This window comes from Panicum virgatum, chromosome 8K, assembly GCF_016808335.1.
Source record: "Panicum virgatum strain AP13 chromosome 8K, P.virgatum_v5, whole genome shotgun sequence".
NCBI lineage: Eukaryota > Viridiplantae > Streptophyta > Magnoliopsida > Poales > Poaceae > Panicum > Panicum virgatum.
The window spans coordinates 52,786,990-52,858,548 of record NC_053143.1 but is presented as its reverse complement, the minus strand read 5'-3'; the positions used below and the strand labels follow the sequence as shown (position 1 = coordinate 52,858,548).

Here is a 71,559-nt window from a genome sequence, read left to right as displayed (position 1 = left end):
CTAAAAATACTTCAAGGTGCGACGAATTTAATGGTGTCAAATTTTCTCAAAAATTCGTTCATTTAGTATAGTTTGCGGGGATTTGAAGTTAAACAAAAAAACGTGCATATAAAAGTATACAAATACAATGTAAAAGTAGTACAAAAGAGGGTTGGAGGGTTCATTTAGGCTAAAATATGTTATACAAACATTTATTTAGTATACTTTGAGGGCATTTGAATTTAAACCAAAAAAATTTGAATTTGACCGGTTACCAGTCAAATCGACCGGTAAACCGGTCAAACCGGCCGATAAACCGGTCAAACCGGCCGGTAAGCCGGTCGGAACCGGTTGAACATGCGATTTTGAATTTGAATTTGAATTTGATCGGTTTTCACTGGTTTCCGGCCAAACCGGTCCGGTATACCGGTACCGGACCCCGCCGGTTTGACCGGACCGGTCGGTAAATTAAACCCTGTCCATAACTTGCATTCTATGACATGTATTGCTACTTTTTATGACCTGAGTTTTGTTGTATGAGTGAAAAAATCATGAAAAAATAAAATAGAATGTTCCATAAAAAAAAGAAAAACAAAATAGAAATGTGACACTTGCGTCACATTTTTCTATGCCCATATAAATGATAGTCTATACTAGTAGCAGTAGCAGTTGGTAGAAATTTTTTTAAAAGTAGAGCACCACGCAGCTGATTATGCCCAGGATTGAGCACACGTACCATTTACAAAAGGTTATCACCAAAGAACCATAAAGAGCAATTTTAAACATAAAAGAGTACAACAATTAATTTATTACAAATTCAACATAGGAGAGTCCAAATCTGAAAATAAAATAGTTCAACAATTCCATTCAAGCCTTGTTTCAAGTGAAAGATAAAAGAGACATGAATCATAAAGTTTGGTGCCTTGTCATGATCTCTCAAAGAACTCATAACGCAGCGGATACGATAAATCGCAACAAAAGCAACGACGTCTTCCTCAAGGGCGTGTCACACCCGGTTTTAAGGACAAAACCGAATGCATAACTATATGTATGCCAGGATCAAATTTCATACATATAGTAACATTATAAGTGAATAATCAACAGCAGTATCACGTAAAAGAGAAAAAAAAACAACAAATAAAAGACTATTAGAGTTATACAGCTTATTCTGGAAACAGAGACTCCAAACTTCACAGGCAATCGACTGGGGGTTGCGTACGCCTAGAACTCAGCAACATCTTCAGAAAACTTCATAAACCTTCTCCTTCTAAGCAGCAGTAAGCAAGGGTGAGTACACTTATGGTTGGTACTCAGCAAGGCCACAAGAAATAACCAAAAAGTGATTTAAATCCATCTTTAAGTTTATTAATCATGTGAGGGTCCAAGCCGCTCTTGACCGTGAGCACGGCTGATATATCAGTTTTACACTCTGCAGAGGTTGTACACTTTCACCACAATTCGCGTAAAAGTTCCGAAGAACTTTGAACCCAACCACGCATATGTGCTGATCAGGCACAATACCACACTTCTGAGGTGTGATTGCATAGGGACGCTACAAGGCCTTATCAAAGAATCACTATATGTACGCACTGGTCCCTTGCTTTCTGTGGTACCTCAGAAGACGAAGCTTCCTTCACCCGCTCCTCAAATATCGATAACCCAATATCCACCAATCAAACGCCCCAGGCACAACATATAGATCATCTAATTACTTAGCCAAGACCAGAGCCATATAGTATTGTGGTTATACGGTTTTCTTGGGTGGTTCTCCATGTTCCAGGTATGGTAGGGTCACTTGCCTTTCTCCAACGAAAAGCTCTTACTGCTCTTCAGCTTTTGCTCACTTGGAACTCTTGATCTTCAATCTTCAAACAGCGATCCTTCTACTCGGAGCAATCAACGAGCAACCATACAAAGCAAACAAAAAGATACAACTAAGAACATTACACCATAACAAAAGAAAGGCTTTAAAAGAACGTACTAAAGGATAGGGCTCGCTGCTATAGTTACGAGAGCTTAAGAAACACGGAAAACGGAACTAAAACGGTGATTTTATGGGATAAACGATGCTTCAGGGATCTAGTCGCGATTAACTATAGAGTTAAGAGCTAGCAGAAAAGATTTGCAAGACACAGAAAACTATGCTCACGGAGGATAACAAGGTCATAAAGCTATCGCACACATTGCAAGGATCACATGAGCACGAGAATCGATGAAAACGGAGTTAAAATATGAAAGATATGGCTAAAACAAGGTTCTAAGGACTTGTTTGCGATAGATTTAAACTTCTAGGGGCTAGCTCTAAAGAATCCAAGGACTAAAATGAAATTAAACCTAAACTACAGGGGCTAGAAAACAAAAACTAAAGCTTTGGACGGTGGGTTCTATTTTCGAAAAGCTCAGGGGTTAAAACAAAAAAGAAAGGACCTTTTCGCTATTATTTTTGAACTGCAGTGGAGTGCGGGTTGATTTTGGTAAAACTGAGGGGCTTCTTTGCAAAAACACCTAGGGTTGACCGGTACCATGGGATTTTGACTTGGATTAGATCTAATCTGGGCCCTTGGATTGAGATCCAACGGCGACCGTGGGTCGAGCGGCTCGGGCGGCGGCGCCGGGTGCGTCCGGTGGCGGCGCACGGCGACGGGCTCCCCGGAGTTACCAAAAACGGCGGTCCGGGGCTCGGATACGGGCGCGGGTTGGCCGGGCAGCGAAAGCGCGGCGCCGCGAACTCGTTGGCGGCGTCCGCGTGGGGCATAGACGCGGCAGAGGGCGCGCTCGACAGCGGGGTGGCTCGGCGGGGCGACGGTGAGCGACCGGGCACGCGCGGGAGCGAAAGGGAGAGGGGAAAGTGGCCAGCGAAGGTTCTCACCACGACGCGGAGCTCCGAAGGTGGCTTTTGGAGGCGAGGGAGCGGTGGAGCGGCGAGATTTGCGGCGGGACCGAGCTCGAGCGGAGCTCCAATGGCGGCGGCGATTTAGTGTAACATCCCAAAAATTTACTAAAATAAATCATGCGCTAAAGTTGTTTTTCGTCATTGAGCTCGACTCCCCTTAAACCCTGAACCATAGTCCCAGAATTTCTCCTGAACAACCCGACACCCGAATTCAATTCACGTCCCATCCATTTCCCATCCAGCGCGACGCGTCGCGTCCGACCGCCGCAAATCTCGCCCCCCTTTTTCCCTCTCTCCTTTTTCCTCCCTTCCCTCCTGGCCGCGTGCCCATCCCCGTGGCCCGCACTCGCGTGGCGACACCACGCGTGGCCGACCGCGGCCGCAGTTGCCGCTGGCGCGCACCGCCCCTTCCCCCTCCTTTTCCTTTCCCTCTTTCCCTTTTCCCCCATTTTCTTTTTCTTCATTTCTTTTTCCTATTTTTTTTCTTTTCCTTCACCCTTTTTCCTTTTTCCCCTTTTTTTTTCTTTTCCTCCCCCCTTCTCTCTTTCCTCCCTTCCTTCACCGTCGCGCCTGCCTGAGTCGCACCACGCCACCACGCGCGTGCCTGCCCGAGCTGCTACCGGTGCGCACGCCTCCCCTCCTCCCTGAGCCGAGCGGCCTGACCACCTCGCCGGCCTCGCGCGCGCACCACACCGCCCCGCTCCGGCCTGCTCCTACCGGCCGCGTTCGCGCGCACCACAGCGCCCCGCCCCGGCCAACCGTGCGCCCGCGCGCGCACGCTCGCGTCGCGCCGAGCTGCGACGCGCACGTGCACCGCGTGCCCGCGCCGCACGCCGGTCCGTACCCGTGCCGCTCGCCGTGCCCGCGTGCGTGCCTGGCCACGCCGCGCGCCGCCCGTCGCTGCACCGCCCTGCTCAACGCCGAGACGCCCGCCGCTAGCACCTTGCCCCGGTTCCGCTCGCCTGCGCCCATGTGCCCGCGCACTTGCCCCGCCGCTGCCCCGCTCCGCTCGGCGGCATCCACGCGCACGCGGCCACGCACAGCGCCCGCCCTGGGCCGCACAGCACCACCCTGTGCTCGCCGCTGCCGCTCGCGTCCCGTCAATTGTGGCCGCCTCGCCGCCCGTGCCTCGTTCCGCGATGCTCGCAAGGGGCCAGAACGCCATCAATGGTGGCCGCAAGGCTCGCCGGCCGCCATCACCGCCTCCTCCCCTCCACCGCCTTCCCGCGGCTATAAAAGGGACCCTAGCCCCGCCTCCAAGCCCACCTCAACCCCGCCGACCCCTGCGCGCCTCCTCCTCACAGCTCTCAGCGCCGCCGCCGCCCGCCGCTAGTGCCGCCGCCACCTGCTCACGCTGACCCGCCTCCTCGCTACGCCCCGGGCCGAGGTGAGCGGGGGGATCAATCCCCCACATCCCACTGCCCCTTTTCCCCCTACCCCGAACCGACGCCGAGCCCCCACGCCGCCGAATCGCCGGCGCCGAGCGCCGCCCCCCTCCTCTCCTCTGTTCCGCATGGGGAGAGGAAGGAGATGGCAATTAGCCCAAAAGCCCCTCCCCTTTTCCTTTATTTCTTAAAGAAACCCTCCACCCTTTTAGCCTTTTTGCAGAAACACCCCCACCCTTAATATATTCGCAAATAAACCCCCCCTCTAGTATAAACTTAATTTCAAATAGACCCCTGATCTCTCCAGAATAACCCAAATACTTCCAAAAATTACAAACAGACCCCTGCCTACTCAAGATTAATTACGACTAGGACCCTAACCCCTTGATTAACCCATAAACATCTACACAACTTATTATTTCATGCACCTAACAAACTCTGATCAACCCGAAATTTTACCACGTCTTTTCTAACCTAGTTTCAGCCATGCCATTAAGAATCCACCCAAAAATATTACTCCGAACTCCATATTTTATGTGTTTCTGTTTCGAGCTCAACGATAAATCTATAAGTTCTGTGTCTTGATTGGGTGCTTGTTTGTGTGTGCTGTAGACCATGGAGTGAACGAAGGAGAGCCCGTCAACGAGCAGTACTGTGAGCAAGAGAACAAGGACCCGTTCCGCGACCCCGAGCCCGAAGGACAGGACATCCCAGAAGGCTTTGAAGACGGCAAGTTCAATCCCATCCTTTGATGCATGTTTCTGTCCTAGTTTTTATAAACACAACCCAATGGCCTGTTTTATAAAATTGGATATGTTTGCTTGCATGAAAACACGGTTGGATAGCCACCCCTTGATTGTGATGACCATTCCCTGACCACCTAGATTAATGTCTGATTTTGCTTGGACGTTAATCGATATTAGAAGGCTTATGACTTTACTCATAATACTATTTTATAAAGAAAATGTGTGCGTGTGGGATGGGATAAATGTGGGGTTTGTAAAGAAAGTGTAGACGGGATGGATGGCATTTCTACGGATTTGCCTTTTGGTGTGCTCGCGCCAATGTGGCAGGGCAAAGAAGGGAGATACCCATCTTGTCGTGTCTAAGGACCGAGTTGGTGTGTCATCTCACCTAACTCCACTATCGTGCAAACCACTCGACCGTTGAATGGGCAACGGCGTAGCACAAATCCCACTAGTTGGTGTGATAGCCTTCAGGAGGGCTGAGAGCAACGGGTGACCAAGGAGAAGGGATATGCTCAGTGTGACTTATACCCCGGTTATACCTCAGAGATAGGTCGATGACCCCTTGGTGAATCCCGTGATGGCTAGTCAGGCTTAGCTAAGGTGGGTAATGGCTATGTTGGGATCTACACCGACATAACAGTGTTCAAGTTATGGTATCCTACTTGTGGGTAAAGTTGCACACCTCTGCAGAGTTAAAAGCTATTCGAATAGCCGTGCCCACGGTATTGGGCGAGTTACGGTGTGGTCACATAACTAGTGTTTCTTTGGGATGGGCTGGTGTGAGTTGTTTTGGAAATGTGTCCGGCAGTTGTGCCGTGTGCTACGACGGACGGGGAGTCCGGTAGCAGTTTAAAAACTTGAACTCCGTGTTACTACAAAAACTGATTTCTAAAAGTTTTTCTGCTAAATAAACCCCTGCTTAAAATATTGTTTTTCTGCAAATTAAACCGTAACCTTATCCTTGATTTACCTGTGCATGTTATTCTGATATAACCCCCCCTCCGTGGGTGTGGTTGGACTTGCTGAGTACGTTTGTACTCACTCCACTTTTACTTTTACAGAAGAAGACCCAGACTTCGTGCCAGATGATGCGGAGTAGGGTTATCGTTCTGCACCCAACCTTGCCTGTGGAACCGGCCCTGTCGAGATGCCTTCGCTGTCGCAATACTCTGAGCCCGCATTAGACCCCATGTGGTTTGCGGTCTGGTGTTATGTTGTAGCCTAGTTAATTATTATTATTATCTGTATCGAGTGTCCTCCAAGGTTTGTACGGTTTTGAACCATCTGATGTAATAAATGTGGCATCAGCCTCCTGGGACTGGTGTTTTGTATCACATTTAAGTCTTCTCTTATGAGGGGACGCTTCAGGTGGTATCAGAGCCGTAGGTTGGCCGTAGGACGTGACCCTAGGAGCGAAACCCGTTTTCATACCCTTTACCTTAGGACTTTTCTATCCATAACCCTTTCTTGACACAAACACTTACCTTTGGTTCTTACCCTGTTCCAGATGGCTGACAATGGATGGAATGGCGGAATCTGTCACGCAGAGCCCGGCCTTCCAAAGTTGTTGATACTCAGACTGGAACGAGTCGGAGTTGTGGACCCGCCAGAGTTTCTCTACCGGGAGTACGATTCCAAGGGCACTCTTCGGTGCGACTTGATGATCTTCGTGGCAAGAAGCACCCGCTACCCTGATGTGGACCCTTGGTTCATCTCCACCACTGGATTCCGTTTCCCGGATACCTATCGGAAAGCCGCCAGTAAAGCCCTGCGACGGCTCTGAATGATCTACAAACATCACCTTCAGCGGAATCCTATGGGATTCTTCCCACCAACTGAAGGAAGAGGATGCACCTGGATCGCCCGGATGAGAGGACTCGGAAGAGAAGAAGAAGACCTAGAAGACACAGTATCCCACCTGTCCATCTACCTCACCGGCCTGGATGAGCTCTACCGCGAGCAAGCAGCACAACTAAAGCAACAAGTCCACAGAGCAGAAAGGGCAACCCAGGAGCTGGATGAACAACGGACAAGGACCGTACACGCCGAGTATTCCCTAGCCGCCCTCCAAGTCCAAATGGAAGAAAAAGAGGCAGAACTGGAAGAGCAGCGGGCAAGGGCCACACGTGCCGAGAATTTGCTAGCCGCTCTCCAAGCTCGGATGCAGAGGTACGAGGCTCGCTGGGGAATAGGTGGATGGATAGAGGAAGACGAAGAGGAAGATCCCGTAGAGACTCACTGGGATGTAGGCACACAGACCGAATAAGAAGAGCCCGAGGAAACCCATTGGGATAAGGGTACTCAGACCGATGACACCATAGAACAGTGCCTCCCACTGAAGAAGCACCCCATTCGGAGTGAGGAAGAATCCCCATATTAGGAGTAGTACCCAAGCTAGGACCCTTGCCCTTAATAATCATGTAACCATGCAATCTGTACCCCACCATGTTGTAATAAATATCATCTACTCCCTTGGTGTACCCCAAATAATTGTGCAAGTTTTTCACCCTATCTTTGTTTTCAGATGGCTGAGGAAGGATGGACCCAAGGCGACTGCCAAGCTGCACCTGGCTTCCCCAGCCTGTTGATCAATGCCCTAGAAAACCTTGGCGTCACGGAACGCCCAAGGTACTACAGCAGAGAATACGAGCACCATGGTACCCTCCGCTGCAGGGTGATCCTGGTCATCGCCAGAAGTGATCGCTACCCCGACATCCAGCCGTGGCGAGTAACCGCTACGGGATTCAGGCACCAAGACACCTATTCCTTGGCCATCAGAAAGACACTCCGTTACCTGTGCCGGATTTTCGAAAGACACCTCGCCCCCACACCAATGAGGTTCTTTCCACCAGCCATCAGAACTCCAGTTTGGGAAGCTCGAATGAGAAGCCTGGAACGGCGCCGCCATGAAGAAGTCCTTCTGTATCAAGTGGCTACCTACCTAGCCTCCTTGGACCAGCTCTTTGATGAGCAAGCCAACTTGCTGAGGGAACAGACTCATCGAGCCGAGCAAGCAGAGCTCGCGGTAACACTGCAATAGATCCGAGCAGCCCAAGCCGAGGCAAGGGCCACAGCCACGGTCAGCAGTGAAGCAGTTGCTCAAGAGAGCCTCAGGCAAGCCCGGGACCAGCGTATGCAAGAATGGGCTAGTAGTGGAACCCCAGTCCCGGCAATAGGAGAAAACCATGTTCTGCTCGGAACGCCCGTCATAAGATGGGGACCACTCTTTGGAAGCCCTCGAGCCCCACCCAAGAACCTCGAAGGGTCTACTGCTGTCGGAGAAGGAGAAGCTACTGCGCAACCCCAAGAGAACAGGAACCCAGAGGATGGCGAGCCGTTTGTCCCCCCGGAAGCACGTACCGCCCCAGAAGAAGACTCGCCCCGCGAGTAGAATGTCCGACCCTACCCTAGTGTTGTACCCCTCTAGCCCTTTCGGTTTAAGTTGTACCCCTAGTATGAACTTGTACCCGGACGTGTAGTACGTGTTCTAGTCGTGTCCCCGTGTTGTACCCTGCTTCGCTTTATTAAAGTTGCTTGTTTGCCTTGTTGTGTGCTTGTTGTGTGTGACTTTCGGCGGAAGGTTAATTCTGCCTTGTTATACGTATTAAACAACTTAAACATCACCTAATCTTAACCCTAACCCACTTGTTCTACAGATGGTTTCCCGAAGCGTTACGAGGGCCTCCCGTGTCAGGGCCCCTACAGCCGCTGATGCAGGAGTACGTCCTAACGGGCAAAACCATCCTCAGGAATAGCAAGAAGTGAGTCAGGGCAGAGGAGAAAACCATGATGCACAGCTGCCACCACCACCACCACCACCACCCTTCACGGACTTGGCACAAATAATCCATAACCAGACTCTCATACTAGAGACACTGGCCAATGCTCTAGTGAACAGGCAGCCACGAGAGCAGACCTTTAATGACAAGCTGACAGCTTTTCTGAGGGCCAAGCCACCCACTTTTGCCGGATCCAGCAACCCCTTGGATGCAGATGATTGCCTCCGCATGATCTAGAGGAAGCTCGAGCTGTTTGGGTGCCAGGATCGAGATAAAGTCCTTCTGGCAGCACATCAACTCACCGGGACTGCTTTAGCCTGGTGGGAAAATTACTGCGCTGCTGCCAGAGATGCCTCCACCATCACTTGGAATGAATTCGTGAGGGAATTCCGTCGTTATCACATCCCCTCGGCCACCATGAAGCGTAAGGCGGACGAATTTCGCGCACTTCAGCAGGGGAGTATGATGGTGGAAGAGTATACACACCAGTTTATGGAGCTGGCTCGCTATGCACCAGAAGAAGTGAACGACGACGAAAAGAAATAGGACATGTTCATGAAGGGGCTAAACCCAGAACTCAGGACTCTGCTCACCCCTTAGATCTATCCGGATTTCAACACCTTGATGAACAAGGCAATCCTCACCGAGAAGGCTAAGATTGACGAAAGGAAAGAGAACAAGCGCAAGTTCCTGGAGAGTAAGTCACGCCAGCAGGATCATTTTCAGAAGCCCAGAAGCTTCAGCTACAACGCACCAAGGTCCCAAGCCCCTATGCAGTACAGAACTCAGTCTCAAGTGACAGGACCACGGGCCCCTAACACCCAGCTCAGAAGTCAGAACACCATGAGGGCCCCTCAGAGTAATGCAAGCCAGGTCACCAACAATAATAGCAACGTGAGGGCCTGCTTCAACTGTCGTGAGACGGGTCATTTCATCGCCGACTACCCCTATGCAAAGAACAAGCCGGCTACTTCAGCTTTCTCCAACACAGTGAACGGACCCAAGCCAGTGCTGACCGGTGCCAACCGAGTGCCCCTCCGTGGCAACAGCAACAACAACAACAACCAGCAGAGGCAACCCCAGCAGTCTTTTGGACGAGCCCGCGTCAACCACATCGACGCACAGGAAGCTCAGGGAGCTCAGGGCGTAGTACTCGGTGAGTACCTAGTCAGCTCAACTCTTGCAACAGTACTGTTTGATTCTGGAGCATCACACTCATTCATATCCTCGAGTTTTGTGGAGAAACATAAAATACCCACAGTACTACTAAAAACACCCCTATTAACCCGGACACCCGGAGGAGACATCATGTGTCAACTGGGTTGTCTACGGGTAAGGCTTAATTTAAGTGGGGTAGAGTTTCTAGCAGACCTAGTAGTACTTAAGTCAGAAGGGATAGATGTGATCCTCGGAATGGACTGGCTAAGCAAACACAATGGCCTCATAGGGTGTACGGACAAGGTAGTACATCTAACAAACCCAGAGGGAGTCCGAGTGACCTGCCACACCCGGGAAAGTAGAGCAAACCCGATGGTATTCAGTATGGAAACCAAGAACTTGGAAGAAGTCCCAGTAGTGAATGAGTACCCCGATGTCTTTCCCGAGGAACTTCCCGGTATGCCACTAGATAGGGACATAGAATTTGTCATTGATCTTGTCCCTGGAACCGCCCCCATAGCCAAGAGACCTTATAGGATGGCAACCTCCGAGTTGGCAGAATTAAAGAAGCAACTAGAGGAGTTACAACGGATTGGCTTCATCAGGCCAAGTTCGTCACCTTGGGGAGCCCCCGTTCTATTCGTCAAAAAGAAGGATGGAAGTATGAGGTTGTGCGTTGATTACCGGGCACTGAACGAAGTCACTATCAAGAATAAGTACCCCCTTCCCAGGATCGATGATCTTTTTGACCAGTTAAAAGGAGCCAAGTACTTTTCCAAGATTGACCTGAGGTCCGGACATTTTCAGCTCAAGATCAGGGAAAGTGATATCCCGAAGACAGCCTTTGTCACCCAATACGGGCAGTTTGAGTTCACAGTGATGTCTTTTGGGCTGACAAATGCACCTGCTTATTTCATGAATCTCATGAACAAGGTGTTTATGGACGAGTTAGATAAGTTTGTCGTAGTCTTCATCGACGACATACTTATTTACTCGAAGAGTATTCAGGAGCACGAGCAGCACCTGAGGGTAGTTTTGGAAAAGCTGAGAGTGCATAGGCTATACGCCAAATTCAGCAAGTGTGAGTTCTGGCTGGAGAAAGTAGCTTTCCTAGGTCATATTCTGACCGAAGAAGGAGTAGCCGTGGACCCCGAAAAGGTCGAAGCAGTATCCAACTGGCAGCAACCAACCAATGTCAGTGAGATCAGGAGTTTCCTCGGATTAGCTGGGTACTATCGGAGATTCATTGAGGGATTTTCCAAGATAGCCCGGCCCATGACAGAGCTACTCAAGAAGGAAAAGAAATTCACCTGGACGGAGTCGTGTGAAAAGAGTTTCCAGGAGTTGAAGCGAAGGTTGACGACCGCCCCAGTGCTGACCCTACCGGATATTCATCGGGATTTTGTTATCTACTGTGATGCGTCCTGACAAGGATTAGGTTGCGTGCTGATGCAAGATGGGAAAGTCGTTGCATATGCTTCCCGCCAGCTCAGGACACATGAGCAAAACTACCCGACCCATGATTTGGAACTTGCAGCCATAGTGCACGCACTTAAGATTTGGAGGCATTATTTGATTGGAAATAAGTGCGAAATCTTTACCGACCATAAAAGTCTGAAGTATATTTTCACCCAGCCAGACTTGAACTTGAGACAAAGAAGATGGCTGGAATTAGTCAAAGATTATAATCTGGAAATCCATTATCACCCTGGTAAAGCAAATGTAGTAGCCGATGCCCTAAGTCGGAAATCCTACGGGCCCAAGAATGACCATTTACGAGAGGAAATGGCATGATTAAATGTACACATTGTCCCTTGAGGCTCCAGCCAAGTGCTGAACATTCAATCCACTCTAGAAGAAAGAATCGGGAAAGCCCAAAGATCGGACAAGGGACTGATGGAAATTCGGAGGCAGACCGGAGAAAATAAGGCACTAGACTTTAGAGTGGATAATAGGGGAACATTGTGGTATAAAGATAGAATTTGTGTGCCCCAGAAAGGAGACTTCAAGCAAATAATCATGGATGAAGCCCACAACTCAGCCTACTCCATTCACCCAGGATCCACCAAAATGTATATGGACTTAAGACAGAAATATTGGTGGAATGGGATGAAGGCAGATATTGCACGATTTGTCGCTCATTGCGATGCTTGCCAGAGAATCAAAGCTGAACACCAGAAGCCGGCAGGATTGTTGCAACCCCTACCCATTCCGGTTTGGAAATGAGATGAAATAGGGATGGATTTTGTGGTAGGTTTGCCCAGAACCCAGAAAGGACATGATTCCATATGGGTAATAGTGGACCGACTCACTAAAGCGGCTCACTTCATACCCGTACGGGCCAACTATGGCGGAGAAAAGCTAGCCAAGCTCTATGTGGAAAATATAGTGAAGTTGCATGGTGTGCCCAGTCGAATTGTTTCAGATAGAGGGACCCAGTTCACCTCTAGATTTTGGAAAAGTTTGCATAAAGCCATGGGCACCAAGCTAGACTTTAGCTCCGCTTATCACCCACAGACAGATGGTCAGACAGAAAGGGTGAATCAGATTATGGAAGATATGTTGAGAGCATGTGTTCTCACCTACGGCAAAGATTGGGAACAGAGTTTACCCTATGCCGAGTTCTCATACAATAATGGGTATCAAGCAAGCTTGGGCATGTCGCCGTTCGAAACCCTTTATGGAAGAAAATGCAGGGCCGTTCGAAGCCCTTTACGGAAGAAAATGCAGGACCCCTCTGATGTGGTCAGAAGTTGGAGAACGTGCTCTAGTCAGGCCCACCCTCATAAAGGAAGCAGAAGAAAGAGTTGCCGAGATTAGAGAAAAGCTGAAAGCAGCCTAGTCCCGACAGAAGAGCTACGCCGACAAGAAAAGACGGGAAATAAGTTTCAGCCCAGGAGATTTCGTGTATCTCAAGGTATCACCCATTCGAGGAACCCGAAGATTTAAGGTACAAGGAAAATTGGCCCCTCGGTACATTGGACCATACCGAGTTCTGAAGAAAGTTGGAGCAGTAGCATACCGTTTGGAGCTACCAGAAGAAATGTCAGATATACATCCAGTATTCCACGTCTCGCAGCTAAGAAGATGTTTGAGGGTACCCGAAGCGGAACATGTGCCAGTAGAAACGATAGATCTACAGCCAGACCTGCGATATCAGGAAGTACCGGTCAAGATTCTAGACACTGTCACTAGGAGAACCAGAAACTCCGAAGTACGGATATGCAGAGTTCAGTGGAGCAGACACGGAGTAGAAGAAGCAACGTGGGAATGCGAAGATGCTCTGAAGAAGGAATTCCCCCACCTGTTTAGGAACCAGCCGAATCTCGAGGACGAGATTCATTTTAAGTGGGGTAGGTTTGTAACATCCCAAAAATTTACTAAAATAAATCATGCGCTAAAGTTGTTTTTCGTCGTTGAGCTCGACTCCCCTTAAACCCTGAACCATTGTCCCAGAATTTCTCCTGAACAACCCGACACTCGAATTCAATTCACGTTCCATCCATTTCCCATCCAGCGCGACGCGTCGCGTCCGACCGCCGTGAATCTCGCCCCCCCTTTTTCCCTCTCTCCTTTTTCCTCCCTACCCTCCTGGCCGCGTGCCCATCCCCGTGGCCCGCACTCGCGTGGCGACGCCATGCGTGGCCGACCGCGGCCGCAGTCGCCGCTGGCGCGCACCGCCCCTTCCCCCTCCTTTTCCTTTTCCTCTTTCCCTTTTCCCCCATTTTCTTTTTCTTCATTTCTTTTTCCAATTTTTTTTTCTTTTCCTTCACCCTTTTTCCTTTTTCCCCTTTTCTTTCTTTTCCTCCCCCCTTCTCTCTTTCCTCCCTTCCTTCACCGTCGCGCCTGCCCGAGCCGCACCACGCCACCACGCGCGTGCCTGCCCGGGCTGCTACCAGTGCGCATGCCTCCCTTCCTCCCTGAGCCGAGCGGCCTGACCACCTCGCCGGCCTCGCACGCGTGACACACCGCCCCGCTCCGGCCTGCTCCTACCGGCCGCGTTCACGCGCACCACAGCGCCCCGCCCCAGCCAACCGTGCGCCCGTGCACGCACGCTCGCGTCGCACCGAGCTGCGACGCGCACGCGCACTGCGTGCCCGCGCCGCGCGCCGGTCCGTACCCGCGCCGCTCGCCGTTTCCGCGTGCGTGCCTGGCCACGCCGCACGCCGCCCGTCGCTGCGCCACCCCGCTCAATGCCGAGACGCCAGCCGCTAGCACCTTGCCCCGGTCCCGCTCGCCTGCGCCCACGTGCCCGCGCACTTGCCCCGCCGCTGCCCCGCTCCGCTCGGCGGCATCCACGCGCACGCGGCCACGCACAGCGCCCGTCCTGGGCCGCACAGCACCACCCTGTGCTCGCTGCTACCGCTCGCGTCCCGTCAACTGTGGCCGCCTCGCCGCCCGTGCCTCGCTCCTCGATGCTCGCAAGGGGCCAGAACGCCATCAATGGTGGCCGCAAGGCTCGCCGGCCGCCATCACCGCCTCCTCCCCTCCACCGCCTTCCCGCGGCTATAAAAGGGACCCTAGCCCCGCCTCCAAGCCCACCTCAACCCCGCCGACCCCTGTGCGCCTCCTCCTCACAGCTCTCAGCGCCGCCACCGCACGCCGCTAGTGCCGCCGCCGCCTGCTCACGCTGACCTGCCTCCTCGCTACGCCCCGGGCCGAGGTAAGTAGGGGGATCAATCCCCCACATCCCACTGCCCCTTTTCCCCCTACCCCGAGCCGACGCCGAGCCCCCACGCCGCCGAATCGCCGGCGCCGAGCGCCGCCCCCCTCCTCTCCTCTGTTCCGCGTGGGGAGAGGAAGGAGATGGCAATTAGCCTAAAAGCCCCTCCCCTTTTCCTTTATTTCTTAAAGAAACCCTCCACCCTTTTAGCCTTTTTGCAGAAACACCCCCACCCTTAATATATTCGCAAATAAACCCCCCCTCTAGTATAAACTTAATTTCAAATAGACCCCTGATCTCTCCAGAATAACCCAAATACTTCCAAAAATTACAAAAGGACCCCTGCCTACTCAAGATTAATTACGACTAGGACCCTAACCCCTTGTTTAACCCATAAACATCTACACAACATATTATTTCATGCACCTAACAAACTCTGATCAACCCGATATTTTACCACGTCTTTTCTAACCTAGTTTCGGCCATGCCATTAAGAATCCACCCAAAAAACATACTCCGAACTCCATATTTTATGTGTTTCCGTTTCGAGCTCAACGATAAATCTTTAAGTTCTGTGTCTTGATTGGGTGCTTGTTTGTGTGCGCTGTAGACCACGGAGTGAACGAAGGAGAGCCCGTCAACGAGCAGTACTGTGAGCAATAGAACGAGGACCCGTTCCGCGATACCGAGCCCGAAGGACAGGACATCCCAAAAGGCTTTGAAGACGGCAAGTTCAATCCCATCCTTTGTTGCATGTTTCTGTCCTAGTTTTTATAAACACAACCCAATGGCCTGTTTTATAAAATTGCATATGTTTGCTTGCATGAAAACACGGTTGGATAGCCACCCCTTGATTGTGATGATCATTCCCTGACCACCTAGATTAATGTCTGATTTTGCTTGGACGTTAATCGATATTAGAAGGCTTATGACTTTACTCATAATACTATTTTATAAAGAAAATGTGTGCGTGTGGGATGGGATAAATGTGGGGTTTGTAAAGAAAGTGTAGACGGGATGGATGGCATTTCTACGGATTTGCCTTTTGGTGTGCTCGCGCCAATGTGGCAGGGCAAAGAAGGGAGATACCCATCTTGTCGTGTCTAAGGACCGAGTTGGTGTGTCATCTCACCTAACTCTACTATCGTGCAAACCACTTGACCGTTGAATGGGCAACGGCGTAGCATAAATCCCACTAGTTGGTGTGATAGCCTTCAGGAGGGCTGAGAGCAACGGGTGACCAAAGAGAAGGGATATGCTCAGTGTGACTTATACCCCGGTTATACCTCAGAGATAGGTCGATGACCCCTTGGTGAATCCCGTGATGGCTAGTCAGGCTTAGCTAAGGTGGGTAATGGCTATGTTGGGATCTACACCGACATAACAGTGTTCAAGTTGTGGTATCCTACTTGTGGGTAAAGTTGCACACCTCTGCAGAGTTAAAAGCTATTCGAATAGCCGTGCCCACGGTATTGGGCGAGTTACGGTGTGGTCACATAACTAGTGTTTCTTTGGGATGGGCTGGTGTGAGTTGTTTTGGAAATGTGTCCGGCAGTTGTGCCGTGTGCTACGACGGACGGGGAGTCCGGTAGCAGTTTAAAAACTTGAACTCCGTGTTACTACAAAAACTGATTTCTAAAAGGTTTTCTGTTAAATAAACCCCTGCTTAAAATATCATTTTTCTGCAAATTAAACCGTAACCTTATCCTTGATTTACCTGTGCATGTTATTCTGATATAACCCCCCTCCGTGGGTGTGGTTGGACTTGCTGAGTACGTTTGTACTCACCCTACTTTTACTTTTACAGAAGAAGACCCAGACTTCGTGCTAGACGACGCGGAGTAGGGTTATCGTTCTGCACCCAACCTTGCCTATGGAACCGGCCCTGTCGAGATGCCTTCGCTGTCGCAATACTCTGAGCCCGCATTAAACCCCATGTGGTTTGCGGTCTGGTGTTATGTTGTAGCCTGGTTAATTATTATTATTATCTGTATCGAGTGTCCTCCAAGGTTTGTACGGTTTTGAACCATCTGATGTAATAAATGTGGCATCAGCCTCCTGGGACTGGTGTTTTGTATCACATTTAAGTCTTCTCTTATGAGGGGACGCTTCATTTAGGGCTAGGGTTTGCGAGGCGGCGGCTGCGACTAGGGGAGGCTAAGGGGTTCGTGCGGGCCCTATTTATAGGGCCGGTAGGGGATCCTTGGCGTGCGGGCCAAGGCTGCAGCCGCGGCGCGGACTCGGGGTGCAGCCGGACTCGGGAGAGTCCCGGTCCGTCCCGAGGTCGGGGACGACCCCGACAGGCGGGCCCCGCCTGTCGGTGGGCTGCGGGAGGGGGCGGCGTCAGGTTGGGCCGGGACGAGGAGATGGGCCGGCGGGGAGGGGGTCTTGGGCCGCGGGAGGAAAAAGGAGAAAGGAGAAGGAAAAGAAAGGAGATGGGCTGGGCTGAAAGCAAGGAAAAAGAGAAAGAGAGAGAGGAAAAGGGAAAAGGCTTTGAACATTTGAAATAGAATCAAACCAATTCAATTCAAATTCAAATTCAAATTTATGAAATTTAAATTCGAACTGAACAACAAGTAATAAAACAATGCATTGCGCCATGAATGCAAAACAAATCAAACAACCTCATTTAATTTAGAAAAACAACCAATCTATTTTCTTTTATACTAATTTCCTTGTGAAGAAAATAAATGTTGGGAAAATTTTAAAAATTATGAGAAAATTGTTGTTTTATTTTTAATTTTAATCACATCCTGAAATCCAAAAATTTCAGGGTGTGATAGGGCGCCATCACAACCACAAGGACCTACTCCTCCCCTGCACTCGGATCGGCGGGATAGAAGTGGCCAAAAACAACCTCCGGCTCATCTGCAACTAGTTTAGAAAGCAACATGAGTACAAAATGTACTCGCAAGTCTTACGCAAATTAAATAAACAAGGATCATGCAAAGCTCAAGATAAGGCTTTAAGGTTAAGTTAATATTGTGTAAGCATGAGCTCTCTAATCACCATCTAGCTCTCTAGCAAAATTATTTATTCTTGCCCAACCCTGAACTCAAGCTTTAATTGTTTACAAATAAACCAAGTAAATAATCATTGAGCGCCATGAACCATAACCCAGCATAACCGATATTTTCTACGAAGAATTTGACGGTCAAAGAGATTGCTCATAACTGAGAACGCAACAATTTGAATTGATTTTAATCTTGCAAGGATGTACTTCTTTACCCACACAACGCAAGAACCATGCGGCTCACCCAACCGATCACATTGGATGAGGGGGTACTCGCGACAACCGTTTCCAATAAGGCTTGACCATTGAGGTGCCTAGCTTGTGCGGAGAGTAACCTAAGTCCACCAGGGACATCCCCAAACCTCTCTACATAGCCCCTTGGCTACGCATTTAGGACCGGGCCTCAATGACCAAGTCAAAGGAGGTAATTGGCTCATCCTTTCCAGTATTTTGGATATGTGGTAGCACGATAAGATGCTCAAAGTCGATGTCATCCACGGACGGTCCTTGAATGATCCGAGCCGATTATGCCCGTGATTTTCTTCTCTAAGCCCTACCATTCCGCCCCAACCTCGAAACGAACTTCCAAACCAACAAGACTCAAGAAGACTCAAGACGTACAAGTGCGATCAAGGATAACCGGGTATAGTAATGATTCTCAACTATTCTTTCCTATAAAGTGGTAAAGTACTCTAAGCATGGCTAAGCATCTATTTAAATTAAGTATTCCATTAACTAAAAAGTGACAAGGATAAAGATAAACAATATTGTCGGTGTCCCGACCCGGGGGCCCGGATCCCAACTAGTAAATGCTGCGTGTTTCCTCGTCCCAGATGATGATGCAAGAGGCAACACAGTAATGCACGGTTTATCCTGGTTCCGGCCGCAGGGCCGTACGTCCAGCAGAAGGGGGTGTGCGAGGGCACTGTATTATCTTGCACCCGAAGTGCTTGTAGTAGGGGTTACAAGCGAGGCGAGAGAGGGAGGAAAGCTCCCAAGTCTCAGCTAGGAGTGGAGTCGGTTGAGATCAGTGCTCAGTAGTCCCTGAACGTCCTCTAGAAGAGAGAAGTCAGAGAGTGAGAGAGTGAGAGAGCGAGAGTGAGAGCGAGCGAGACCAGCCAGCCCAAAAAAGCCGAGATTGAGATCCCCCGTTCGGCCAGCCCACCTCCTCCTTTTATAGTCATAAGGAAGGGCGGCGTACATGAGTGGGGCATGGAAATCATCGTTTTCCCCTAAATCGCGGGGGTACAGTAGTCGGATATAGTAGGAAGTACACTGTGGGAAGGCGGCGCGCGTCGCTGTTTGTCCTGGATTTCGTCCTTGGTCCCACGGGGATGGTGCCGGTCGTCCTGCAGTGCCCCGGTGGTAGTAAATGGCGTGAGTCGGCCCCGGACCCCCTAGTCGGAGTGCGGGTGTGCACACTAGAAGGTCCGGGGGACACGTGACGTCGCCGGACCCCTTCCTCAGTGGGAGGCGGGTCCGGAAGGTTGGCGAGAGCAGTACCGAGCCTGTCTTGTCCCGCATCGCAGGTCCCAAGGCGCTGCTATAGCGTCCGGGATGGTGGAGTGGTGACCAGAGTCAGCGGATGAGACCCCGGTCACATCTACTGTGAGAGTGGCGGCCTGACGCCGCCCGTCCTTTGAGCCGTGGTGGAGCGGCTGGCTTTTAATGCCTTCGTACTGCGAGCGGTTGGGCGGCGGGGCTGTTTGTCCCTTGTGCCGAGGGGTGGCCTCGAGCGAGACGGAGATCGGTCACCTGCTCGAGGGTAGATCCGCTACCCTCGAGTGAGGCGGAGATCGGTCACCTCCTCGAGGGTAGATCCGCTACCCTCGAGCGAGGTGGAGATCGGTCACCTGCTCGAGGGTAGGTCCGCTACCTTCAGGCGAGGCGGAGATTGCCCAGCGGGTTCGAGGGGGATGCGAATGGGCCGCATGCTGGGCTTCTTTGAGTCCTTCCCTTTCCCTTTCCTCTGAATGAGAAGCAGGCCGTGGGCCTTCGTGGGCTTAGCCATCTTATCAGGTGTTTGTGTTTTAAAAAGCGGTCTTAATACCCCAATTAGGGTGTCCCTAATCGTGGTACCCGACAGTAGCCCCCGAAGCTTTGGTCGAGTTAAGGGATTCGGCCAAAGGGTAATTCGGCGATTTCTCCCTTGACGTGTTTAGTCAAAGTCGTGCACCTGCTGGGCGCGCCTGAGCGCGGGCCCGGCAGGTGTGACAACACGCCGGTCGGGATATTACGCCCGTGGGGGGAGTACTTCGAGGCACGCGCCTCTTTGTTTGTTTGGTTTAAAGGACAAGATGTGTCCGCACGCTGAGGGGGGCCAGGGCGACGGTGGCGCCCGCTGCTTGGTAGCTGGCGCTTTCGTCGTGCTGTCCCGCACGTAGGGCCTTGGCCCCGGCGTTCCTGGTCGTCTTGCAGTGCGCCGTTCGAGGGCAGCCGGCCAGAGCCGACGCTGCGCCGCTTGGCGTCCAAGGGCTCAGCTCTGCTTTATTTCATTCGGTCGTGTCTCGGCGCGGTGACCGAGGGCATCCTTTGTTCGTGGAGTGCCGCGTCGTCACGGACGATACAAGCCTCCGCTCTTCGCCAAGCGTGAAGCTTTGTGCCTGGCGCAGCTATAAATAGGGGTCGTGGGGTTCCCGTTCCTCTTCAACCTCCCAACTCTTTCTTCAAGCCTCGCCTAAATCTTGTAATGTTTCCTTTGCCTTTTTGTAACCGGACCCCAGATGGGGTGGCCTGGCTTTCTTAGGCTCTTGGCGCTAGAAGAATGTTTGCGAGCGGTAGGGGAAGACCGGAGTGGGCGTGCGCTCCATCCCTTAGGTTCAGTGGGATCAGCAGAAGAGCATTGGGCCCGTGGGGCCCTGCTCCTGCGATGTCCCCTAGCCTGAAGGGGGATGGAGACGCCTGACCATGGCGTTAGTGCCAGGTCGGACGGCTGTTTTTCGTATCGTCCCCCCTGGCGACAAGGTTGCTCTCGGGGAGACGGTGCGGAGGGCGCTGTCCGCCAGCTCGACCCCCCGTATGGTCTTCGGTGGAGGAGACGCCAGAAGAAGGCTTGCGAGGAAAGCATCCCGCTGGACCCGTGTGGTCTGGGGGCTGGTCCTCGCATCCCTAGCAGCCTCGCTGTTGCGTCAGCTAAGGGCTCGGTGCCTTTCTTCGTCGCTCGCCCCTCCCCAAGACAGGGAAAATTGCCACGTAGGTGGCAATGTGTTTGTATCTTTCGATGGCTTCGCGCTGGTAACCATTTGTAATCTTTATTCGCATTTGAGCAATAAAGTCCCCTTTCTCCTCTACGGGGAGGATTACCGAGGGTATAGGAGTGTACATAGAGTTACGACCCTCGAATATGTGTGAAGTCACCTTCGCGGGGGCGCGTCAGCGCACCCGTGGGTGTAGCCTCTGAGGCCTTGGAGGAGAGTTTGTGCTCGTCCAAGGGCTATGAACGTTGTCCCACTGGGTAGCTTTACTGGGGTGGCTGTCCAGCAACTTTTTCAGCCGGCATCGGCACTTTTTCAGCCGGCCTCGGCACTCTCAGTGCTGGTAAAGTGGCCCAGCGCTCAGCTTAACCTTCGGGAGAGCGCTCGTCAACAGCGGAGGGTTTGATTAAACACGCAGAGCTTCATAATGCATGGTTGTCAACTTATTCGAGGGTGTGGTTTGAACCGTGGTGTGCGGGGAGCCCCCGAGCCCAGGCCCGTATGAAGGCGTTCAGGGGAACCCTCGACTTCGATTACGACCCCCGTCGCCCTTCCGCAGGGAGGAGGGGTGAAGCGCACCATGCTACCCATGCCCGGGCCGCGAGCTATGGCTGCTTCAGTGAGCTATTAGCGGGTTGTTCAAGCGGCACTTCGTGCCCCGTTCGATAGGGGTCGGCTCGTGGTCCATAGACACGTCTCATAAAGCGCTCGCGAGGGTTCGCTAGGTGGGGCCCGAACCCATTCGGTAGGGTTCGAGGGCTCAATGCTCTACCTCAATGGGATCCCCCTTCTAGGCACCCTCGACTGGCCTTGAACACTGCGTAGGATGTCTCGAACTCCGCGTTCGAGGGTCGCTTGTACGGCATATCCCTGTAGTCCCTGACTCTGGTGATCTGGGGCGCCTGTCGAACCCCCTGAAGGGCCAGGCTTCGACCCCCTGATCAGTAAGGCCTCAAAATGGGATTCCTTCGAGGGTAAAGAGACCCTATGAAGGAATATTTCATCGTGTTCTGAAAACGTCGTAGAGCCGCGAACCACGCGCGTGCGGGTCTTCCGCTGGTAGCGGGCGATGTGGCCCGATTTGCGCGGCACGGTGTGGGCGCGCCTTTTCAGGCGACCGCCTCGGGCAGACGAAGCGGCGTGGACGGTGGCTGACGGATGGGATGGCACAACAGTCACGCCGCTCCCGCCGGTTACCGTGCCACATTCACTGCTGCGTGCGCGCGTGGGGGACTCCGTGGTCGTGGGGCCCATCCGTCAGCGGTAGCAAAATCTACCGCATTCAATGCGGTAGATTTGGGCCGTGGCTGCGGATGCGCCCGTCACGGTGAATAAATATGAAGAGAAATGGGATGCTTTGGGTTTACCTGGCCATTTGCCTCCATCCTGCTTCGCCTCCTCCGCCTCCGTCGCTTCCTGAACCCGTAGCCAAGAGCGAGAAGGAGGGAGAAGGAGAAAGTGAGAGAGAGACTTAGCTGTTTCAGAGCATTCTTTTTCTCATCCCCCTCCGACTCACGGAGATGTCGGACATCCAGGAGCCTCTGCCATGGGGGAAGTCCTCCGCCACCGTGGCGGTCCTGGAGCAGCTGGTCATGCTGCCGCGGAACCTCGACTCAGGGGCGCCGGCGTGGATTTCCCCACACCCAGACGAGACCGAGCCGAAGCCCCCGCAAGGCTACATCCTCAGCTTCGTTCGCCTCCACAAGCGCGGCTTCGGCGTCCCCGTCAGCAGGTTCATGAGGGCCTTATGCGAGTACTACGGAGTGGAGCTGCACAATTTCAGCCCCAACTCCATCTCGCAGGCGGCGGTCTTCGTCGCCGTCTGCGAGGGGTACCTCGGCATCGAGGCCCACTGGGACCTCTGGATCCATCTGTTCCGCGGTGAACTCTTCATCGAGAACGCGCGGAACCAGCTGAGGCGGTACGCGCGCGCCGGTGGCCTGACGCTCCACGTCCGCCCGGCCCGGAGGAATTTTTACATCACAAACAAGATGACGACCAACAACTCCGGGTGGAGCCGAGGGTGGTTCTACCTTCGGAACCACAAGGGCACGCTCCCGGTGTTTACTAACAAAGTACTCCGGGAGCGACCGCCGAAGTGGGATTGGGGGGTGTCGCCCCCAGCGCAACAAGCCAGGCTCGAGGGCCTCACTGACGCGCTGGCGCGCTTGGCGAGGAAGGGGCTGACAGCAGCGGCCGTTATTGCGAACTTCCACCGGCAGAGGGTCATCCCTCTCGTGGAAAGGGCCCTGCCAATATTCGAGCTCACCCCCGGGAGCAAGGTTGAAGGCTCGAGGACGTCGAGCAAGCTTCTCACCCACACCAATGCCGCCCGGAGGGCGAAGTACGCGGTGGTGGAGTTTCCCCAAGATCCCGCGGATCTTTGGAGGGTCAAGATGCGCCCCGAGCCGGGGTATATTTCCCTGGTAAGTTTTGGGTTCGAATTCGTCGTGCGTCGTGTAGTTTCCTTTTCTTGACCCCATCTCGGGTTTGTTGTACAGGGGTTGAGGTGCGGCACCTCGAGGCCCCCGGTCCCAGAACAGCGCCTGATCAATCGCCTCCACGCGGAGAAGATGAAGAGGCGGAAGGACGCGGCGGAGACAAAGGCCGAGAGGAAAAGGAAGAGGAAGGCGAGGCACGACAAGGCGTGCAAGCTTGCTCGCGCGGAGGGGAAGCCGTAGCCCGCCACACCCGAGTCCTCAGAGGAGGACGAGGAGGAGGCCTCGGACGCCGAGGACCACGCTCTGAGGAGTGACGGGGAGGGCGCGAGCCCCCCACAGTTCTACCTGTGGGAAGAAGAAGAGGGAGTGACTGTGGCGCCAGAGGAGCCGAGGGCCGTGGAGGGGTCATCGGCGAATCCCTCCCTCGAGGGTGCGGAGCGGGAGTCATCCCCGCCGGCGGCCGGCGAGGAGACGCCTGCGCCCCAGGTGCTGACCCGTGGCGACGAGGCTGCGGCGGGAGAAGAGTCATCCGTGCTGGCTACCTCAAGCCACCGGGCCGATACGAGGGGGGCGCCCTCAGGGTAGTCTTCGAGGGACGGGACGATGCCCCGGGCTCGAAGAAGCGCCACGAGGAAGCGGAGCATGAGTGCTCGGTCCGGGTAAGTCCTTCGGATTTCGTTTTTGTTACGTGTTGGGTGGATTTCTCAATCCTGTTGTCCTCAACCCGCGTCTCTTGGTTTCCAGCCCCGGGGCCGTTTCCAAAGATGCGGTGCAGCTTGCCCCAGCCAAGGCTCTCAAGACTAGGGCACGCAGCACGCCGCACACGGCGCCGCAGCCCCAGCCTGCTGTGGATCTCGAGGCGGCGGCCGCGAGGCTACGGGAGGCCCTGGCTCGAGGGGCCCGGGCGGCGCAGCAGGCCCGGGGACAGGAATAGGGCGACGCTGGCCAGAGTGGCGCCGAAGTGGCTGCTCAGGCTGACGACGCCGAGGAGACCGGCCGGGGCGGTGCCGGTGGCGCCGCCCAAGCGGCCATTGAAGTTGAGGCCGGTCAGGGCGACGCAGCCAGCGCCGCCCGACCGAATACGAAAGGAGAAACTGGCGGGGACACGCAGGAGCACCCTGCCGGCCAAGCAGAGGAGGAGACCCTCGTCTTCGAGCCCTCAAGGGCCGAGGGCGAGGACCTCGCAGAGGACCCGGTGCAAGAGGCGCCAGAGGTGGAAGGGGCCCCTATCTCGGAGCCCTCCGAGGCTCGGGATGAGGGTACCGTTGCGGTAGTGCCCGTGCCAACGGCGCAGGAGGGCGCGACGGCGGTAGTGGAGCTGCCGGACAGCAGCAAGGAGTACGGGGACTCGATGGATATCGACCCCGCTGCTGCGGCAAGCGCCGCCACGCACATCGCCGAGTTTGCGTCGGCCAGCGAGGGCACGCTCGAGGCGGGGGCGTCTGAGGGGGGCCATCTCGGGGCTATCGTTCCGTCGAGGGTCCCCTCGGAGTTCCTCCGCAAGGAGCAAGAGGAGGAGGAAGCCTGGAACAAGCAGATGGGCGTCGGTCGCGAGATCCTACAAGCCCTCGACCGCGCCTTCCAGCTCCACCAGAATGCAGATTACCAGATCAGCCAGGTAAATCCCTTCCCCCGAGAATTGCTCGGGATCGGTTTTAGCTTTTACGCGTCTTTACCCACGTCTTCCCCCTTTGCAGCAGCTGAGGGAAATCTCGCGCGAAAAGAGCACCGAGATGAACCGGCTATACTCCCAGATGAGCCAGCTCGGGCAACACAACGCCGAGCTGGTGCTCAAAAATATTGATGCCAACACAAAAATGGCCGATCTGGGAGCACATCAGCAGGCGCTGGAGGAGGAGCTGGCGCGGGTTGCTGGTGAGCGAGACGTCCAGACGGCGGCGGCGGAGCAGAAGGCCCGGGAGGCCGAGGCGCAAACCGCCGAGCTGCAGCGCCTCCGGACGGCGCTCGAGGAGAGAGCTCGCGAGGTGGAGGAGCAGGGCGCTGAGCTGCAGCGCCTCAGCACGACGCTCGAGCAGCAAAAGGCCGAGCTCCTTCATAGAGAGGTGGCCGTGGTCGAGCTCACCAGGACCCTCTGGGAAAAGGGTGAGGCCCTCGAGGGGAAGGAGGTGGCCCTCCAGAACATGGGGGCCGCCCTTAGAGAGAAGGAAGCCACCTTGTCCTTGCTCGAAGAGGCCGCCCGGACCCAGAGAGAGGAAGCGCAGAAGAACATGACGGGTGAGTACCTTCAATTTTTCGTCGATTTGTTTCTTTTCGTAGCTAATGTTGATTTCCTTTGTTCAGAGCTGAGGCAGAAGGTGGCAGACGAGACCGCGGCGAAGGAAGCGGTCCACACCGCGCTCACGGCGGCACAGATGGAGTTAGCTGAGCTGGAGCAGACTGTCGTGAGCGTGTGTCAAGAGCTCAAGGGGGAGGGTGCTGTCTCGGGCAATTCGGTGATCAGCCGCCTGCGCGCGCTAGGCGGCCGGGTTGCAGAACACGCCAAGAGCACCTTCCGCCTCGGTGTCCTGCGGGCTCTCGTCGTGGCCTCGACGCATTACCTCATGGATCTTCAGAGGGTGTCATCGGGGTACGTCGTTCCCGATGATGCTGACGCGGACGCCGCGTCGGCCATCATGGATGAAGCCGACGCGGCCGCGGAGGAGTTCGCCACCGTCCTCGCCGAGAAGCTCGAGGCAGACATCCCTCCCATTGCCGAATTCGACGCCCAGAAGACCCGCAAGGGGGGGATGGTAGCCTGTAGGAAAGTTGGGCCTCGAAGTCCATGTAATAGATTAGTGAATATAACATAGTCGCGCTTTGTAATCGCATCCTATTGATATAAGAGATCTTATTTCGCAATTTGAATGTGTGGCCCGTCGAGGCCTTGTGTGCTCGAGCCTGTGTTTCTTTACTTTATTTCCGTGTTCTTGTATGCGACTTGGACGAACGTTTACGAGGGGGTTTGTGTTCGTAAGCAATGTAGGCATAGGGTGGTGAGGGGGGTGCCGTATCCCGGAGGCGTAGGCGGCCCGACGACTCGGCCGGCCCCGTACCGTAGTTGCTTACGCCTCGCGTCCATGTTTTCCAGGGATACAAGAAGCTTAAGGTCGAGACGGAAATATTTCGAAAAACATTTTCGACTTTTTGGGGACGTTCGGGGGTTCCCCCCGTAGTAGCCCCCGAGGGAGGCTCGACTTTGCCGAAGGTAAAGCCGGGCGTACCTCAGTGTTAGCGCGCATCCTAGCCTTCGAGGGCCCAGATGGTTCCCAAAAATAAACCAGTAAAGCGTACTTTATTATTTCGGGAAATTGAAGATGCGAGTACGAGCAAATGCACAAAAAAACAAAAAAAACTTGAAATTCTAAGGATAGAAACGACGTAGCTGTTGTATATTCCAAGCGTTGGTGAGGACTTCGCCTTTTTCGTTGGCCAGCTTGTACGTGCCGGGTTTGAGCACCTCGGCGATTATGTACGGTCCTTCCCATGGAGGTGAGAGCTTGTGGTGGCCCCTGTTGTCCTGTCGAAGCCTTAGCACCAAGTCCCCTTCGTTGAGGTCTCGGTGCCGGACCCTCTGCGCTTGATACCTTCGCAAGGACTGCTGGTAGCGCGCAGAGTGGAGGAGCGCCAAGTCTTGAGCCTCGTCCACTTGGTCCAGCGAGTCTTCACGAGCTCGCTGGTTTCGTTGTTCTTGATATGCCTTAAGCCTCGGCAATCCGTACTCTAAGTCAGTGGGGAGGATAGCCTCGGCACCATAGACGAGGAAGAATGGAGAAAAGCCTGTGGCTCTGCTCGGGGTCGTCCTCAGGCTCCAGATGACCGAGGGTAGCTCTGTGAGCCACCTCCGGCCGAACTTGTTCAGCTTGTTGAAGATCCTCGGCTTTAGTCCTTGGAGGATCATGCCATTGGCACGCTCCACTTGCCCGTTCGTCTGTGGGTGTGCCACAGCTGACCAGTCCACACGTATGTGGAAGCTGTCGCAGAACACCAAGAACTTCTTGCCTGTGAACTGGGTGCCATTGTCGGTGATGATCGGGTTCGGGACCCCGAACCTGAAGACGATGTCGTTGAAGAATAGAGCTGCTTGCTCGGATTTGATCTTGCCGATGGGTTGAGCCTCGATCCACTTGGAGAATTTGTCGACCGCCACCAGCAAGTGGGTGAAGCCCCCGGGCGCCTTCTTCAGCGGACCGATGAGGTCTAGTCCCCACACGGCAAACGGCCACGTGATGGGGATCGTCTGCAGGGCATGGGCCGGGAGGTGTGTTTTTCGAGCGTAGAACTGGCAACCCTCGCAAGTCCGCACGACGTCAGTGGCGTCGGCGACCGCGGTGGGCCAGTAAAAGCCTTGCCGAAACGCGTTACCCACGAGGGTGTGTGGCGCGGCGTGGTGGCCACAGACGCCAGCATGGATGTCGCGAATCAGCTCCTTGCCCTCGGGGATGGGGATGCATCGTTGCAGGACACCCGAGGGGCCACGCTTGTGTAGCTCATTGTCGATTAGAACGAAGGACTTGGCCCTCCTGGCGAGGCGCCGCGCCTGAGCACGGTTCGAGGGTAAGATCCCTCGAATCATCCAGTCAAGGTACTAGATGCGCCAGTCTCACGAAATGGGGGCATCGTCGACTTCCATTGCTTCGGCCTCATCCGCGGAGGTGGTCCCGGAGTCAATGTCCATGGGCTCGACCCCGTCCGCCGGGAGGTTCCCGTCGGGGGGCTCGGTGGACGAGGGGCCCGGCTCCGACGGGTCCTTGAATTCAGCGGAGGGCTTGGTGATGTCGCGGGCGAAGATATTCGGGGGGACGGTGGTCCGTCCCGAAGCTATCTTGGCCAGTTCGTCGGCGTCCTCGTTGTACTTGCGCGGGACATGATTGAGCTCGAGGCCGTCGAATTTGTCTTCGAGGCGGCGTACTGCGTTGCAGTACGCCTCCATCTTCGGGTCATGACAGCTAGACTCCTTCATTACTTGGTCGACGACGAGCTGAGAGTCACCGCGCGTGTCGAGGCGTTTGACGCCGAGCTCGATGGCGATGCGGAGGCCACCGAGGAGGGCCTCATACTCCGCCATATTGTTCAAAGCAGGGAAATGCAAGCGGATCACGTACCGCATGTGTTCTCCGAGGGGTGAGATGAAGAGGAGGCCGGCACCAGCACCAGTTTTCATCACCGACCCGTCGAAGTACATAGTCCAGCATTCGCCCTGGATTTGTGATGGGGGTAGCTGAGTGTCCGTCCACTCAGCCACGAAGTCACCCAAGATTTGGGACTTGATCGCTCTGCGGGGGGCGTAGGTGAGAGTCTCTCCCATCAGCTCCACAGACCATTTGGCAATTCTACCCTCGGCTTCCCGGTTGCGGGCTATCTCTCCCAAAGGGAAAGACGAGACCACGGTGACGGGGTGGGCCTCGAAGTAGTGGCGCAGCTTGCGTCGAGCCAACACTGCTGCATAGAGCAGCTTCTGAATCTGCGGATAGCGTGTCTTGGTTTCAGACAACACCTCGCTGATATAGTACACCGGCCGCTGGACAGGCAGAGCCTGACCCTCCTCTTGTCTTTCAACCACGATCACCGCGCTGACCACTTGGGTCGTCGCAGCTACGTATAGATAGATGGGCTCGCCGTCCGTAGGTGGTGTAAGAATGGGAGCACGGGTGAGTGATGCCTTCAGCCTTTCGAGGGCTTCTTGAGCTTCGGGGGTCCATGTGAAGCGCTTGGTTTTCCTCAAGAGTCGATACAGGGGCAAGCCTTTCTCGCCGAGACGCGAGATAAAACGGCTAAGAGACGCTAGGCATCCCATGACCCTTTGTACCCCCTTTAGGTCTCGGATCGGTCCCATCCGAGTGATGGCCGAGACTTTGTCAGGGTTGGGTTCGATGCCCCGCTGGGAGACAATGAAACCCAAGAGCATGCCTCGAGGCACCCCGAATACACACTTCTCAGGGTTAAGTTTTACCCCTTTGGCCCGTAGGCAATCGAATGCGATCCTGAGATCGGCAACCAGGTCGTCCGCCTTCCTGGATTTTACAACAATATCATCAACATATGCCTCTACGCTCCGCCCGAGATGGTCTCCGAAAACGTGGAGCATACACCGTTGATAGGTAGCTCCGACGTTTCTGAGGCCAAAGGGCATCGTAACGTAGCAGTACATGCCGAAAGGTGTGATAAAAAAAGTCGTGAGTTGGTCGGACTCTTTCATCTTGATTTGGTGGTAACCGGAATAGGCATCAAGAAAGGATAGAAGTTCACATCCCGCCGTAGTTTCTACAATCTGATCGATCCGTGGCAAAGGGAACCTTCGGACATGTCTTATTTAGACTAGTGTAATCCACACACATCCTCCAGTTTCCACTCTTTTTCTTTACTAATACTGGATTAGCGAGCCACTCGGGATGGAATACCTCTTTGATGAATCCGGCCGCCAGAAGTTTCTGCAACTCCTCACCGATCGCCCGGTGCTTGAGCTCGTCGAAGCACCGCAGGCGTTGCTTCACCGGCTTGGAGTTGGGTCGAACATCAAGAGAGTGCTCGGCGACCTCCCTCGGTATGCCAGGCATGTCCGAGGGGCTCCATGCAAAGATATCTACGTTGGCGCGGAGGAAATCGACGAGCACCACTTCCTATTTGTCATCGAGGGTGGCGTTGATCTGCAACGCCTTGTCGTCGGAGTGGCTCGGGTCGAGGGGTACCTTCTTGAAACCCTCGGCGGGTGCGAAGCTCCCGGCATGTCGGTGCGTGAAATCCAAGGCCTCGCTCGCCATTTTGTCGAGGGTGGCTGCGAGGGCCTCGTCTTCCGCTTGAGCTTCCGCGCGCTCAACGCACTCGACGTCGCACTCGTAGGCGTGCTCGAACGAAGAGCCGATGGTGATGACACCTTTCGGACCTGGCATCTTGAGCTTGAGGTAGGTGTAGTTGGGGACGGCCATGAACTTGGCGTAGCAAGGACGACCAAGGATGGTATGGTAGGATCCTCAAAACCCCACCACCTCAAAAGTGAGTACCTCCTTGCGGAAGTTAGCTGCCGTGCCGAAGCAGACAGGCAGATCGATCTGGCCGAGGGGTTGGACTCGCTTCCCCGGCGCGACGCCGTGGAATGGCGACTTGCTGGGGCGAAGCTTGTCCAGTCCGATCCCCATGAGCTCCGAGGTGGGGGTGTACATGATGTTGAGGCTGCTGCCTCCGTCCATGAGCACCTTGGAGAAGCGGGTGTTGCCGATGATGGGGTCGACAACGAGTGGATACCATCCCGGATGCGGGACGTAGTCGGGGTGGTCCTCGCGGCCAAAGGCGATGGTATCCTTCGACCAGTCGAGGTAGGATGGCGTGGCTTTGGTGACAGAAAAGACTTCGCGGCGCTCACGCTTGCGCTGCCGAGGAGTCATATTCGTCGTTGCTCCTCCAAAGATGAAGAAGGCGTTCTCCACTGGGGGGAACCCGTCATCTCCACCTTTGTCGCCCGCATCCTTCTTCTTGTCTTCGTTGCGATGCGCGATGCGGTTGTAGTATTTCTTGAGCATCTCGCACTGCTCGAGGGTATGATTGACCGGGCCCTTGTGGTAAGCGCACGGCTTCTTAAGCATGTCGTCGAACTGGCCCCCACCGCCTCGAGGGGGGCCTCGAGGTCCCTTGCGGTCTGGGGCGGCTGCGAAGGCCTCCTCGGAGTCCTCTGCCTGCCCCGACCTGCGCTGGTTCGGTGGGACCGGCTTCCTTCCCTTCCTCCCCCGCTTCTGTTTCTTGGCGGGGGCGTTGGGCTTGACGTTGCTGCCCTCCGCGGGCGCATCGTCCTTGCGCTTGCTCGGCTTGTCGTCGAAGATGGCACCAACCGCTTCTTCGCCGGCGGCGAAGTTGGTGGCAGCGTCGAACAACTCGTTGGTGTTAATGGGTCGGCTTCTCGCGAGCTCATGCACTAGATTCCTGCATGTCGTACCCTCGAGGAAAGCGTTAATGACCTCGACGTGGGTGACGCTGGGGAGCTCGGTGCACTGCTTGGAGAAGCGTCGCACGTAGTCACGCAGGGACTCGCGCGGCTTTTGGCGATACCCCTTGAGGTCCCAGGAATTCCTAGGGTGCACGTACGTGCCCTGGAAGTTGCCCACGAAGATGTGGACCAAGTCGGCCTAGTTGTGGATCTGATCCGCAGGCAGGTGCTCGAGCCACGTTTGTGTGGCGTCAGCAAGATGAAGAGGAAGGTTGCGGATGATGACCGCGTCCTCCGTCGCGCCACCTAGCTGGCACGCTAGGCGGTAGTCGTTGAGCCAGACTGCAGGATCAGTCTCGCCCGAGTATTTGACGAGGGTGTTGGGTTGTCGGAAGCGCAGGGGAAAAGGCGCGGTTCGAATCTCCCGGCTGAACACCCGGGTGCCCGGAGGCTCCGGTGACTCACCCCTGTCGTGCTCGGGGTCGAAGCGTCCACCCCGTCGAGGGGTGTACCTCCTGCCGTCGATGACGTTGCGGGCGTCGCCGTCGCCAGCGTGCCCGCGAGTGTCACGGATTCGCTCCCTCACGGGAACTCTTCCGATGTGCTCGTGCACCGAGGGTGCCCTCGCACCGGGTATTACGGCTGCCTTGCCCCTCCGTGCTGGTGGCGTGTGCACAGAAGCCTCGCGGTCCTGATGCGCAGTCCCGCCAGGCGGCTCTGGGGCCTTCGAGCGCATACGAGACGCAGAACTCTCGGCCTGCTGCACGGCAGCTTGCTCGATGAGCTCCTGTGCCTCGCGGCGCAGGTTGCGGCCCGAAGGCGTCGATGGCTCGGGCATAGCTTGAAGTAGTTAGGCCGCAGTGACGAGTTTCTCGCCGGCCGTTTGCAGTTCTGGAGATTTGTCGATGTTGTCGTCGGCCAGGATGCGCTCCCGCGCAACACGTCCCGCCGCCTGAGCATGTGTACCACGCACGGTACGCTGCTGCTCAAGTGCGGCGCGTAGCTCCTGAGTTTGTTGACGCTGCTCGTCGAGCTTGGCTTGAAGCTCATTGAGCTGCGCCAGTTGAGCTTGTCGCGCCGCTGAACTTGACGAGGAAGGGGTTGCGGGCGGGTTCACCGGTTGCTTTGCCTGCGCGTCCGCCCCGGCGTCCCCGTCGTTGCTTGGGGAGTTGTCGTTCTGCTCGTCCGCCAGGTCCACCATGAAGCACTCCCGGGAAGGATCGAAATCCCCCTCGCTGGAGCCTTCAGAGCAGGTGAGGCAGTAACCCGTTGCCAGCTGGAACGAGCGAAGAGCATCGGGGTCGTAGACCCCGGAGTAGTCCTCGGCCTCGTCGGCCGCAAAGTTGTTCATGAAGAAGTTGACGTCGTCGGCGATCGAGCTCGCCGCCTCGGGATAGGGTTCGTCAGGGGACGACACGATGAGGTTGCGGATCGACAGAAGATGATGACCCGGCAGATCCTCACGCTTGGTGAAGTTAGTGCTGACCGAAGAGACGCAGGCAGCAGCGTTGCGCATCCCGAAAGGGAAGGGTGATGGCGAGGTCGAACCCCCCCTAGGGAGCACTGGTGCCGCCGCAGAAGACGGCGGCGACGCAAGCGACGCCGGAGCACGTGATGACGATGCGGTGGCCTCGTTGGCCGTGATGCTGAGTTGCGATATGCCAGCCTCGACTCACATGGGGGAGTTGTGGCATGCCGCGCAACGCCGCTCCGCGCGCGCTTGTCGCGAACGTTGGCCCGAGCGCCTGTTGCGCCGGGCTGGTGAAGTAGGAGTGATGGGGTTGCGTCCAGGGGAGAGGAGCTGCATGAGGTAACCGTTGCCGGTTGCTCTGAACTCGAGACTCCCGAATAAGATCACGCGTCCTGCTGGAAGCGGATCCGAAAAACCCATAGGGTATGGGTTGGATCTGCCCGCCATTCCTGGAGATCAAATGGGAAAGAAAGAGAAAATGCCACGCAGCGTCCCCTACCTAACGCGCCAACTGTCGGTGTCCCAACCCGGGGGCCCGAATCCCAACTAGTAAATGCTGCGTGTTTCCTCGTCCCAGATGATGATGCAAGAGGCAACACAGTAACGCACGGTTTATCCTGGTTCCGGCCGCGGGGCCGTACGTCCAGCAGAAGGGGGTGTGCAAGGGCACTGTATTATCTTGCACCCGAAGTGCTTGTAGTAGGGGTTACAAGCGAGGCGAGAGAGGGAGGAAAGCTCCCAAGTCTCAGCTAGGAGTGGAGTCGGTTGAGATCAGTGCTCAGTAGTCCCTGAACGTCCTCTAGAAGAGAGAAGTCAGAGAGTGAGAGAGCGAGAGTGAGAGCGAGCGAGACCAGCCAGCCCAAAAAAGCCGAGATCGAGATCCCCCGTTCGGCCAGCCCACCTCCTCCTTTTATAGTCATAAGGAAAGGCGGCGTACATGAGTGGGGGCATGGAAGTCGTCGTTTTCCCCTAAATCGCGGGGGTACAGTGGTCGGATACAGTAGGAAGTACACTGTGGGAAGGCGGCGCGCGTCGCTATTTGTCCTAGATTTCGTCCTTGGTCCCGCGGGGATGGTGCCGGTCGTCCTGCAGTGCCCCGGCGGTAGTAAATGGCGTGAGTCGGCCCCGGACCCCCTAGTCGGAGTGCGGGTGTGCACACTAGAAGGTCCGGGGGACACGTGACGTCGCCGGACCCCTTCCTCAGTGGGAGGCGGGTCCGGAAGGTCGGCGAGAGCAGTACCGAGCCTATCTTGTCCCGCATCGCAGGTCCCAAGGCGCTGCTACAGCGTCCGGGATGGCGGAGTGGTGACCAGAGTCAGCGGATGGGACCCCGGTCACATCTACTGTGGGAGTGGCGGCCTGACGCCGCCCGTCCTTTGAGCCGTGGTGGAGCGGCTGGCTTTTAATGCCTTCGTACGGCGAGCGGTTGGGCGGCGGGGCTGTTTGTCCCTTGTGCCGAGGGGCGGCCTCGAGCGAGGCGGAGATCGGTCACCTGCTTGAGGGTAGATCCGCTACCCTCGAGCGAGGCGGAGATCGGTCACCTGCTCGAGGGTAGATCCGCTACCCTCGAGCGAGGTGGAGATCGGTCACCTGCTCGAGGGTAGGTCCGCTACCTTCGAGCGAGGCGGAGATTGCCCAGCGGGTTCGAGGGGGATGCGAATGGGCTGCATGCTGGGCTTCTTCGAGTCCTTCCCTTTCCCTTTCCTCTGAATGAGAAGCAGGCCGTGGGCCTTTGTGGGCTTAGCCGTCTTATCAGGTGTTTGTGTTTTAAAAAGCGGTCTTAGTACCCCAATTAGGGTGTCCCTAATCGTGGTACCCAACAAATATCAAGGGTTATGCATAAAAGTAGGTACAAAATGCAATAATAAACATAATATACATAACCCATAAATATCCAATGAGATAACTAAATTGCATCAAGTTAAATAGGTGCAAGGGATCATGCTTACCTGTTTGCCTTTATTTTCTTCCGGCTCAACCATGAACTCAACATCGGGCTCGGGCTCGATGGACTCTGTGGGCTCAACGGGCTCGTTCTCCGACGGTTCGGTCACTATACTGCATGAATAAGATGCATGCATTAGTATTATGTCATGAATTATGCAAGGGTGATATGGCATGAAGAATAAATGGCACAACATGCGATGATACACGAACGTAACACATGCGATGACAACTGATCACTATTGCAAACGCAAGCAAGAACGCTAGAGCAAGAATTAAGAAATAAACTTACTCGGCAAGCATAAATCATAGATTTAATTGATCATGCATAGGACATTACGAGGAACACATGAAAATTTGATTTGCAGTAAAAGCATTTTTCTAGAATTACTTATGAATATTACAAGTTTCAGCTATCCTAACAAGTAAAATCAGAAAAGGCATCCAAACTTAATTGAACAAATCTAAGAAAATTACCACAGATGCTAGACATGAATACAAAGTTAACAGAACTGGTTTCACCATTTTGTCACTTTTCAACAAAAAGTTATACATTAAACAAGCTTTCAGGCAAAGGATACGAAATCACACTTTAGAGCATTTCATAAGGGATTTAAAACAGGTTCCACTACTGGAAAGAACATTTCATAAGGAAGATAACAAAATTTAGTTTGGCATTTTTAGAGCAGTACACAATTAACCATGTATTTTATTATCTTTTGAAAGAATAAAACATAACTAAATATGCAGGAAAGGAATATGCAAAATAATATTTTTCTTGAGTAGATCTAAGCAAGAGGAAGCCATAAAAATAAGTTTCATATTTTTCTGAGGTGCGTACGATTTTATACAAATTTTACAAATTTGCAGACATATAAAACCACACAAAAGATGGCAAAAGTGCTAGATCCACCCGGATATGGCCAGCCCACCCGCTGACGAGCGAGCCCCACGGGGCAGCGGGACCCAGACGGGGTCAAGGCTGGCCCGCTGCCTTGACCGCAGGCAGGCGCGGCCCACACGCCCGTAGCACGTGCGCGCGGCGCGGCGCGGCGCGGCGCGGCGGCCAACGGCGGGAGGCGGTCGAGGGGCGAGGAAGGGGCCGAAAGGAGCGCGCACCACGTGTTCCAGGTGACGGAGAACCTCACCGGTGGCGGCACAAGCGGAGAACGGCGACGGTCGGGGCAGCGCGGCGACGACGGCGGCGGCGGACGGAGGGCGGCGTCGACGGCCCTACACGGCGATGGAAAGGGCCGGACTAGGAGTGGAATCGAGTGAGGGGAGGGATTAGATACTCCCCGCGCGAGGAATCGAGGAGGGGCTCACCGGAGGGGGCGGATTGCAGCGGCGACCGGCGGCGGCAATGGAGGTGGCAGCGGTTAAGGTGGAGAAGAAAGGGAGGGGGCTAGGGTTTGGAGTCCGGCCCGGGCTTTAAAGTCGAGGGGGAGGCGAACGGGCGGGCGAGGCGCGGCGGTGGGCGTCCACGCTGGCCAATCGGCGCCGGCGAGGGGGCGCCACCGCCCCAGCTGCTCAGTACGCAGGGGAGGAGGCGCGGGGAAGGCGGGGTGATGAGGATGACGGGTGGACCCGGCAACGGTGGAAAACGTTGATGTTCAAAATTTGAAACAAGGTGTTTCCGGGCTTTAAAATTCACGAAAAGTTTTCTGGAGAAAGATAAAATCACCAGAAACACAATGCAACAAGAATCACTCGAAAATATTTTGTAAATTAGTTTCAGTAAAAAGAACAAAACAGCTTTTTTTGAATTTTCCATGAATTTTGTGGCTCGGCTCAAAAGTTATAAAATACTGAAAAATATTTTTAAATCAAAATTTGAAATCTAGTATTTAAATAAAAATTGTGGAGGCCAAGTTGCATAACAAATTTTGAACTTTCTTAACAAGCACTCATTCAAACATACACAAACTTGAATTTAAAAGAAACATACACATGCACATGATGCTCCTTTATGCCTTAATGATGCTTATGATGATGTTGTTTAAATGTTAATGCCTTAATGATGCTTATGATGATGTTGTTTAAATGTTAATCATGTCTATATCATTTGGGTCGTGACAGAGATTTTCATGGTCACTGGGCTTTGAATTTTTTATGGGTGTTTTTCTGATAGCAGTGAAGGAAAAAAGTGGTGGCCTAGCTTTGTTTTGGTCTAATGGATGTTCAATTTCATTTAAACATTACAGTTCGAATATTATTGATGTTCTGAGTACCAATCCTATGGGTAACTGGAGGTGTACTTTTGTGTATGGAGAACCAAAGGTGAAACTACAACACAGGCTTTGGGACCAACTTCTTTTTGTTCGTGCATGGTCAGGACCTTGGGTTTGTGCAGGGGACTTTAATGAAGCCTTGAGCAGAGATGAGCACTTGAGTAAAGGAATAAGAGGGGAACATCAGATAAAATTATTTAGAGACTGTCTTGAGGTTTGTGAGCTAGTTGATCTTGGATACTCGCTTATGTACTATACGGGTTATCCTTTTTTTTCTCTTGAAAAATCAGCGTAGACACTCGCACTCACACTCATGCACGCCTACCCTGTGATCCACTTCTACGCATTGCTAGAGCAGTGCAATGTGAGGATCACAGATGCCAAGATTAAAAAAAAAACACACAGCTTGTGTGCCGTATTCTAGAGACAACAAACTGTGCAAGGGTTTATCAATCATATATGGAGATTTAGCAACAGATTTTGCATTCAATCCAATCTATTATGGTTGGTTCTATGCTTATTCACGTCATAGATGGGTGCGAAGAGACATTCCTTGTCCTATCTAAAGCAACCGAGTATTCATAAAATGTCATCATCAATACAATCAGCATGCGAATCATTATTGGTTCACATAGTGGCATAGTATCATTCAGATAACATCGTAATACAGGCACAGAGTTTCACCCACAAGTCACATACTTGCAGTTCAAAATAAATGGTAATTACCCGAGGACATGACAACACACATTATTATCCATAAGTACATAAACATAAGCATAGAAGTTGATAATCTCCATGATTGTCTCTTGTTGCCTCCCGGGAACGTCATCCATAGTTCCCCCTACCAGTCTGCTTGCTTGTATTTGCAATTGGCAAATTAACTTCCATGATTGCTATCGTTGTCTCAAATGTGACAATGAGCCTATGTAATTAGATTAGATTATCAGAGGTTAGCATGTGAAAAATTGGAAACAATGATAACTATAGCAGAGAAAAACAAACAGGGCATGAACAGTTGAGTTGAGCATTATGTTTACCGGAGACCATTTTGTGCCTCTCAACATTAGACTCAAAATTGGCATAGTTCTTTAAGCTAGACTTGTTATGACTTCATTCAGAAGAGAATATACAACCATTTGTGCCAAAATTAATTTTACAGTTTATTGCCTTTATTTGCTCACCCACAATGTTTTGGATTGTCCAAGTTTTTAATGTATAATACTCCTGTTTATAGCATTTGAAACATTCAAACTTCATAAATTTTGACTTATAATTTGTTAATATATATGCATGCTTCGTGTAAATGCTATAGCAATAGATTTGTATTTCACATATATTGTAATGTAACATTGATTTTGTAATAATTGATAACACAGTGAAAGGAGAATTAGTGCTCAAACTATACTTCTATAGGCTTTTCCAAGTCTTAATAAGCCCTATAAGAAGAAACATAGGAAGTATCATTTACTTTCCACGTTTCTTATAGAGCTTGCTTTAGAAAATTTCAGAAAATAATGCTAGCATCAACAGCTTCACTTCTTTCATTCTCTAGTCAGTTTGTACTTCCTACAAATCTCGTGGCAATTCCCAGGTTATCCTCTAGTTATTATAGAGAAGCCATATCCAATTTGTATAAGTAGATAAATGACAATGCTAATACCAAAAAAATGGGAAGTACCTTGTTACGCCATTAATGTCTGTGACAAATACCAAATCACGACACTTGTTGTCTGTAATGTGAACCACTTCCTCAAGCCTGTATAATTAGGAGACCAGTGTTAGTGGTATCTGTTGCTTCAAGAACAAATAAAAACATTACATGTAACTGGACTAAATGATGCAGTGCCTGGCCAAGCCTCGCTCCCACAACCACAAGAACAAATCAGAAAACAAGCAATGCAGACAATGCTATTTTTTTTATAAAAAACATTGATTGTGCTGATGGATTATATAGACCAACTACAGGTACCAACCCACCGGAATAGTTGTGCCAAGATATGAGATACATTAAAGTCATGTTTGCTTAGGCGATCTTTAGGTTGTATTAAATCACAATGCAATCTTCAAATTTTTAAACTGAGTGTTGGTCAAAATTAGTATGTTTGAATCATGGAATACGTGCATACTTTAAAACAGAAAAGGGAGTATATTGAGAAGAAGCATTAGTTACTTGTAGGTACTGGCATCCCACAAACATACAGTCCCATCATCTAACGTGCTAGCCAGTATTGGAAGCGATGGGTGGCAAGCAACACGGCTCATTTTGAGCCCACTCACGCCAAGAGTGTGAACAATTTTTCCTGTGTCCAAATCCCGTATCTGCTTTTCACACAAATAAAGAGAGAGAGAGAGAGAGAGAGAGAGAGAGAGAGAGAGAGAGAGAGAGAGAGAGAGAAGAGCATTGTTAGACCAGTTTCTTCCCCGTATATATGTAACACAACTATCATCGATACTATTATGAAAACAATCATGAATGCTTAATATTCTTTACCTCAGAGTTGGGTGATTTAGAGCTCAAAGTAACCATCAAGTGCTGATGATTGCTAGTGAAGAAATAATCAGCGTTGAATGCCCCCTTCAGTGTTGTTTTAAGATTCGAAGAATTTATGTTTCCAACCTGTGCAGAGAAGACATCTATCTTGTAACTTCAAATACAGAAAAGGCTCCCGCAATAACTGAATCAGTCGATTCTTCTCTAATTACAACACTCACACGTATGAGGACTTAGGAAAGGAAGAGCTCACAAACCTTTACAGTTTTATCATACAAAACACAAGCAAAACTGTTGGTGTCCCTTGGGTTAAACTTGACACTGCGCACACCATCCTCATACGTACTGATAGGTTCACATCAAATTCTTTAATTTTTTCCCAGCCCTTGCTCCAGTCCCACAGCTTGATCTTTCTGTCGAAAGCAGACGATGAAAGAAGGTACGGCTCTGTTGGGTGGACAGCCAACGAGTCGACAGATTTGTGACGGTAAGCTCTGAATCTTGTGACCACGTACAGCTTATAAGTGTCGGTGTAAGCGTAGACATATATGTATCCTTCACCATCCCCCACTGCCAACCATTTCTCTTGAGCGATAAATTTGACTGAACAAACGGAATGTGGGACAGCTGTCTCTTTGAAGATTTGAGAAATGCCATGTATCCGACGCGCAAACTTGCCTGGCACCTCGTTGACCTGTAACCCCATCACAATTTCCTGCCACACAATGAACAGACTAAGTGTCACCAACATAAGGTTTACTGCATTAACAATTGTAGCAGTAAAGATACCCGCTTCTGGTAGTCCCAAATGGAAAAATGCCCTCCCTCATGACCCATCATGATCCTGTTTGCATATTAGTTCAAAACTTCAAATCAGAGGAAATCTTGGAATAACTAATACAAGAGTTGTGCCATTGGATGGGCTATATATATGACTCACCATGTCTTGGTAGGGTGCGCGTCAATGGATGTCACCAAGGTCATATTCTTGATTGATCTTGATATGATCTGTTAGAACCAGTTATTGCAAATAGTCATGAGAATTTACAAGCGCAGGAAATTAAACGATCGATCTACTATACACTCAACAAAATGACAACAAAATTATCTAGGGCACATTGATTGAAGAGTTCTGTTTTCACTGAAAGGCATCAATTTTGGAAGGAACATGAATTAACTGCAGGAATTAAATGATCAATCCACAGCACTCTACAAACATGTTAAACAAAATTATCTGGCACATTTGATTGAAGAGTGCTGTTTTCACTGAAACGCATGGATTTTGGAAGGAACATGGAATATCCCAAGTCTAAACAGGCCTTCATGTGGACTGTGGAGTGGGTAGCTTGAATCATGTCAAAATAGTTACCTGGCAGCTTCCTGGTTCAAAAGTGATAGCTGTCAACATTGCCCGATACACCTCGGCCTGCTGCTTCTGAATGCGCTCCATGAAGCTACTGTCTATATTCAGCTTGCCACCAATGGATGATTCCAATTTGACAAGGTTATCCTTCGACTGTACAATGATCATCACCACCTCAAACTTGACCGTGTCTTGGGAAGGTTGTTCATGCATCTTCATTGTCACAGAGACAACCAAAGAGGAATTGGGCTCCATTATCATCGCTGTTCTTGTAAATCTCTCATGGGTTGGTTTAACCCAGACGCCAACGTAATGGCCTGTCTTGTTGGTGAGAGTCATTTGCCATTGAATAGTTTCCTTGTTTGGTTCAAAGGGGACGCAAAGCTTCAGCGGGTAGACCTCGAGAAGCTTACTAGTATTAGAGGACTGGGAGCGTATCTGCAAGCAACAGCCAAAAATAATCAACTCACAAAACATCGACTTCACAATGCAGCAAGCTTCTTTGAAATGCATGTTCGATGAAACGAAAGGTACCTTATAGCTGCCTGCTTCTCCAGGAACCTCGGATATGCTGATTATTCGCCGAAGCTGGAATGGTGCTGTAGAAACTGCCACTGACCGCACCTGGTCCACTAACTTGGAGACAGAGCTACTTGCCTACATAACAATGAAGATCATCAATCATTGCCCAAAAAAGAATGAAGATCATCAAGACACAACATCTCATTAAAACAAACTATGTTTCTGCTTGACAAGGAATTAATGACATATAACTTAGATTAATTTACAAATATTACTGAATTTTAGAAATTGCCAACTAGATTTATATTCTCATGTTCCAAGTGCAATACTTGGTCAGATCTCGATTTGATATGGATTTATATTTGTCCAATACAGACCTCGTTAACCTTTGGTCTATGTAATCTAGAACTATTCATGGAGTAGCACACATGAGATTGTTTGGTCATACTGCTCATATGTGGCATGACATGCTAACAAGAGATGCCTCTTCAGATAAAAATATCCGAGGGGCAGATGCCAGCACACCTCCGTCACCAATAATACCAATTTTCATCAGATATAAGAGGGCGATGAATATATAGGCTCCATAAGGATAATAGACAATATTTAAGATTACTACTGCCTCCACAGAAGGCCAAAATATATATGTTCTGAAAGAAAGGCCAGAATATGTAGGAAACACCCTGTTTCCATATCGTATCTTACTAGATTTACATCAAAAGTTGATGCTGGCAAATGCCTTTGGCCAGCATATATGATGTAATAACTTCAAACTTTAATATATAAACTCTATTTATCTGGAAACAGGGCTAAATGGCCCATGGTTCTCCTGGAAATAAGGTTATACTTTGTATTCTGATATAGATTAAACAAATTGGTCAGACTTTACTATGTTATATACCAATTCACCTAGATTTGTCGCTAAAACCTGAACCACCCACTGGCAGACTGACTTCAAACAAAAAAAAGAACTATATTTTAGGTTACATTAGTTGCAGAAGAGTGAGAGAAAATAATACATTTATATTTATTTAATTATACTCCTTTTTTTAGTATAACATCACACTTTATCCTGGCTGGTAACAAATATTTCATGACATTCGAACCCTGTGTGTGTGTGTTGGCAAAATCATTTATATATGAAGAAATCAATTATACCTTGAGGCATGTTTTTATATGAAATTGGCCTGCCTAACTATGACAATGATTCAAATGAAACTTAAGCATATGGAATACCTTATTGATAAAAGTACTAGAGCCATGTTGTCTAGTCACACTTTCCACTGAAGCGGACTCAACTAAGCCTGTCAGAAGAACAACAAATACATATCACAGTTTAGTTTACACATGTAATATCTGTAAGAGCACATATGAATATGATGCTGTAATATCCATTTGAAGGAGTGGAGTTGTAAACAATGATGATGTCATGGAACTAGTAACACTAGATGCCATGGCATGTATGCCTACCTAGCCAGTAATGCATCATCAGTGTGAATTATGTTATTACTTGTCTCTTTGGACATTGATATGATCTCCAGTACACAACTTTCACCATTATTTCAATTGTTCTAAACATCTGTTAGTAGCAAAACTTAAGGAGATTACGAATGTTGATACTATGTTGCATGGCAAACTATGCAATATCATTTTGAAATGACAGATAAGAATTTGTGTGTACTAGTGGTAAAATACACTTTTTAAGTTTGGCTACGTCCATTCCTAATCAGCATCAACTCGGGAATGATCAGAGTAAAATGGAAGATGCGACATTACCATCTGATAAGGAAGCATGTGGCACCACCTTGCTATCCCCTAGTCTGTTGTTTTTCTGAATGTTGAGTTCCGGCCTGCAATTTCCGTGCAACGAGATCAAATGCCTTACCATACAAGTGAAAAATGAAGGTAAAAGGTCAATTCTTTGACATTTATAACCAACAAAATTCACAAAAAAAGATAGATAAAAGAGGCGTATTTGGATAATGCAATAGAGCAGACCGAGTAAATGAGCATACAAATCCTCCAAGAAGATAAAAGGGGCGTATATATTTGGATGGGCAGGCTAATTGAGCAGACTTCTGCAGATACCGTACCTGGCAACTTCTGTTTTCTTTGTCTCCCTTTTGCTTTTATTTTGAGAAGTAGCAACGTCTGTCTTCTTTGTCTCCCTTTTGCTTTTATTTTGAGAAGTAGCATGTTCAGTTGAGTTCTGGTAGGCCTTCACCAGTTCTGCCACCTGAAACCGGGAGAGAAAATAAAACACATTCATGTACAGTAGTATTACGATTAAGCTTACATAAAACATAGTAGTGTTAAATTTGAGTTTGTTTTAACAACAAAAAGAATAAATTTTTAATTTGGTGCCATCCCTGCAAATTAAAATCAGTGATGGACTAGTCCTAGCGCGACATACACATACACATGCTGTGGCAAGCTGAACTGCTAAAGCAAATAATACAGTACATACATACCTCTTTCCGCAGATGAACATCAGGATGAGCAGCAACAATCTGCAAGATTCTGGCGAACATCGAGTTGGTGTAGGCGAAGTCGGCGCGGAGCTGGCCAACCGCCTCCTTGATCTCGGCTACCATCGAGGCGGTGCGGACGCCGGTGGCGAGGAGCACCGCGCTCAGGTTCAGGAGCACGTCGAGGCACAGCCCGCGCAGCTTGTCGGCGATGTCCTTGGCCCCCCAGGCGCGGCGCAGGAAGCTCCTGTCCTCGCACCTGGCGACGAGCTCGGACCCGCGGCGCAGGGCGTCCTCCAGGCCCGCCGCCGCCAGCGAGCCGCCGCCCGCCCCCCCACCCCCCCACCCCCCGGTGGCCTCGGGCGCCGCCCGCAGGTGCTCGGCGATGGCGTCCAGCCTGCCCAGGAGCGCGCCGATCCTGCGGCAGTCCTCGGCGTTGTGGCCGGCCTGCTCCAGCGCGCTCTTGGCCTTGAAGCCGAACCCCAAGATCTGCGTCAGGATGCTCAGCGGGTCGAGGGCCATCTTCCTCCTCCGTACGAGTGCAATCGATTGGTCGGCCCGGCCTACAAGATCACCACCAATCGCGGCACGACGGAGCTCTCCCGGCGCGGCGCGCTGTGGTCTTGCTCCGGCCGTGGGCTGCGTGCTCTGCTCACTCAACCTGTCAACCAGTCCTCCGACGACGGCCGCGGTGGTTTTGTTGGCATCCAACTCCACTTGTCCGGCCTCGTCAACGCAGCCGTGGAAAGGGAAATTCGCCGTGCCGTGCTCACGCGCTCGGCGACGGAACGGAACGGAACGGCGCGGCGCGGTAGGTGGGCGGTCGGCTGCCGTGGCCGTCGCTGCTCCGTTCCGTCCGTCCGGCGTTTGCTTCGCCGGGAAGCGGCCGTGGGGGTAGCTGCGTGGCGCTCGCAAGACGGCGTTTAGTTGCAAAATTTAAAATTTTAAAACTATTATATTAAAAAAATGCATGTATCAAAAATTAAATCTAAACGAAATAAAAATTACTTGTAAATTACGAGACGAATTTAATAAGTTTAATTATATCATGATTAGATACTAAAATGCTACGGTAATCATACGCTAATGATAGATTAAGTAGACTTATTAAATTTATCTCGTAATTTACAGACTAGTTTTGTGATTAGTTTTATAATTAATATATATTTAATATTTTAAATGTAAAAAAATATATGTCAAAAATTTTACAGGCAAACAAACGAGAGCATGATCGGGAAGCTCACGAGAGCCCACTCGTCAGTGGCACAGGGCGGAACGCTGTTGGTGGTTTGCGACTGCTCTGCTTCGGCCTGACGCAGCGCCCGACAGCACAGGAGAGGACATATGCTTTGTTCGCTGGGTTGGAGTTGGAGCTGATGGCTGGAGTGGTGTGAGAGAAAAATATTGTTGGTTGACTGATGGCTAGAAGCTGATGCTAAAACGGTGTGAGAGAAAAATACTATTAGGCTGGAGGTTGCTGGAACTGCCAAACAGAGTGATAGCCGAATCTCTGTCGGATCATTTGTTCCCTCACTCAGTCGTCTTGGCACGTTTGGATCCACGTGGCAATGATAGCTTTTAGTACTGCTGTATCCGAATAGTGCAGGAGTTGTAAAGTGAGTGCTTGAAAAATTTAGCAAAAATACAAGTGTTAATAAAAGTTAAAATTTAGCATTCAATTTTAGTCTCTCCAAATAAGAGCTATGGTTACGAGACTGATCGGTTAAATGCTAATTTTTGCCAAGCTAGAATTGTAGCGAGTCAAATCATGGGCATGTCAAATTATGGACAATGAAATCTAGATACCCATTTAATCTAGTGCCAAAATATGGCGACCATATTTTTTCCTCCGGTAGGGTTTAAGAAATTTCTAATGACTTACCATAATTTTGATTATAAAATACTGAAGTTATTCCTTATACATGAACCAATCGATTTCTTAATTTTAACGGCATACCTTGATTTTGGTGCGGTAGAAAGTGGAAGCTCTAGAAACCACCGACCAGCGTCTGGGCTGGCATTGCGAACCTGCAGGTTCGTGGGCAGGGCAGCTGAGGCCGCTGGTGACTCGACTGGGCTGTTCCTGGAGCTTCTTCGATGGTCTTGACTGATATATCAGACTCAGAAACACTGGAGATCCTTGCATGCAGGGAAGGCTTGGTCCTGCGAAAGGATTTGCTTCTGCATAACCTGGTGCTGGCGAGTGATTGCGCCAACGTCGTCCAGAGTATCAAGGACGAGGCGATGGGTCCTTATGGCCAGATTGTGCGAGAAATCAAGACAACGGTCAGAGAATTTCAGTCCATCCACGAAGGACGAGGTTCAAATGTAGATGCTCATAATCTGGCTAGATCTTCTTTGTATAAAGTTTTAGGTTTGGTTTTTAGATCCGCCAGTAGGCGTGTGTAACTCTTTATCACGTTCATGATCAATAATGTTTGGTGGTGATGCTAAAGAAAAAAGGTGTATTTCTCTTTCCCTACCCAAACTATAGAAGGTGGTTATGCACAATCCAAAAAAGAAAAATCATTCCCACCATGAGCTATAGAAGGTGGTTATGGTGAACCTATCCTCCAAATCTGACGTGAGGACATAGATAGCAAGTTCCAGATCAAGTAACCTAGCCGCAGAGCGTTTCACGGAATCCGCACCTTTTGTTGCAAGGACAAAGCCAAATTCTAAAATGAAAGAAAACTATATAAATTAACGGGATGTTTGTGTTTTTTAGGATAATGACTAGCATAACATTATTGCATCAGGAAAACACAGGTCCCTTTCCCTTTTCCACGGATGAGGGTGCAGTATGGCGCCGATCAAGGATGCTCTCCATAGCACCTCGGATTCTGCTGGGTTCGACTTCTCGTGGAAGCGATATTCTAGAATTTAACGGTACTTTACTACGCCTGTAGTGATTTTGTCAGTCTTCAAAAATGCTCATAGGAATAGAATTTACATATGTGCGTTTATAGATGTGAGTGTATGTATGTTGTGAGTGCCTAAGTTGTACCGTATAATTTTTATAAAAAATACTCTCAATGGGTTTTGCTACCTTAACTTCCAAGCCGAAGGTACGTGATCTTGCTGATAACTCACGCACGCCCCCGTCGCTGCCACCTTCCTTCCAAGTCTTCGCTAGGCACATACATAGATTGAGGAACGTGTTTAATTCTTTGTTTCCCCCTTCGATTTTTTATTATCCATATTATATATGTGCAGGGGATGGATATATAGAGAGAGATCATGTGTGTGTGCATGCTTGGTGACATGGTACAGTGCACAATGCCCGCCTGGGAGTATAGGGTCAACGTAAGCCTGCCTCTCTCTCTCTGTGCCACAGCACAGCCGGATGATGATACAATCATACACGAGCTTCTCACTCTAACTGACCAAAACCAACGCAGCTACAAATTTAAACCAAGGGGGAAAAAGATAGAGCATGCCCCATGTTTACATAGGTCTTGTTTAATTTCCTGTGTACAATTTTTGAAATGAAATCTTTTCATATTTGAAGTATTAAATATAGATTAATTTAAAAACTAATTTCAGATTCCGTCCATAAATCGCGAGACGAATCTAATGAACCTAATTAGTCCATCATTAGCATATATTTACTGTAGCAATCACGATCTAATTAGTTTTATTAGATTCGTCTCACGATTTACAGTTCATTTGTGTAATACGAATTTTTTCGACTATATTTAATATATTATGCATGTATTCAAATATTGATGTGTAAAAATTTTGACAGAAAATTAAACAAGGACATAGGCTACCTGTTTTTTCTGTAAAAAAGTTCACACGGGGACACTGACAGTGACAGCATCTCCAGGAGCTTCAGGCCCCAGCACTTGTGCCTCGAGGACAGTGATATTTTAATAATATTTTATTTGTCTTATAATATACATAAAAAATTTGAATAAGACGAGCGATCAAATGCAATTTCTTTGAGTTAAAAAACAACGATCTTTTTGAGACGGAGGGAGTAATGTTTGGAGGGGCTAAGCTGCAAAAAAGGCAGTCTAAAGCAGTAAAGCTAGCCAGTCACCTGCTCACAGCTGCCATCGAGGGCACCGTTGACCTTGCCATTTTCAGGTATTGCCACAAGGAGAAAAAAGCGTGCCTCCAGATCTTCCGCATCATTCCAAAAGGTAGATTTATTTCTCATCACGACCTTTTTTTTTCTATCGTCATGAGCGGTTGTAAAAACTGCATCTTCGTACAGGTCCATGCATGTGACCTTGTGGCATGTGCAACTGCAAAATGAGTTTTTGTTCATCACTTAGTCCTTAGTCCGTGTGCAACTGCAAGATATTGACATATACACTCTGCGACTATTATCTAGCTAGTTGTTTTTTTTTTGAAAAGGGAAATTTTATTAATTTCAAGCACAATACATCAAGGTGATACATCGTCTTGAAATTTTCCCAACCTCTGCATAAACGACACACAGCCTAAAAAGAGTTTGATAAAGATCCTTCCACACTAATGACTGTCAATCCGAAGACTAGACCGCCATCCATGTGCCCGGGCAAAAAAATCCTTGGCCACCTGTGCCAAGAAATGAGAGGCCGCTACAAGCTTGTCCTGCAAAGTATACTTCTGAAGGATAGACCATGTACGGAGCCAGTGCGTAGTTGAGTAGATAACCTGCAAAAAGGAAGATTTTTTGTTATCGAACACCACCGCATTTCTGCATAGCCAAACAGACCAACACAAGGCTGTCGCGCCCAGAAGTACTAGTGGCTTATATTCTTTAGAAATTCCATTGAGCCAACTCCCACACATACTAGGCATATTATGAGGTTTTGGTATGCCCCAGGCCGTATAGACCGAAGCCCATACCATTCTCGCGAATCGGCAGTTAAAAAACAGATGTTGTATCGTTTCATTCTCATGACAGAAACAGCACTGTTGGTTCCCCTGCCAATTCCGTTTTACAAGATTATCCTTTGTAAGAATGACGCCTCGTCTAAGATACCAGAGGAATATCTTTATCTTGAGTGGGGCTTTTAATTTCCATATTCTCTTATTTAGGTTAGGAGTGTTCTGATTGATTAAACCCAGATAATGTGACTTTACCGAAAAAACACCTGTCTGGTCTAGGTTCCATTTAAATTCCTCCCTTTCTTGGCTGAGAACTATAGTTGATAGACGTGAGACAAGATTATTCCACATCACCAACTTATTGCCAATTAGATCTCTACGCCAGGAGAGGTTCGGGATCTGTGTACTTAGTACATCAGCCACCGTATCATGTTTCTTCCTTACTATATTATAAAGTTGTGGGTATTGATCGCGTAAAGGACTATTTTCTAACCAAATGTCTTCCCAGAATCTTACTTGAGACCCATCTTTTATCACAAATGTTCCGAATCTTAAAAAATCTCGTGTTACCTTCATCAGGCTTGCCCAAAAATGTGAATCTCCACTCTTCCATTGGGCCTGTACCAAAGACCCTAGGTATTTATTGCGTAAGATCTGCTGCCATGTATTATCTGTTGTTAACAGGCGGTACAGCCACTTACTGAGCAAAGCTATATTTTTTAATTCCAAATTATGAATCCCTAGTCCCCCTTGATCCTTGGGTTGACACAAGATGTCCCACTTTGCTAGCCGATACTTTTTTTATGCTCGTCACTTTGCCAAAAAAATCTAGATCGAAAATAGTCCAACTTCTTACGAACCCATTTTGGTATTTCAAAGAAGGACATCATGTACATAGGCAAGCTGCTAAGAACAGAATTAATGAGTGTTAAACGACCTCCAGTTGAAAGGTGTTTACCTTTCCAACTACTGAGACGTTTTTCAAACTGTTCTTGGATCTTCTTGCATTCTAGCTAGTTGTATTTTCAGTCATTACACGCCTGCATTCTTAGCATATATATAGTTTCCCAAAATCCATGTCTAGTTGAATCTACAAAAGGGATTGTATAATACCCCCTCTTGTTTATGAAATAACAGTCAGAATTTTGTTTACCTACTTTTTTAGAAGTGAAATGCTTAATATTATGCTCCATAAAAATATTTTAAGGAAAATGATCTATCTTATATAGAAATATAAAATGTTGCTGAAATAAATCTCGGTCATATTAGTTAGAGGTGGTTCGATCTACATTCAATAGTCCAAATAAAATAGTAACTCATGCATTATAAAACAGCTCAAAAGAAACTTTTTTTAAAATGCAGAAAAAGATACTTGATGTTTTGTGTATGACCCATACCATTCTTTACTATAGAACTCTAAGACTATGAGACAGGCCGGGAAAATTTTGTTTTCATGTCAAACTGAATCCATAGTAGAAGCTGCTGCAATGAGTTGGAACTTTTCGTTAGGATAGATCCTCCTCAAATAGAGGAATCATAATTCTTTCGGAAACACCACTGCAGGAGTATATTTTTGCTCTAAGGGTTTTCATTGCCTGGATTTTAAAATATGGATGTATGGATATTTTGTGTTTATAACATTCATATGGGGACCATTCTACTAAAAAAGACTAACATGTGGAGTTTTTGTAATGACGATTCTAATACAGATATAGATTGTTCTCACTGTATGTGTTGCATAGCTATCATCTATTAGTAAGTAATGTAAATTGTTGTAAATTGTTCTAAATGACTTCTAATAGACATTGATTAGGAACATATATTCTGTTCAACTTGTATGAATATCATGTCGGTATCCATTCTATTGTTAGCTTCGGGGTGCTGTGAGGTAAGTTTCATGTGAATATTACACCATCAATTTGCAACACTTACATATTGTCTTTCGATAGCTGCATGAATATTGTTAATCTATTCACTATCTTAGAAATGCAAATATACGTCCTATATAGTTTGTTTATCAATAATTATTGTATGGAAATCACACTATTGTTTGCTACCTTAGGAAAGTGGATGGGTGTACATTCTTGTATTGGTGAGTGTTGTGTGGTGATGGTTCCACTTGTTAGGCTGCTCTTCAAGAAATGTTCTTGCCTGCTCATCAAGATCCTCTCCTCTGTATCTAGTTTTCATGCACCCACCATCCTCTATATCTCTTACTCCATACCAACTACCAGCAGTGGGGTTCACTTGTCAAATTTATTAAAATTATTTCCCACCCACTTGCCGCCCCCCTCCTCTCTCTCTCCCCTCCCTCCGCCGGCCTCCCTCCCTCCCCACGCCGGCTTCCTCTGCCATTGCCAGCCCCTGGCGCCCTCGCTCCCTCCCCTATTAGCCTCCTCCCTCCTTCCCCATCTCTCTACCCGACGCCCTCCCTCCCTCCCTCGCGGCGAGCAGGGGCCCCGCCCACCAATGGCGGGCCTCCTCGAGCTCCACCCCGCCTGCTCGAGCTCCGGCGCTGCTGGATCTGGCGCCCCCTCCTCCCTCCCCCTCCCTGGCCGGCGGCCATGGCGCATCCATGGCGGCAGTGCCCGTGGCGGGTCCAGCCATGCCTGCACGATGGTGCACCCCACCCCTCCTTTGGCCACGCCGGCTCCTTCGACCGAGCCTCTTCCTCCCCTGCGAGCCGTTGCTCTACCCCGCCGATCGGATCCACACGCTGCTGCTCCTGTTGGCCTTGCGTGTCCCGCCTGCTCGAGCTCCGCCGCCCCCTCCTCCTCCCATGGCGGTGGCGGCCATGGCGAGTCCATGGCGGCGCCGGCGGCCAAGCATCGCGCCTGGGGAGGACTGGCGAGTGCGGGGCAGCAATGCCTGAGGCGGGCCCCGCACCATGTCCGTACTTTAGCGGGCTCTTGGGAGTCCGCTCGATTTGGCGGAAGCAAGCTCTTTCTGCTTGGGTAGCGTAGGCTTTACAGGATAACGCTGCAGCCAATTTTACTGTAAACCCATACTGGAGTGACGTTTGAAGCCTGTTATTACTGACAAATCTTATAAGAAGATTATTCCATCGAGATATATGCCCATGCCGTGTATAAGTTTTCTTTCAGCGGGTATCATGTGGAGATCAATCTATTGGTGCTGCGTGGATACTGTGTTGTTCCGCGTGGATATATCATGCCAGCGGTTAGTCCCGCGTGGTAATCATGTGATGTGTAGAACACCGTGTAAAGATCATGCCATGTAAGCGCCGCGTGGAGAGGCTTATACGAGGTGCCAATATATACAACGAAATACTTGGCAAATCTATCCATCGTATAATTATTTTACGGCTAGATTCAATTAAAAATTTATAATATCATAGAAACTGTTTGCAAATGCCACTATAAATTATAACTTTACCCAAACGCATAAACACGAAGCTATTCAATTTCCAACCTAGAAATCTAGCGAAATCGATAGTAGATCCTACTAGTAAAAAACAGCACAATCATACACCATCAGCAAGAAAAGAGAAATCTGAAAAATCTTATAAGGGGGGCCCTCCTTTCCCCTCCTCTCGTTGACACCAAAAAAAGCTTAACAAAACCATTTTCAGAGGAGGAAAAAAAAACCCCTCGAAAGCCGAAAGAATTCCCCTCGCTCGAGGGGTGGAAAAGAAGCGGAAGCGGAGACGAGCGGAGAGGAAACCCTCGCCTCCGGCGCACGCCATGGTGGAGACTCGCCGGAGCTCCGCCGCCGCGGCCGCCGGGAAGCGCCCGTCCCCGTCGCCATCCTCCTCGTCCGTGCCTGCCCCGAAGCGGCCCAAGGTGAGAGCGCCGCCCCCCCGCGGATCGAAGAATCCCGCGTCGCCGCCTCCCGATTTGACCCGTCGGCTAACCGATCTGAACCATGGTCCTGACCAGGCGGAGGCCCCTGCGTCGCCGACGGCGTCCGCGCCCGGGAGGGCCGAGGAGGATTCCGCCCCCGCGGACCCCGTGAGGAGCGCCGGCCCATCGGAGGACGCGGCGGCGGCAGCGCAGAAAGGTGCGGGATATGCGGGCGTTTCGGGTCCTAGGGTTTGGAGTGGTTTTGGAATCGAGTTCGTGAGGTTTTGATGCTTTGGTGCAGATCAAGGAGCGGATAAGCCAGCTGCCACGGCGGCCGAGAGTTCGAAGAGGAGGAAGGAGCCGGAGCAACAGCAGCCTGTGGCGCCATGGGCGAAGCTGCTATCGCAGTGCTCACAGGTGCGCTGACCAATCGGCAGCCGATTATTGGATAATATACTTGGTGTAGATGCTGTAGAAATTGAAGTTAAAGTTGGCAACTTTTATTCTGGGCCTGATAAAGATTCAATTTTTAGGACGTTTAGGGTGAAATTTTGCTATTCTGATAGCATCTTGCACATTGACTAGATTATTTAGTCCGGAATATTAGTTTTGCTGTTTAGAGTTTGGTTCTGGCTACAGATAGTCAGCGTTCTAAAAGAAGCTTTTGGGAGGAGGGAAAGGGTAACAGTTGCCGAACTAGGTTGGGCATATTAAGGAACTGTTGGGAGGGCTTATTGCGGCTTGGGCTTCACCTGTTTTGCGCAAATCGAGGCATGTAGTGTGAAGCTATTTTGTAAGCCTGGGCTAAAATGAACTAGAAGCCTGGTGAAGCCAGTTTTCTTAGCTTCACCTGCTTTGGCTTCACTGGTGAAGCTATTTTGGGAGAAGCCCTCCCAAATGGCACCTGACCATACTGTATGCTGTTTACTAGTGCTCCTTCAGTCGGCAATGCTACTTCCAGATAGGTGCTTTTGAATGCTGGAAAAATGCAATTCGTGGTATCAGGTGGCCCGGTTTGATGCTTAGGTCCATTACGGCCTACTATTTTTAGCTGTTTGATGGGTTTAATGCTTCTGATTTGTGATACAGTAGTATTTCTTTTTTCGGCTCTATAGTTTGTAGGGATCAAATAGCAATTCAGAATTTGTGGATTTGTAAGTTCTTATTCCATTAAAAATGTGGGAACCTAATTTTGAGCATCTGTGTTTGAACTTGCCCAGCGTAGCCGCTCCAGTTATCTTTTTTCAGTACACCTTCATTTGTTTAAGGTTTTCCGTCACCAGTTAGTCAATAGTCACAGGTATTGTAGACTTATAGTCATATTTTAAGTTGTTATTTGATCAAATTCGATCTGTTTAAAATCATTGTTGACATGTCTTCTGTAATGTCGATAGCCTAAATTTCTAGAAATCTGTATCTACCTAACTGGACACATTTTTTGAGTTACCTGTGCATTTACGATTGATTTATCTATGGGTCAAGGCCTCACATTTAAAGTTGCTAGTAGGCCAATCTTTGTTGGTTGCTTTTGCTAACATATGTTTTCGGTAAAGTTGACATTTTTCAATTTATAATGATTTTTGAATAACACATGAAACATTCTGTTAGTAAATACTGACAGCAAACGTATGTGAATTATAGACTCCTCACCAACCCATCAGTGCCCCTCAGTTTTCTGTTGGCCAAAGCAAAAGCTGTAATTTATGGCTGAAAGACCAACCTGTTAGCAAAATGCTTTGCAAGCTGCGGCGCCTTGAGGTACGCCCTTTGTTTTTATGGTTCAGATTCATTAAGCGAGGAGCACAAGAACATTCTCAAGTGTTTTGTTTTTGCAAGTATTTCATTGGTTTTGATGTTTTATTGTCAGCAAGGAGGCCAATGTGAGTTAGAAGTTGTAGGCAAGAAGGGTATGGTCTACTTAAATGGAAGAACCATAAGTGCAGGCACAAAAGTTCCCCTTACAGGAGGTGATGAAGTCGTATTCAGTTCATGCCGCCAGGCTTATGTATCCTACCATCATTTCTTGTTTGTTCAATCATGCAATTTTATGTATCTCATTCTTCATTACTGCAACTATATCCAGTAATGGAAAACTGTCGTACGTTGCCTGCTTTTTCCTTGACTGATTCACAGATTTTTCAGCATCTGTTGAATGACAAAGTTCACAAGGTGGTGCCATCATCTGCTGTTAGCCTGTTAGAATCTCCGGTTGCTAGTGCTAAGCGCATCCGTACAGATAAAAGAACACCAGACACTTTATCTGTTGCTGGTGAAGAGATGTTGGCATTTATTTCTGATCAGCCAAAGGATGTATCAGCAGTACCTCCTGCTGAGAATAGCCAAGGAGTAGTGCGGCCAATGGCATCGTCTGCTTCGGATAAATCAAAGGGGCGCGCTGTTAGCCCTGATAAGGAATGTGAGAATGGGGAAAATGCTAATGAGGTTAATTCTAACATTGAAGACTCTTCAATGGATGTGGCTGCTGCTCCCGTGTCTCCTGATGATGCTGCAAACGATACCTGCCAACAAAATGGCTTTGGGCCTGATGCTCATCTTGGTGCGGAAATCGGTAAGATTGCAACCTATAAGATAAGGCCAGTTGTGAGGATGTTTACAGGATCAACTGTACCCGAGTTCGATTTGACTGGTGATGTTTTTAAAGCTCTTGAAGATCAGAGGGATATCATCAGGGATCTTACAACCAGTGTGCCTCCAAGTAGATGTCAAGCCTTTAAGGATGGGATGAAACAAGGGATTATTAGTCCAAGTGATATTGATGTTACCTTTGAGAATTTTCCTTATTATCTCAGGTGATATGCTTTGGATTTATGTTCCTTTGCTGCTGTGATATTATTCTGTTTATGTGTGATCTTATCATACTGTCTATTTGAAATTTCACAATATGCAGACGCCTTTGTTATGTATATGCTACATTATGAAAAACCGAAGCCTAATTGTCTGTTCTGCTTTGGTTAGTTTTGAGGTTGCTAAGTTGGTGTATGTTCAGTTTCTTAGATTGTATGTTGAGTTTATTTTTAAAAAAAGATTGTAGGTTGAGTAGTGAAAGGGCCTCTAGCCTAGTGGTTAGAGCACCTGAGTAGAACCCAGCAGGTCCGGGTTGGAACCCTCGCAGGAACGAATTTATGGGGCTGGCTTTACAAAACAAAGCTGAGGTTCTGGTGTTTTTCTAGGCTGGGAGAAGGTTTCTTCTTCATATGAAAAACCATGGGGAGATCTTAACCCCACCGGTCTAGTTTTTTAGATTGTAGGTTAAGCTTTTATCTTTGAAGTCACGTCGAGGCAGTTTGCAGATCAACATTGGCATGCAGCATGATATTTGTTGTTTGATCACATTTCCATATCTTCATATTTTATCGGCTCTCATCTCATGCAGTGAGAATACAAAGAATGTGCTCTTATCATGTGCATTCATACACTTGGAAAAGAAGGAGTTCATCAAGCAATTTGCTGAGATTTCATCAATAAACCAGCGAATTTTGTTATCTGGTCCAGCAGGTACTTCCTTTGTCACAGTTTGGAACCAATACTTCCTTTGTTTTCTAGCACATGTTTCCATTGATTTAAAATGAGGTCACTAAGCCTTGATTTGTGGCAGTGGCCATACTTTTCTCTAATAATGGCAGTGGCTATACTTTTCTCTATTAATGGTAGTGGCCATACTTGTTTGATAATGTACTCATCTAATTTTTCTGTCATTTAGGTTCTGAGATTTATCAGGAAACATTGGTAAAAGCACTGGCCAAACATTTTGGTGCTAGACTACTTGTTGTGGATTCACTTTTGCTGCCTGGGGTAAGATCACCATGTATTTAATTACTTGTTACTGCTCAAGAATATTCAGAAGCTAAGCAATGTTGCAGTATCATTTTCATATAACTGAACAAAAAGGAAAATCCATGTAGGCGCCTTTAAAGGATCCAGAATCCCAGAAAGATGTTGGGAAGTCTGATAAATCAGGGGATAAGGCAGCTGGTGAGAAGTTTGCAATATTTCAGAAGCATCGTTCTTCGTTGGCAGATGCTGTTCACTTCAGGAGGCCTGCCGCACCAACTTCAAGTGTGAATGCTGATATTGTGGGAACATCCACTCTGCATTCTGCATCGCTACCCAAACAAGAATCATCAACAGCTACATCCAAGAGCTATACTTTCAGAGAAGGTTTGTTAGTTTTGCTCTATTATTACTTAGCAATTGAGTTGTATTTGACTCAATCATGATTTTACAGATTTTACTGCCACATCTTTTGTAGGTGATAGGGTACGGTATGTTGGTCCAGCTCTGCCAGCCTCATTATCACAAAGGTATTCTATCTTCAGTTTTATCCAACGCTCCTTAGGTTTCTACATTATTTTCATCAGATTTTTGTTGCAGTTGGTGAGTTGGCAGTGTATGCAGTAGTGCTATGAGGAAATTTATCATTTGAGTGGTATGAGAGTTTCAAGGACAGATAATCTCTGCCCTATATTTTGTAAAAGAATATTAATTGACATTTGTCATTTGATGTATGCATTTCTTGAAGAGATATTTTATGATCTTTATAGTTTGGTAGTATTAATGAAATATCGGAGCACAATATTGGTGAAAATTTGTACACACTCAATTTTGGCGTTACATGTTGGCGGTGGGATTTTCCCTGTTGCACTTATGCACCTTTTCATTTTATCAAGTTGGATTCGGCTAACCTAGTTCAAGTGGACCATCTGGTAGTTGGGCTGCGCATATTGCATTGACGGGCAAGATTGAGCTTGTCAATTGTTCACAATATATGTGTATTCATCACTATGATTGGATGAAACACCTTGTCTTCATGAAGTTTGTGTCTGTAGGCCTGGTTTACATCAATGCTTTCTTACACAGGATTCTCTTGTCAATACAATTGTTCCACTTATATTCTTTGTTTACTTGAAACACCTTATAGGAAGTGGAAATGAAAACTAGAATACAAGAGTTCTCATTGACAACTGAGTACGAGCTTGCGTTGAACTTACTGTCCTGTTGCATTCACTTAGAGTTAGATTGAAAAAGAAGCATCCTTTCTCCTAAGGACATATTTTTGTTTTTTAGCCACCATATTGTTCAATACATATATTTCTTTTAATAAATTACTTTATTGATCTCCAGGGGACCAAGTTACGGTTATCGAGGTAGAGTGATGCTTGCTTTTGAAGATAATGGATCCTCAAAAATCGGTGTCCGATTTGACAAGCAGATCCCTGATGGTACTGATCTTGGCGGGTTGTGTGAGGAAGATCACGGTTTTTTCTGTTCTGGTTAGCTCAAACTTCTGAACTCTTGCAACTACTTTGGCAGCTTTTTGAATTTCTTATTTACTGCTGACCATGCATCACTCCCACAGCTGAATTACTTCGCCCAGACTTTTCCGCTGGTGAAGAAGTTGAGAGGCTAGCTATGACCGAGTTAATTGAGGTACTGCTTTTTGGAAGTAACAATCTTGTAAAATATGAAGTTAGCCTTGTGTATAATAGTATGATTTTATTTCCTCTCAGGTAATTTCAGAAGAAAACAAATCTGGACCACTTATAGTGTTACTTAAGGATGTAGAGAAATCATTCACTGGAATTACCGAGTCACTTTCATCTTTGAGGAGCAAACTCGAATCGCTTCCATCTGGTGTCCTTATTATAGGATCCCACACCCAGATGGACAGCCGCAAAGAGAAGGTACGTGCGTTATTCCTTAGAAACTACATTTTTGACTGTGAGGGTTTGAAGTTCTGATGGTATTGTTTTATATTGGTTCCTGCATGCCTTCTAGAATATAACAGAACTAGGATTAATTTCACATTGCAGAACTGTGAATTCTTTGTTGGCATATCCCCTTTTTACCCTTCTTTAATTTTTACCAATTACTTAACTTCAAGTTCCAGCACTTTTTTGCTAAGATGCTGCTGTGATCTTTCTTGCAGGCACATCCTGGAGGTTTTCTTTTTACGAAGTTTGCCAGTAGCAGTCAGACACTTTTTGACCTTTTCCCGGTAAATTTTCATTATCTCACTCTTAGCTCTTCATGAAAGTTTCTAAATGTAGATGGTTAAAGTTTATAGTCTGATGAGCCCATGGATTTGATGTTTTCTCCCTGCTTTGAATTGTTTTAATTCATTACAATTTTAAAAATGCAGGATAGCTTTGGTAACAGATTGCATGAAAGGAACAAAGAAAGTCCAAAGGCAATGAAACATCTAAATAAACTTTTCCCCAACAAAATATCTATCCAGCTTCCACAGGTGATAATCTCTCTTTTTACACTCATTTAAGTATTGTTACTATGTATATTGTCTAATCGAAGGAATAAAATTTACAGGATGAAGCTCTACTTACAGATTGGAAGCAGCAGTTGGATCGCGATGTTGAAACCCTTAAAGCCAAATCAAATGTTGGTAACATTCGCGCGGTAAGCTGCAATATAATACAGAACATTATACTTATCACTTGGAACTTCATATTTCCCACTGTAAACAGTGTGATGACTGATCTATTCCCATCCTCAAGCTTATTTTCAAAGGGCTTGAATTTCCATAACGAAAAATGCCATATTTTTCTAAAGTGATCAATTATAAATGTTGTTTGATTGTATTTTTCTTCCGTTAGTTAGAGCACCCCACCTAGCCAACCCGACCATAAAACCCAGGTGTTATAGTGGGAGGGGTGGGGGCTTTTATCCTCAGTCCAACATTCCCCCTACGGCGTGCGAGCCCGGCGTAGCCCGCAGCAGGTTCTAGTGCCCGGCGTAGCCCGCAGCAGGTCTCAGCACACGAGAGACGCAGGGGAAATCGCGCAGCGGAATTTGCGTGGCCGGGAGGGATCGAACCCAGGACCTTGGCTCTGGTACCAAGTTAGAGCGCCCCACCTAGCCAACCTGACCATAAAACCCAAGTGTTATAGTGGGAGGGGTGGGGGCTTTTATCCTCAGTCCAACACCGTTGATGCCCTGTTGCTTTTTGCATCTGTATGAATGCATATTTTCATCCATTGTATTTATGGGATTATTTTATATCTATGTTTTTGCTATCAGTGTTGTTGAAAGCATCAATTATCCCCATAGAATCGACTTGTTTTGTAATGCAGTTTCTTAGCCGCAATGGAATTGAATGCAATGACCTTGAAGACTTATTCATCAAGGACCAATCACTGAGTAATGAAAGTAAGTACTTTGGTTTTGGTTTCTTTACATTTTTTCTAAAGAATATCAATCTAAACCCTTTCTAATCCAACCTTTCTTAGATGTGGACAAGATCGTTGGGTATGCAGTGAGTTATCACCTTAAGCACAATAAAGTTGAAACCTCCAACTCCAAGGATGCTAAACTTGTACTCACAAGTGAAAGGTAAACACATCTTTTTTCTTAGGTCTTTTTTCCTACATTTCATTTCAAATAAAATCTCAGTGGGATGTTAAATCATTTACAAATGACAGCCTCAAGCATGGGCTCAGCATGCTACAGAGCATGCAAAGCGACAACAAGAGCTCCAAAAAATCACTGAAGGTGGTACACTCTTCCAACATATTCATAAGCTTTCTTGTTACTAAAGTTAGTTACTGAGCGCTCTACTTCTGAATTTTTCTCTATTTCTCAGGATGTTGTCACAGAGAACGAATTTGAGAAAAGGCTTCTGGCGGATGTTATACCACCTAATGACATTGGAGTTACCTTTGATGATATTGGAGCCCTGGAGAATGTAAAGGACACATTAAAGGAGCTGGTGATGCTCCCTTTACAAAGGCCTGAATTATTTTGCAAAGGGCAGTTAACAAAGGTAGCATCATTAAGTCTTATTATGCTTGAAATCTCTTGCATGGCGGTGCTAGAGTTTCCTTTCGAACTGTAGGTTGCCTGTATCGTTGATGTTTTTTCAATTGTTGAACTATGATGTAAGAATCAGTTAGTACATTTTACTTTGAACAGAGCTTGACTATTCTTGAAGCAATTTGCATGAAAACAAAATAAAATCTAAGGATCTTTTTATTATGCGTGGCAAAATACTTTGGAAGACTAATATTTAGGCTTATGGACTAGCTGAGTCTAGACTGAAGGATAGATAAGGGCTTTCATCTACTGAATTTTAAATGAACTCTTGTCTAGTTGTCTTCCAAGGCTTCATAATCTCTTTATTTTATACAACAACAACAACAACATAGCCTTTAGTCCCAAGCGAGTTGGGGTAGGCTAGAGATGAAACCCAAGAGACACAAAGGTCACGATTCAGGCACGTTGATAGCTAGTCTCCAAGCACTCCTATCTAAAGCTACCTCTCTTAACCGACTCGTCCCAAGTCAGTTTGGGTCTACCTCTATCCCTTTTTTCATTATCGACATGCTTTAGAACCCCACTACGCACCGGCGTCTCAGGAGGCCTCCGTTGGACATGTTCAAACCACCTCAGCCGATGTTGGGTAAGTTTTTCCTCAATTGGTGCCACCCCGACCCTATCTCGAATAACTTCATTTCGGACTCTATCCCTCCTTGTGTGCCTGCAAGACCACCGTAACATCCGCATCTCTACTACACTCAGTTGCTGGACATGTCACCTTTTTGTAGGCCAACATTCAGCACTGTATAACATCGCCGGGCGAATCGCTGTCCTATAAAACTTACCTTTTAGCTTTTGTGGCACCCTCCTGTCGCAGAGGACGCCAGAAGCTTGGCGCCATTTCAACCATCCAGCTGAGATTTTATGCCTAACATCTTCATCAATGTCACCATCCTTTTGAAGCATCGATCCAAGATACCGAAAAGTATCCTTCTGGGCCACCACTTGCCCATCGAGCCTAACATCTCCACCCTCCTGCCTAGTCGCGCTGAACTCGCACATCAAGTACTCGGTCGTGGTCCTACTAAGTCTGAACCCTTTCGACTCTAACGTGCATCTCCACAGTTCTAACTTCCTATTAACCCCTACCCTACTCTCGTCAACCAACACCACATCATCAGCAAAGAGCATACACCAAGGGATATCGCCTTGTATGTCCCTTGTGACCTCATCCATCACCAAAGCAAATAAATAAGGGCTCAATGCTGACCCTTGATGTAGGCCTATGTTAATAGGGAAGTCAGTGGTGTCACCATCACATATCCGGACAAACATCATCGCATCCTTGTACATATCCTTAATGAGGGTAATGTACTTAGTTGGAACTTTGTGCTTCTCCAAGGCCCACCATATGACATTTCTCGTTACTTTGTCATACGCCTTCTCGAGGTCGATAAAGATCATATGCAAGTCCTTCTGCTCCCTATATCTCTTCATCAATTGTCGTATTAAGAAAATTGCCTCCATGGTCGACCTTCCAGGCATGAACCAAAACTGGTTTTGGGTCACTCTCGTCACTCTTCTTAGGCGGTGCTCGATAACCCTCTCCCAGAGCTTCATCGTATGGCTCATCAGCTTAATCCCACGGTAGTTAGTACAACTTTGAACATCTCCCTTATTTTTGAAGATCGGTACTAGTATACTTCTCCTCCATTCTTCAGGCATCCTGTTTGACCGAAAGATGAGGTTAAAAAGCTTAGTTAACCAGCCTATCGCTCTGTCACCTAAGCATCTCCACACCTCAATGGGTATACCATCAGGGCCCATCGCTTTACCTCCCTTCATCCTCTTCAAAGCCTCCCCGATCTCTGCCTCCTGGATTCTCCTCACGAAGCGTCTGTTGGTATCGTCAAAAGAGTTATCTAACTCAAGGCTAAGGCCTTCATTTTCTCCATTAAATAATTTGTCGAAGTACTCTCGCCATCTACCCTACATCTCCTCATCCTTCACTAGAAGTCGATCTGTCTCATTCTTGATGCATTTGATTTGGTTGATGTCCCTTGTCTTCCGCTCGCGGATTCTAGCCATCCTATAAATGTCCTTCTCCCCTTCTTTCGTGCCTAGCCGCTGATGCAGGTCATCATACGCCTTACCCTTTGCTACACTCACAGCCCGCTTTACAGCCCTCTTCGCTAATTTATAACCTTCGATGTTGGCTGCACTCTTGTCAAGGTGGAGACGCTTGAAACACTCCTTCTCCTTTATAGCCCCTTGCACCTCGTCATTCTACCACCAAGTGTCTTTACCTTTCTGTATGCTTCCCCTACTCACGCCAACCACCTCTACGGCCACCCTCCGAACACATGTTGCCATCTTTAGCCACATGTCGTTTGCATCTTCTCCTTCTTCCCAAGACCCCTCATGTAGCATCATCTCCTTAAACGTTTGCGCTGCTTCCCCTTTAAGCTTCCACCACTTCGTTCTCTCACTCTTGGCCCGTTTGTCCCGGTGGACACGTACCCGAAAACGAAAGTCCGCCACCACCAGCTTTGTTGAGGGACAACACACTCCCCAGGTATCACCTTACTATCTAAGCAATCATGTCTATCCTCCCTCCTAGCAAGGATAAAGTCGATCTGGCTCAAGTGTTGTCCACTACGAAAGGTCACAAGATGAGATTCCCTCTTATTGAAAAGGTATTCGCTATCAACAAGTCATAGGCTAGCGCGAAGTTCAAAACATCATCCCCCTCTTGACTCCTGCTACCATACCCAAAACCCCCGTGCACTCACTCGAACCCTACATTAGTCGCACCCACATGGCCGTTGAGATCTCCTATGAAGAGTTTCTCGCTAATAGGCACGGTACTAACCACGCTATCCAAATTTTCCCAGAACTGCTTCTTGGTGCTCTCACTAAGGCCTACTTGAGGGGCATAGGCACTAATCACATTCATAGCCGAATCTCCAACTACCAACCGGACTAGGATAATCTGGTCGCCTCGCCTTGTAACCTCTACGACTCCATCCTTAAGGCTCCTATCGATCAAGATACCGACACCATTCCTACCCGGTGTTGCTCCCGTGTACCAAAGCTTGAAGCCAGTATCCTCAAACTCCTTCGCCTTCTGGCCCTTCCATTTAGTCTCTTGAACGTATAGAATATTTACACGCCTCCTAATTGCTGCATCAACTAGCTCTCGCAACCTACCCGTTAGGGATCCTACGTTCCACCTATCTATACGAATCCTAGTTTGCTCGGCTAACTTCGTTACCCTTCGCACCCGTCGAGGGAAGTGCGAAGACCCTTAGCTCATTTTTCACTACACCCGGGCGTAGATGTAGCGCGCCACTCAGGCTGCGACGACCCGACCTTTGCTCACTTATCATCGTACCCAGGCATAGAATATCTCTTTATTTTATATTATTTAATAATGTATTAGTTAATCTTAGATTTGTTGGAATCTGGAAACTTCATTTGAGTATTATCTTGTTTTCCCCAGTTGAGATCTTAAACCTGCCCCCTCAATTCATTGTTTGCAGCCTTGCAAGGGAATACTGCTTTTTGGACCTCCTGGCACCGGGAAAACTATGCTTGCAAAAGCAGTGGCAACTGAAGCGGGCGCTAATTTCATCAATATATCAATGTCGAGCATTACATCAAAGGTATTATTTCCCCTAAAGAATAACTAGGTTCACTGCGTGTCTCAGGGCTAACCATTGGTTCGTTTATCTTAGTGGTTTGGTGAAGGAGAGAAGTTCGTAAAGGCTGTTTTCTCACTAGCAAGTAAAATAGCTCCCAGTGTTATATTTATTGATGAGGTATGCAAGCACACAAGTTACTTTTATTACCACTGTCAATAGAATGCATATTTAACCGTTTTAACTTTCTGCAGGTTGATAGTATGCTAGGAAGGAGAGAGAATCCAGGAGAGCATGAAGCGATGCGCAAGATGAAAAATGAATTTATGGTAAACTGGGATGGGTTACGAACTAAAGATAAAGAGCGTGTACTGGTTCTTGGTGCTACAAATAGGCCTTTTGACCTAGATGAGGCTGTGATTAGGAGGTTCCCTCGCAGGTAACTATAGTTTCTCAGTGGGGCTGAATTATCTTATTGCTGCTTTGATTGCATGGTTTTAACCATTTTATTACTGTTTACATTGCAGGTTGATGGTAAACTTACCTGATGCATCCAATAGGGAGAAAATTTTAAAAGTAATTCTGGCAAAAGAAGAGTTGGGACCAGATGTTGATCTGGACTCACTTGCCGATATGACCGATGGATATTCAGGAAGCGACCTGAAGGTATGTTTGATGATGATATGCTTTTATATATCCAATTGATAGAAAGGTCTGCATGGTTTTCACCGAGTTTGTGCTTTCAGAATCTGTGCGTGACAGCAGCACATTACCCCATTCGAGAAATTCTGGAGAAGGAAAAGAAGGTACACAATGTTGTTTCTTTTCTGCTTTTTGTTGCACTTGTTTCCATTATGCAGGAGTGACTGAATTATGCATATTACTGTCTAATAAATTGAGTTGTTTGTTCTGTTTTATGCAGGAGAAGAATTTAGCCAAAACGGAAGGAAAGCCTGAGCCTGCATTGTATGGCAGTGAGGACATTCGTCCTCTTAGCATAGATGACTTCAAATCTGCCCATGAGCAGGTGAGAGAACAAGATTTGCCAACATTTTGTATCCATTCCTGTATTCTTGTTTGGGGAGCACCAGTTAATCTCTTTTTACCCACTGTAGGTTTGTGCAAGTGTTTCATCTGATTCAGCAAACATGAATGAGCTTCTTCAATGGAATGACCTGTACGGTGAAGGCGGGTCTAGGAAGAAGAAAGTACTGAGCTACTTCATGTGATGGCATGAGCATAAAATCAGAAGGATGACAATCGTGCCATATTGTATAGCCACCATAGTACACCCCATGGCATGTGCGTCGTGACTTGGCCGGCCCTAAACCAATCGGGTTTTTCCAACTCTCCCCAGTAGCTGTGGCCGGCTGTCGTCCTTCCGCCCGGTGTAATTAAAATTGTGTACCGAGTCATCCGAGTTCGATTACCAGCTGTTTGAGGTTCCAGAGTTATTAAGTTATGCCTCCATTGCCCCTCCATCTTATTCCTCTATTTCTGCTGTTTCTTTTTTAACTTTGTTGCAGCCATTGTCCTTGGACTTTGGCTATAGGCCTTTGTGTACCTCTGTACATGTGAAATGAAGGGACATGGGAAATAAAGACATCTTCATCCTGTTGTTGACAGTATGGTACAGTAACTTTTAGCATACGGTGACTGGCCGTGGGTTGAATTGGACTTGCGCCATCATAAGAATTATGAAAAGGTGCCTGTGCGGTTGTTGAAATTTATTTGTATCTTGAGTTGATTGTGGGATGATTGTGAAATCAATGCCAACACATGAATTAAGATTCATGAGTTTTATGCTTCTGTTGTATTCAAATTCTGAAATGCCAATAAGATTCATCTACTTTTGCCGATATTAATTTTTTATTTATGCGTGGAATAGCTGTGTCGCCATGGCATGCTGATGTAAATTGAAGAGCTGTATGCTTGCGTGCTGTCTTTTACTGCGCCAATTCAGTTCTGCCTGTACATGCAGTTCTGCTGTATGCAGGAGTTGGAACTACTTTATCAGTAATTTTAGCTGCTAATTCCATTTTATTCTTTTCCTTCTGAAACAATGCCGAAAATTCTGGTGTTCACTCTAGGGTGCAGGTTGATGTTCGGTTCAAGCCTGGCGTTCACTTGAGTGGTCTGTCTCTTGATTAATCCATCTGCTGCATGTTCTTCTTTGTTGCCAATTTCATTTGGAAACAAGGTGCAACAGAGCCATTACAAGTATAGTTGGCCATTTGGGCCGCTCGGCCCGGCACGGCCCGGGTCCGACCTGGCCCGGCATGTCAGGCCTGTTTATTTAGTCGTGCCGGGCTGGGTCGGCCCGCGTGCCTAGGTACCGGCACGGGCATGGCACGACGCTTTATCTAATTTGACCTGTTTTATTTACTGCCTCATTAAAAATTTTTGTAGGTAAAACCTCACACCTTGTGAGGACAAAACTCTACAAAGGAAAAGAGTACATGTAGCTCTAACTTGTTCAAAGTTCAATTACAACATTTCAAGTTCAATTACACAAAATTCAGCTTCATCCAGATACAAGTTTTCAAAAGAGTCTTCCAGTTCTTGATCCTCAACTGTATGCTGAAGTCTTGCATCTCCTAGCTCCCAATCCTTCACCAGAGCCAGCATATCCACCATCTCAGGGCCCAGACGCCATCGCCGCTCCTCGATAATCCTGCCAGTTGTACTAAAAGCAGACTCTGATGATATTGTAGAAACAGGCACAATCATAACATCTCTAGCTAGGATTGAAAGAACAGGATAAGAAAGTTTATGTTCATGCCACCAGTTCAAAATGTTGAAGTCATCGTCGTAATGGTTAACAGTATCACTATCCATGTAGGCAGAAAGTTCAGATGCAGCAGCTAGTGAAGCACCAATAGTAGCAGCATGCAACAAAGCACTAGCAGAAGATATCCTATGCAAGGAGGAAGAACCACCAAGCCCAGAACCAAGCTTAGAACCAAGACCAGCAGCAGAACTAGAACCAACACTAGCATCACTCCCAAAGATTTTACCCCAAGCAGTCCTTTCTTTATCTGTAGGGTCTGGTGTTGCAGCCCTTTGCATCCTTACAGAGCTAAACTTTGCATCATACTTAGCAAAAACAACAGATAATTCAGCCCTAACCTCAGTCAAGTAACAGAAGTAATTATTTCCATTAAGCTGTGACAAAAGCATTATAATATTGCTAAAACCTTTCATCTTAGCCCTAGAATCCAATATAAATGCAAAGATATAAAGCATAGGTATGTCACACCAATATTGCAAAAACTTATCTTTCATAGGAACAACAATATTTCTTAAATCTCTGTCATTTTCATAAGCATTAAGATGGCTAGCTATCTCAAGAACATGATGCAATATTAATGGAGATGTGAGATAATAAACACCAAAAAGAACAACAGTGGAATCATAGAACTATTCAAGGAATTCAAATAGTTTTTCAGCAACATACCAGTGTTGCTCTGTCAAGAGTGGCTGGCCATCAATCAAAGAATGGTTAGTGGTGATAAAAACAGAGAATGAGTTCTTATGGGGCAAGAGATGTTTTAACATGAGATAGGTGGAATTCCATCTCACATCCATGTCCAAGCCAAACTTGCGAGGTCTTGCATTAACAGCAATACAATATGATTTATAGGCAGCAATGCGTTGGTTGGATGAATTTAAAAATGATATAGCAGTTCTAAATGCAGACAACATAGGTCTAAACACATCAAGGCCAGCCTTGACAATAAGATTGATGATATGACAAGCACATCTCTGATGCAGGAACAAGCTACCAACATAACTTGACAGCACATGATTAAGTTGATTAATAGATCTTGTGTTAGCATCAGCATTGTCCAATGTAACAGAGAATACTTTATCAGTTAATTCATAATCAGCAAGAACAGAAGTAATATGCTCAGCAATATTCTCAGCATTATGAGACACATCAATCAATCTGAGACCTATGGTCCTCTTCTCTAATTGCCAATCAACATTCACATAGTGAGCAACCACACTAAGATAATCCTCCTTAGCATTACCAGACCAGATATCAGAAATAAGAGCAAAATAGTATACAGACTTCAAACATTCAACAAGTTGAGCATGACGATCATTAAAGTACTTAGCTAAATCTCTAGTGGTTGTTTGCCTAGAGACCTTAGCAAATCTAGAATTATGAGCAGTAGTTATGTACTCTTCAAAAGCATCAGATTCACCAAAGTATAAAGGTAGGTCAAGACGTGCAATTAACCTACACAACTGGGTGCGAGCAACATCAGGTTTATACTCCCAAGTGTGCACAGAGCCATCAGGATTAAATTTAAACTGAGATTGGGGCAGAGCAGATCTACCTTTCAAAACAAGGCATATAGGAATGTGCCTACTCAAGTGGCCAGTACCATGGGTCGATTTACCACTGAAATCTTTCTTGCAATGATTACATTTAGCACCAGTTCGAACTTCGTTACCAGCGATTACCTCATAGATCTCGTCGAAATCATTCCAGACCTTAGAGGTGGATGCCCTCCTCTTCCTAGAAGAGGTGTTAACGCTCTCAGACCCGGCCGGCTGAGAAGACTGCCCCTCAAGATGTGCTGGGATGTCAGCATCGAGGTCGATGGCAGCATTGCTGCCAAGCAACTCCTCTGCATCCCCAGCCAGGTCTTCCTCATCATCTCTGCAAAGACCCATTGCCCGCAACTCATACTTGTAGGACGTAGGGTCATCGCCGTCGGCTATCGTCAGCCTCCGGTCCCTCAATGGCCTGTGCAAGAAAGAAGTGAAGCCAAGAAGCAAGTGCCAAGTGGCAAGTCAGTAATGAATTCAAAAAAATAAAGGATGGCGAGCAGGAGGGGAAACCGAAGTTACCTTTGGTCGGAGCACCGGAGTTGCCATCGACGACCTCACCGGAGACTAGGAGAGGGAGATGGCCGGATGGGGATTGGAGAAGAGGAAGGCGAAGAAGGTCGAGAAGCAACAAAACAAAGGGAGGGGGAGAAAATCTGACAGCGAGCAGAGGAGCACCGGAGACCAGCGAGTCGAGGAGGCAAGACAACAAGATCTGGCTCGCGTCACCACAGCTCAGCCTTCCCCGCCTTCCCCTTCTTGAATCCCCATCGCAGGCCACAAGAGAGGGAGGAGAAGGTGCTCGTGCAGGGCCAGCGTCGCCACGTCGGATCTGGCAGCGCGTGAGCAGAGAAGCCGAGGAGGCCGAGCTACGTCGCGGGAGGCGAGGAGGACCACCGAGAAGCCAGATCCGGCGAGTAGAGGTGGAGGAGAAGGGAGGGGGCCATCGGATCTAGGTGAGGAGAGGCGGAGGAGGCGAGGGGAGTGGCGGAGCCGTGGAGTAGGCTAGGGTTTGAGGAGCGGAGCGGCTCGTTGGGAGGAGGAGCCGAGGAGCGGGGAAGGCAGAGGACGGGTCTGTCGGGCCGGGCCGGCAGGGGGAATGACCGAATGAGGCTAGGGTTTGGGAGCCGGCCGCCCCTCGTCGCCCTCCCCTTATAAACCCGAGCCAGCGGGCCTCGTGGGCCGTCGTGCTCACAGACTGACCCACGTGCCTCAACGGGCCGAAGGCTAATCGTGCCGGGCCGAGCCGGCCCACGTGCCGAGGGAGCGGCTCAAGCACGGCACGACGCCCGTGCCGGGCTGGCCTGGGCCCTTTTAAGTTCGTGTCGGGCCGGGCCCATGCCGGGTAAAAAATTCGGGCTTCGGATCGGCCCACGGATCTGGGGCCCGATGAAAATCTATAATAACAAGCGACCTTGGAGGTAGCGAGATCAGATGCTCCTTTCATGTCAATGGAGGATTCCAGCCCTCCAGGTTGCGCTGTGGCTCCATGGGAGGTGTGGAAGCCTGAAAGTTCTGAGCGTGTGAGCGATTTTTTTTCCTTACACGTACATGGTCTCATATAGATTCTGCTTGATCTATTTTTCATCAACGTTGGGGAATCCATTTTTTTTAAAAAAATGTTTGTACCTTTGTGATCCCTATCTGTCTATTCATCATGTAGTAACTCCCCTGCTTTTAAATTTCTGTTCAACATTTGATTCTGACATTTCAGGATCTATCTGTTCCCAACAAATAAGTCGAAGGATAAAAGCAAGGTAGGGAATAACTAGAATTGATCATTAAAACAGAGCTGCAGTTAAATAAAATGCAGCAGCTGTGTTACAGACACTTATCAAGAGAACCAACACATAACACCATGATCTTAACCTGCCCTGTTAAACATTTAACTGCTGGCACTAATCTCCGATATCTCAAGCAGGGCGTATGCACGGCGTATACACAAATGAATCGTACACGCCATAGTTAGGTTTCAGTATACCCAGGAACTGAACCCTGGAGGTGTTCCAGTGATAGGCCACTGTTACGCCCAATGCAGTCAAGAAGATCACCTCCTTGAACGGATGAAAGCCAAGAAAGTGTGAAATTAATACCGAATAGAAATTTTTGGTTTTCGGAGACCATTTAGTACCGGTCAGTAACACCAACCGGTACTAAATGTTATATTTTAGTACCGATTAGTGTTTTGGCCTGGTACTAAAATGGCGCGGCCATTTAGTACCGGTTAATAATTCCGACCGGTACTGAAGGATGATATTTAGTACCGGTCGGCGTTACTGACCGGTACTAAATAGGTCTTCACGGGTTACTTCAAAAGAAAAACATCTTGCATCAAATCATATGTAATTTATAAGTGGGATGGTAAGAAAAATATACACGAGATCAAAAGTTCTGGGCTCGAATCCTCGCGACTGCCGGTACTAAGAGGGCTTTAGGACCGATACTAGTGGTACTTTTTCCAGCCGTGCCACCGCCGCGTCGTGGGGTTGCACGCGTAGAGCTCGGCGTGCAGGCGTTCGTCCTGGAGGAGGACGAGGCCGTTGCAGTAGTCGGCGACGTTGCAGCAGCGGCTGCCGAAGCGGCGGCGATGCGCCGGCTCGACGTCGACGAAGCTGAACGCGCCGTCGATCCGGGGCGCCGCGGCCACGGCCGCCGGGCGGGCGAAGAAGTGCGACGGCGCGTGGTCGGCGTAGTTTGACGAAGAAGCCGCGCACCGAGTGCGGGAGGAGGTGCGGGAGCAGCAGACGGCGCTCGTCAACGAGGCGGCGCCACGCCGGGCAGACGCACCGCGCGCGACGCCGCGAGGCTGCGCGCCGGGAGGCGGCCGAGGACGGCCGCGAGCACGTCGCCGAGCAGAGCCGCCGCCGCCACCGCGGTGTCCATGGAGATCAGGCGCAAGCGCAAGGCAGCTCGATTGTTTTTGTGATCAATGGCTAACAAATCCGAGCCGGCCGGGATAAAAGGCAGCCGATCGAGGTCGATTCTTGCTTGGGTCCGGGCAATGGGCATGACCTGGCTACGTTTTCAGAGTTTTTTTCTCAGTCAGAGTGAGGTTTCTGTCCGACAAGGACTCGTTCGCTGCCATGCCAGCAAACACAGAAAAAGAGAATTGCACCATTTTTCTTTTCAGGAACACTGGCAATATGCACTTAGTATTATCTCCTCGAAAAACGTTAGACCATTTTGTACATAAATGAATTTCTCAGAAACAGTACGCGTCAGAGAAGACCTTTCCTTTGAGCCTTGAGGCATCATGTATTTTTTGAAACTTTGAGGCATCATGTATTATTATTACACATTATTAGGGTTGATCTCTGTACTTATGTGCAGTTGGAGCCTTGTGCTTGTGTGACCACCGACTGCTTTTATCATGTCAGATCATTTAAACATTCATAATTGTAACTGTTGCCTGCACATTTGATACTCCACTGCACTTTGGAAGTGTGGGGCAAGACTTATGTGCAGTTGGACCTGGACGCAGCATTTGGTTCAGGTACCGGGAC

At 48.8% G+C, this 71,559-nt stretch overlaps 1 protein-coding gene and 1 pseudogene across 2 annotated transcripts; one reads left to right on the top strand and one right to left on the bottom strand.

Moving 5' to 3' along the window:
- Positions 1 to 37,393: 37,393 nt before the first annotated feature.
- LOC120645199 lies at positions 37,394 to 44,394 on the bottom strand (annotated as a pseudogene).
- Positions 44,395 to 52,044: 7,650 nt separating this feature from the next.
- LOC120645198 lies at positions 52,045 to 65,522 on the top strand. Of its 2 annotated transcripts, XM_039921972.1 has the most exons (28): positions 52,045 to 52,286; positions 52,383 to 52,503; positions 52,588 to 52,703; positions 53,928 to 54,044; positions 54,154 to 54,291; positions 54,420 to 54,855; positions 54,949 to 55,096; positions 55,681 to 55,802; positions 56,008 to 56,099; positions 56,210 to 56,465; positions 56,557 to 56,608; positions 57,429 to 57,577; positions 57,664 to 57,734; positions 57,815 to 57,988; positions 58,234 to 58,302; positions 58,447 to 58,551; positions 58,629 to 58,718; positions 59,393 to 59,468; positions 59,549 to 59,651; positions 59,741 to 59,810; positions 59,902 to 60,081; positions 63,617 to 63,739; positions 63,812 to 63,895; positions 63,970 to 64,154; positions 64,243 to 64,381; positions 64,462 to 64,521; positions 64,638 to 64,742; positions 64,831 to 65,518. In XM_039921972.1, exons 1-28 carry the CDS (start codon positions 52,188 to 52,190, stop codon positions 64,942 to 64,944), a joined length of 3,594 nt encoding a protein of 1,197 aa, XP_039777906.1. In that variant the 5' UTR covers positions 52,045 to 52,187; the 3' UTR covers positions 64,945 to 65,518. The 2 variants fall into 2 exon arrangements, with proteins under 2 accessions (XP_039777906.1, XP_039777905.1); XM_039921971.1 differs by having other exon boundaries at positions 52,047 to 52,286; positions 54,420 to 55,096; positions 64,831 to 65,522.
- Positions 65,523 to 71,559: the final 6,037 nt, after the last annotated feature.

What these genes read in the sequence shown, in the direction of transcription:
- LOC120645198 (XM_039921971.1), top strand. Translation starts at nt 52,188, where the DNA reads ATGGTGGAGACTCGCCGGAGCTCCGCCGCCGCGGCCGCCGGGAAGCGC. An exon ending in CTGCCCCGAAGCGGCCCAAG is followed by an intron (nt 52,287 to 52,382) that starts GTGAGAGCGCCG and finishes GGTCCTGACCAG; the next exon opens with GCGGAGGCCCCTGCGTCGCC. An exon ending in CTTGTACTCACAAGTGAAAG is followed by an intron (nt 59,652 to 59,740) that starts GTAAACACATCT and finishes TACAAATGACAG; the next exon opens with CCTCAAGCATGGGCTCAGCA.